This window comes from Hemicordylus capensis, chromosome 3 (assembly GCF_027244095.1).
Source record: "Hemicordylus capensis ecotype Gifberg chromosome 3, rHemCap1.1.pri, whole genome shotgun sequence".
Classification (NCBI taxonomy): Eukaryota; Metazoa; Chordata; class Lepidosauria; order Squamata; family Cordylidae; genus Hemicordylus; species Hemicordylus capensis.
Window position 1 is genome coordinate 192022192 of NC_069659.1, and position 52266 is coordinate 192074457.

The 52266-nt window shown below is 43.9% G+C and overlaps 1 protein-coding gene and 1 long non-coding RNA gene across 2 annotated transcripts; one reads left to right on the forward strand and one right to left on the reverse strand.

Annotated features, from left to right (window-relative positions):
- The first annotated feature begins 1449 nt into the window (after positions 1 to 1449).
- Positions 1450 to 4765, forward strand: LOC128351126 (uncharacterized). The gene is made up of 3 exons (XR_008319598.1): positions 1450 to 1692; positions 3103 to 3259; positions 4278 to 4765. It is a non-coding gene; the product is annotated as an uncharacterized LOC128351126 (long non-coding RNA).
- On the reverse strand, positions 1450 to 10390 carry RBP3 (retinol binding protein 3). Its single transcript, XM_053310300.1, has 4 exons — positions 7186 to 10390; positions 4845 to 5032; positions 3047 to 3189; positions 1450 to 1865 (listed from the first exon to the last, which is right to left on the reverse strand). The coding sequence occupies exons 1-4, from the start codon at positions 10237 to 10239 to the stop codon at positions 1540 to 1542; spliced, it is 3711 nt and encodes a 1236-aa protein (XP_053166275.1). The 5' UTR covers positions 10240 to 10390; the 3' UTR covers positions 1450 to 1539.
- Between the last annotated feature and the right edge of the window lie 41876 nt (positions 10391 to 52266).

Sequence of the window (52266 nt, forward strand, 5' to 3'; positions counted from 1 at the left end):
ACCTTTAAGAGCGACGGGAAGGTTTACTTACCCCTCCCGCCGCTTTCCTGCTCTTTCGCCGTAATCCTAAGTGTAATTGGGGCGGCAGGATACCTCCCTGCCGCCCCTTCCCCGATGTTGCTGGGAAAACTCCCAGCACGCGCACCTCTGTGATGTGCGCGCACAAAGAACTGCGACTCCCAGCAACGTCGGGGAAGGGGTGGCAGGGAGGTATCCTGCCGCCCCAATTACACTTAGGATTACGGCAAAAGAGTGGGAAAGTGGCGGGAGGGGTAAGTAAACCCTCCCACCGCTCTTAAAGGTACCCCCCCACCCGAACTGGACCACCCAGGTCCAGACCGGTCCGGAGGCTATTTCAATGGCCTCCGGACCAGTCCGGGCCCATCCCTATTACCAACTGGTGTGCTACAGAAGAACAGTGGCCAATGCACCACACTGACTCCCTAAGTCAGCTACAACAAATAGGAAATTTAAATTCCCTGGTTTGGAGGTAATTTGCTCCATAATGTATCAGGAAGGATCCGTCCCTCTCAGTTCATAAGCAGAGCAATTTGCCTCCAAGAGGCAAGAGTTCAACTCCCCACTTTTGCAGGTGACTTGCCCTACAATGCACCTGAAGGGACAGGCCCCTCCCGGTGCATAAGGGGAGCAAGTAACCTCTGAAAATGGATAATTTAAACTCCCTACCTTGTTCCTATTTGTGCATAACAAACAAAAATTGCACAATGGATTTGTTGCCTTTGCAAAGAAAAATGTGTATGGGAGTAAAAGGGTATGTGTGTCTATACTGGAGGCGGTGGGTTGGTGGGTGGGCAGTGTGCTTCAATCTTTTTGCTTCTTAAAATATTCCTCAGGCAAAAAAGGTTGGGAAATGCTAGAACATTCAGATCCAGTCAGAATTTTTACAAGGGTATTAATTGTGTTCCGCATTGAGAAGATCCCTAATCAACTGCCGTTTACTTAAGGCTTCCCATAAGTGGGCATCTAGGAAGCTGTTTGTGTTAGTAAGTTGTATACTTCAGTCTGGCAGGTTTCTATTTAGTTTGTCCAGGACTTCCTGGGCTCCAAAGGCAAGCCTGTTGCATACTTCTGTAGGGGTAATTCAAGAATTAGTATTTCACTCACTGACCATCATAAATGGGCAAAGAAGAATAAGAGGCAGGATCACATTCAGTGTGTAAAAAATCTTGCTATGTAAATGAAAAATTTTCTAAAGCAAATCCACATCTTCAAAGTAATTGTTTGTGTGAATAGCAAATATTCAGCGGTCCCTAGCCATGCACCTGAATTCCTTATAATGGGGGAATTAAACATAAGCAATGCTGAACTTGAGAAGTGAGTTCTGACCCACACCCCAACACCATTCTCTACCTTTATAGGTTTCACATAAGAACTGGCAAATTACATCTTGCAGATTGTCTAGAACAAATGTGCAGGAACAAAACCACACTTCTCAGTGAAAACAGCAGGGTATTCTTCCTTCCTGATTCCTTCCTCGTGCCTTTCCCTGTGACTAGGCCCTGTCTTTATCCCTTTAGTCTAGGCAGAACTGTGGAGATGTGCACTGAGTATTTCTTTGGCTTTGATGAGTGCCACCTCAGCGGGAACTTCCATGTGAGGACTGATGCCCACACCCTCCCAGCTGCCGTCAATTGAGATTACAGATCTGGAAGTTGGGATGGTGATATAGAGGTTGGTGCCATTCACATTATATGTTTGGGATAGGTAGCAACCCCCACTGGTCCTCTGTCCAATGATGAAGGCTCTCCCCAGTCTCTTCATGATGAACACAAACTCTTCAGCAGCCCCGGCAGTCACAGAGCTGGTGAGAATGATTAGACCTTTATTGGAGCCATACCTCATACCTTCAAGAGAAAAGATGCATGAAGTCAGGACATAAGCATGCGCACACCATTTCTTAATGCTAAAAATGCTTAACATGCATCTTACTTCTCACAACACCACTATATTATTACTTCCATTTTACAGACAGAAATTGAAAGCAGAGACAGACACCAAACACACAGACAGACAGTGGCCACACACCAAAGCTGTGTATGAAGTGGGTCTTAAAGCCCCTGCTAACTGGACAAAGAGGCACCTTTTAATGTGGTGATTCTCTTTATTTAGCAGGGGGAGAGTAACTGGCCCTATCCACCCCCAGCACAATACTTCCAGTGACTGTTCCTGGTATCTATCTTATGTTTCTTTTTAGATTGTGAGCCCTTTGGGGACAGGGTTCCATCTTATTTGGTTGTTAGTTTTCTGTGTAAACCGCCCTGAGCCATTTTTGGAAGGGCAGTATAGAAATTGAATGAATGAATAAATGAATAAATGAATAAATAAATAAATAAAGCTGGACAGCTGGATGACAAGGCAAATGTCTGGTCAGTGGAGCACATGGTCTGCAGTTTATATAGTAAACCTGCACTTGAGTGACCTTGAATTAATTAATCTAAAATATGCCAAGTGATTCTTGACATTTTCAAATCCTTCAAAAAATGAAGCCTCAGACACACTGGCTTACATGATATCCAGCATTCCAGAGTGAGAACACTGTGTCCTGAGGCTGCTACAGACTTCTAAGGCAGCCCCAACACTGTTCAACAGCAGCATTTGGGGAAATAGCCATTCCACAGAAATACTAATTTCATAAATGGGGGAAACAGCCGAACTGCTGCCTCCACAACTTCTGCTTCAGAACAGTGTCAGAGCTGCCTTAAAAGTCCACAGCAGCCCATGGATGCCACAGTACAGCTCCTTAATGCTGTGCATCAATCATGTAAGCCACTGAAAGTATTGTTCCTCTAAGCGCCCCTTGTGTTTTTCCATCTCTTATTCAGATCTACCTGCCACTGAGCCATGCTTTCAATAGCCTGGTGTTGGTATTAATGTTTTTTTGTTGGCTTAATATTGGCTTAATGTTAAAAAAAATGTGTGTTTTGTTGGCTTATTTAATGTTTGCTTAATGTTTTTTTGTTGTCTTCTGATGTAGATACAGATAAATATATTGACAGCCAGAAACCAACAATATAATTCCTATCACCTGTAAGCTGTAAATGGGTCCAAATTTCACTGGTCGTATCATTTGGTCTGTTGTAGACTTTGTCCAGAAGAGTCGGATGTCCTTCATCAAAAAAATAGGAACACAGAACTGCTACGGAGGACATAGGGCCTCCTACATTGTATCTGTTTAGACAGGGGAGGAAATCCAGATCAGATGAGGTTCAGTCTGAAACTGAAGACAAACTAAAGCATGGTGAGAATACTCCTTTTCAAATATTCAGTGAATGTGGGGAGGGGGAATATGGATTGTGTGCATTGCTTTCATTCCCAACCTTCTTGCAAAAGTTAGAAGTCTAGAATACGGTATAAAATGTACATGTTTATGTGTGTGCTACTCTGCCTTTTTCAAGGTTCCTGACAATATAGATAGAGCCTTACAGGTGTATGATTTGTATGGCGAGCACATGGAGGTGAAGAGTGAAAAAAGATCCTCATTCTGCCCCCTCCATGTGTTCAGTGAAATGTGAAAAAAAGTGAAAAGCTTCCTCTGCCTTGAAAGCAACTGCCGCAGAATGCAATGTGTATTCACACTACTTCCACCACACTTTAGAAAGATCTTCCCCTCAGGGGACGGAGCCACTCTGGGAAGAGCAGAAGATTCCAAGTTCCCTCTCTGGCATCTCCAAGATAGGGCTGAGAGAGATTCCTGCCTGCAACCTTGGAGAAGCCACTGCCAGTCTGTGAAGACAATACTTAGCTAGATAGACCAAATGGTCTGACTCAGTATATGGCAGCTTCCTATGTTCCTATGTTGTCTTCACCCTGAAAATGTAGATCTACTAATCACATTCAGCAGGGGCTTTGCACCTCCCCCTTCACATTGGTATGACAGAGAAACACAGTAGTATCTTTAATCAGATTCACACCAGTGGCACTTCCTCAGTGGTATTCCTATTGCTAAACAGCAAAAATAGCAGCAAGAAGCTCGTGACTCAGTCCGGTAGATAACGTATGGAAAACAAAACATCAAATATAGCATAAGTGAGAAACTGGAGACAAACGCTTTTATTTTTATATTTTCTCCATTTGAGAGAAAATTGGCAGCTAAGCAGACATTTGGCCCTGGAAAATAAATGCTGCCCCCCTTCCCCAACACATACTATTGTCCCCTGATCCCTTATTTAACTGTTCAGCAGCTGGGTGAAGGGCAGCAACAGCTGAAGAGCACTTTACTGCTGTTCTGCTGCATTGTCTTTCCTTTTTGCTGCTAGTGAGCAAGAGCACTGCTGTGCCCCTGCAGGAAGGAGAAGAAGCAGAAGGGAAGGCAGGGAGAGAGAGAAGGAAGAATTTTTGTCCAGAAACAAAATGGTGTTGCCAGCAGCTCTGTGGGGGCATGTGACTCCAAATCTGACACTCCACCGGTTTCCCACCTGAAGTGGCTCGGTTCACCCCACTGCATGGGAAGACTGACCCTGAGAACAGAATGGAGAAATTCTCCAGGTTTTTCTCGTTGATCAACTAGTGAAAAACTGATGTGATGCAAAACACCTCATCAGGTTAAAGACAACCCAGAGCAAAATGGTGTGAGAAGACAAGCAAAATGGCAATAGTGCTTGTTTCCCTGTCTACTGTAGTTAGAAAAATGCATAACTAATCTTAATTCTGCTAGACTCACCACCATAGCTACATAGGGCCTGTTGGCATAATGTTTATATTTATGTGAGTGGCGTTGAAAGACATTCATTAAATAAATTACGTTTCAAAAACATTGGCATTCGTTCCATTTGCTTTCATCCAGCCTCTGACAAATGTCTGTTCTGTTTTAGTCTTGTATTTACCTCATGTCTATGATTAATGCATCCGTGTGGACAATCTTCTTCCAGACAAGTTCCACTAGCAGCTCAGAGACTTGGGACAAAAGCTTACAGTCCCCAAACATATCAAATCGCAGGTAACCAACATTGTTCTCAAACACCTTGGTGTGGAAAGATGACTTAATGAGATCCTCAAACATTTCTGGAGGTATCTGAAATAGTTTAAATACAGTTATTACCTTTCAAGGACAACATGCCATAAGTAAGAGTGACATGTTAAAGATCGTAAGCACAATCTAAAGTATGGTAGAATTGCTGCAGGACAGGGAGGACTTCTTTTTTCCTTTTCACATATGATTGTCTTCCCCGCACCCCAATCCCATTTCTATTCCACTGATAAATTGAAAGCTTTTGTCTACAATTCCTGGCTTTTCTTTCTATAAGTTTTAGTGAGCATATGTTTAAGATGGACGCTTGTGCTGTGATTCAAAATATTATGCTTTGTTGGATGGTAATACTACTGTTCCCCTTTAGCGAATCTTGGGTCTGAGCCAGGTTAAAGACCTTGAAAATTTTATAAGCAGTTCCATACCAACAGCAGGAAAGACTGACTGAAAGACAGCTGTGCTCCTCTGGGTCTTTTTATTTGTGCCGGAACTTAGCTTACTCTCACAGTCAGTGCTGCAGTAGTGAACATTCAGTGGTGGGAGAGGAAGTGCAGAGTTCAGAGTTCCTTTCCTGCACTACTGAATGTCTTCAGGATTAGGATAGGAAAGGTTCTCAAATTCCCCCCTCAGGGATTATCTAATTTTAGCAGCTGCCCAACAGGCAGACACCTAGCAAGTGAAGTCAGTCACCCTCATGTTAATCTGCATGCCGAAGAGGCTTTGCTTGTGCTATACTTCTGCCAGGAAGAAAAGTCTGCAACCCTAGACACCCACCCTGCAAGGCTGTGCATTGTCGGTCTATGGAGTGCCTATGTGACTGCAAAATTCAGCATACAATTTGTGGGGCTGGGAAATATTTTGCCTTTGCTTGACTTATTTTTATTTTACGTATTGTCATAAGTCTCTTTGAGTGGACTTCCATTTAAAAGCTTAATGTAGTAGGATTCTTTTGAATCTAAGCTAATTAGTAATGTCTGAGAACAAAGGCTTAACCTAAAAACCCCACCAAAAGAAAGCAAATATTTATCTTTGATTTTTTTGGTAAAAATGGCTAAGCTCCAAGGAATTTTAAGTACCTGATACTAAATACCTGACCTTAGTATCACTAAGTATCAGAGGATGTTTATAGCATCCTCTGCCATAAGGCAGAGTGCAAAAATGGAATAGGGCCATGTGAAAAACAAGGTGGAAAAGTTCTGTTTTCCCCTTTTTTCCCTTCTAAAGGGGAAACAGAAAGTAACATCCATGTATCTCAACATAGCATGTAGAAATTCCTCATGAATGTGTGCCAGTTTTCCTGAACTAGGCATGAAGATTAACATGCAGAAGTAATCTTTCACTTGTGCGAACTTCTGCCTGTGCAATGTGGTGCGATGTCAGACCCCATTGACCTGGCTGGTTGGCTATTTTGATGTGGATGTGCATTCCCATTTGAGGCCACTCAGCAGGATTGAGCCTATGTTGTCTTCTAAGGATTCCTGGGTCTATTGCTGCAGGTGACATTGCTGGAACAAGCTGCAAAAGATGAACAGGCCTTTCTTTCAAATGTGGCTGGGCTGTATATGCCTCTGAGGAAGCATTGGGGGAAGGGTGTGGATCACAAACTGATCCACAGACAGCATATAGGTGATGACAAATTACTGATTCAGACTTTCGTCATATCTCCTGGGTGAGCTCTAGTATACTTCTGTGTTAAGCAGGAGTTTAGAAATTCCTAAAACCTGAAGCAAACTCAACCTACCGGGCTTATTCTATCCTTGTGTGGTCTGTCTTGTATGAAATTCTGATCACATGATCAGGCTTTCTAACTATGGAATAGAAGTTTCCTTGACTTAGAGAACATACCTGCATGGTGGTAAAAACAACAAACTAGCCGACATGATATGCAGCAGTATACCACCACAGCAATACTATAAACAACACTACCACAGTTATTCCCATTACCACCTGGTAGTGCTGCTTGTGCAACCACTCATTCTGAATCATTATGGCTAAACATTAATTAATTAATTTATTATTATGATTATTTATTAATATCTATAATAACAGCAACAATATTGATAATAAAATTCTGGCATCCCAGGTCCTTGGGAAGGACTCGATGTCTGGATAAAACAAACCAGTCAAAAACACCTGTCTGACTGTGTAAACAAAAAACAACAACAACAACAACAACAATAATATAAATGATGACTTACCTGCATAGGTATGGTCCCTGGGATGTGGTCCTTGGAATGCTCGGGGATATGATTTATCTTTAGGTGCACGTCTCCAGAAAGAGCATTTAGGTCAGCTGCTACTTTTTCAGCAAGTTCCACCTCACTATTGATCTTCCTGTATGTTTCTTTGTTGGCAAGGTAAGCAAGTTTGGATGCCACTGCAGCCCCAATATCGACAAAGGCATAGTTGTCAGCCACCAGCTTGCTCAGTGTCTGTAGCACATTGGGCAGCTTGCTGCGCAAGGCAATAATGTTCTGTGCAGAATCCATGGCCTCCATAGCTGGGGTGGTGACATGTGGCTCTACCCCAGATAAGCTCCATACTTTGCCAGTTACTGGACTGAGCACAACCTGGCTAGGGATGGAGGCATACAGTGGGCTGCTCTCTATATGGTAAATACTTGCAGAAAGGGAACCACCTACAGTAGGCTCTCCAATTACTGTGGCCCGATGTAGGTCTTTCATAGAGCGAGTAAAGGCTTCAGCAGCTGAGCCACTTACATGGCTAATCAGGATGTAGACATCTTTGGTTGAGCCATAACGCTTACCTGTCACATGGGGCAAGGTCCACACGTCAGTACTGAGAGAGTTACTGCGGTCAAAGATTGTGTAGAGGTGCTGCTGGGGCTCGGCATCGAAGAAGTAGGAGCAGAAGATGGGCACTGCAGTGGAGTAGCTGCCTGTGTTGTAGCGCATGTCAATGATCATAGCATCTGTTCCTACTAGCTTGTCCCAAACCATGTGTAGCAGTTGTGTCCCAATCATTTTCACTGTCTCTACCTCAGCCATCATATCAAAGCGCAAGTATCCCACATTGCCTGGCAACACTTCTACTTTGAAGAGTGCTTCAATTATATAACTCAGCTCCTCGGGGCTGGGAGTCTTGCCAGGAGGCTGCTCCTCAGAAGGCGGCTCTATATGGCTATGGAAGATGTGTAGCTGGTGATCTCCAGAGGCCTCTTGAAGGTCACTGGTCAGCTGAGAAGCAAGGGTCTCAAAGTCCACTGCTATGCGATATCCACCTTGGGCCAGCTTGAAATTTAACATGCCATTGACTCTTCTGGCCATTTCTGGGATGGCATAGTGAGCCTCAAGCAACTGTCCAACCCTCTCAACAAGTGCTCCCATGCCCTTATGAAATTCCAACACTTCTTGTGCCTTCTCCAGAGCCTCATCTGCCAGCACAATGACATCAGGCACCACCCCACCACCAAGCCAACACTCCCCATGGTTGTCAATGAAGGCAATGACTGGCACATTGATAAGGAGTAAACAATCTACTCCCTCCTCTGAATGCAAGATGCAGAAGGTATGGGTGTGGGACAGGCTGCCTGCAGTGATCTCACCAACCAGGGTGGCACGGCCAAGGGACTGCATGAGGTAGGCAAACTCCTCAGCTGCTGTGGCTGTGTGGTGGCTGGTGAGTAGATAGATGCCACGTTGTGCCCCATAGGGCTTGCCTAGCATTTCCGCCCTGCTGCTGTAGTGCTGGGTCTGGTTTGTGTGTCTATCATAGGTGCTGAAGAGGTGCACTGGTTCAGCAGAAGGGTCTTGGAAGTAGGAAAGCAAGATTGGTACAGCACTTGAAGACGGGCCACCAGGATTGTGTCGCAGGTCCATGATTAAATTGTCAGTTCCTTGAAGTGGCTCCCAGACTTGATGCACAATGTAGGGCCCTAGCTTGACCAGTACTGTTGCATCAGCAAACTCATCAAAGCGCATGTAACCTACATTGCCTGGTAGGACTGACACTTTGAACACAGTGTCTACTAGTGCTCGCATGAGCTGCTCATTGTCAGGCAGGTCAGTAGCCATGGCAACCCGCTCCTCGACTGGTGTAGAGACAGTCTCACCTGATTTGGCGACTCGCACCAAAAGGCGTGGGTCTTCAGAAATGGTCTGCAGTTCAGTATTGAGCTTGGTAGCCAGGCCCTTTGCTGAGAGAATGGAAGAGTAGTCAAAAGTGGAAAGGTGCTGCAGCAGTGTGGGCACCCGCTCTACCATGGAATAGTTGTTCTTCAGGATGTCCATCAGGCAGCCGATACTGTTAGGAATAGTTTTCCGTAGTGAAATAATGGCTAGGGCTTTATCCAGAGCTTCCTCTGCTGAGGTGGCTACACAAGGCATCACCCCACCAACTTCCCAGCTTTGTCCACTGCCACTTAAAGGGCTCACAGAACGTGATACAGGAATTGTAATGTAGAAATTAGAAGTACCAATTTGCAGCTTCTGGATGTCCAAGGAGCCTCCTGCTGATTTCTCTCCCACAATTATGGCCCTTTGCATATGCTTGAGGATGTAGGCTACATCTTCAGCCACCCCAGTGGTGTATTGGCTTGTTAGTAATATGACATCTTTGTCTTTGTTGTACCTTACACCTAGCACCTTCGGTAAGGTCCAGATTTCTACAGTAGTGTTGGAGAGTCGGTTGTATACAGTGTCCACATGCAGCACCTTGGCACCATTGTACAAGTAGGAGATGATAAATGGGATGCCCGAGACCTTTCCTCCAGTGTTGTAACGCAGATCTAGTATCAGAGCTGATGTTCCCCTCAAGGACTCCCACACATGTTCTACCAGGAAAGTGCCTTTTTGTTCCACAATTTCTTGGCCAATGATGTAGTCAATCCTTAAGTAGCCCACATTGCCATCCAGTACCTCAGACTTCACTACATGTTCAATAAGATCCGAGAGTTGCTCTGGTGTTGGAGAAACCTCACTTTTTTGCTTGGAGGCAGAAGTTGCTGACGGCTCATAAGAGATAACCAACCGTGGGTCATTCAGGGCACCTTGCACCCCAGCTGTCAGTACAGTTGCCAAAAGTTTGGGATCTGAGATGTCCAAGATCTCACCACTCTTGATAGCTTGTTCAATGGCTTCTTGCATCCCCACCAGGTTTTCAGGAAAGCAATAATTATCCAACAGAAGCTTGGCCATGTCCAGCACCAGTGTGGACTGGAAGAGGCTCCCAGTATGAATGATACAAAATACTAGGGCCATAAACAGCAGGCAATATTTTCTCGCCATTTTCATTCAACCAAGTGTAAAATGAAATGTGCCACAAAGAAATCCAAAGCACTTGCAGACTAAGAGGCGCTTAGCTCCTCACTGACCCTCTCTGCCTGTCTGAATCTGCTGCTGAATAGCCAAACATTAAATCTGAAAGCACTGAATATCCCTTTAATCTAACACTAACCCTTAAATCTGGTTCTAACCCTTTAATCTCATTAAACTGAAGGGCATCAGCCAGAGTCCAGATAAAAGTGCAGCTTCAATCTGTGTTGTAACTACCCTTTCATGAAACCTTCTCAGTGAACTTCAGCAAAGGATGTGATGCTTAGGCCACATGGCTATGCTTATGTCATTTCATCCTTCTTCACAGCTTATGGCTGCCCAAACTGGACCAGATTTAGTTTGCTGTTAAAAGTTTAAAATAAATATATATGAAAAAAGCATAAGCAGTTAATATGTTCAAAAATCTTAATGTTTAACATTTTGTAAATTGCAAGGATACAAAAAAAGAGAGACTTGTATAGAGAGCATAAACAGGATATAAAATAGTAAAGAGAAAATACAATAGGATAGAGTATTCTGACAACCAAGTTCAAAAATTGTTTTCCCAGACTAACAATTTCATTTTATCCCTATTCAGACATTCAGGCAACAACGAATGAATACTGCATCCACGAGAGCCTTGCCCCACATTGACATGCTTAGAAACCCCACCCTCCTGCTCACCATGAGAACAGTATTTGTCTGAAAAGACTAACCCTATTTATGCTGGTCTTGGACTGTAAAAAAGATGATTGGTTGATTGATTGATTGATTGATTGATGGATTGCTTAACCCTGTACTCAGAAAGAGCTTTTCCCCATGAGAACAAACACTGTTGCCCCAGTGAACCTCCTTGTGGTGAGCTGGAGTAGGTTAGGGTTTCAATGCATGCCAGTGTGTGGTAGAGCATATAGGTCTGCCCTCATGGATGCAGTATGGTGATACAACATCCACGACTGCCTGAACAGGTCTGTTATCCAGCAGCAGATGGAGTTGAAGTTCTAGAGATGCCATCAATCATGTGCAAAAAAGGATGGTGTAGAATTATTCCATCTTTGTATGGCCCCTAGCTGCCTTAATCTCCATAGTGCAAAACAACCCTATTATCACTTTTAAATGTACATGTTATTTGGCCTTAAATGAACTATAAGCAAGGGATATAATGGCTATATAATGGTTTCATACCCATGAAACATCCTTTAAGACAAATTAAGAACACCGATGCCTGATTCACACATTATATTGCGTGTGCCTGCGGACACATACACTGCAATGATGTTATGTTGTACATATGTACAGACATGTACAATTTGAACATTATGTTGTACATGTGTACATCTTTGTGTGAAAGACTGCATGTGTGAATCTGGATACATGCCCCTCAAATGCAGGGTACAAATAGGAAATGTCCTACTACATGTGCTGAACATCTGTGAATAACTGTACATATCTTGTATACAGTTGTGGATAGGGCTTGAGAGATCAAATCACAACAGCAGTCCCTCTATACATACAAAATATGTAAAATGATTCATAATCCCTTGCCCACATCTTACTTTTTCAATACCTCAGTGGCTCTAGAAATGAATAGATGAGAGGTTAAAAAACACACACTGAAAAATTTATGTCATAAGAATAGGGGTTGAGGGGTCATGTGGACTAAAATGACATTAAAAAAAAAATTATATACCGCTCTTCTTCCAAGGGGCCCAGAGCGGTGTACTACATACTTGGGTTTCTCCTCAAAACAACCCTGTGAAATAGGTTAGGCTGAGAGAGAAGTGACTGGCTCAGAGTCACCCAGCAGGTATCATGGCTGAATGAGGATTTGAACTCGGGTCTCCTCGGTCCTAGTCCAGCACTCTAACCACTACACCACGCTGTTCTCAGGTTATCACTGAGAAGTTTATTTTCTTTTTATAAATCAGCCAACTATCGTGATTGTAGTGATCAGCCACACACACACCCTCCACCAAGAGTTAATTGGAAGTGAACTCTGTCCTGAATGACAGGCTGGTGAATTCCAGGACTCAGTCAATGGGTGTGTGGGACCTAGAGAGCTGTTGAGAGGAAGAAGGGAGTTCTTTGTAAGAAGAAGCTGGGCTGGAGGTGCAGGAGGACATGTGCGGCTATGGAGGATGGCTGCAGGAAGATGACTGCAGCTCTTGGAAGACAAAACTGCAGGGGTTTGAATTCTCAACCAGGGTTTGGGTGAGTTCAAGAAAAAGGAAGCCGGGGCTTTGGCTTCAGGAAGTTTGTCTAGGGAAGGTTTGTCTAGTTAGATTTTGCATTAGACTTTCTGTTTCTTTTGTATGCATTTTGCATATTCCTGATACTGGTCTATTATTGATTATCCATAGTGTAACTAAACAAAGAAACACTAGACTTCACTCATCCAGCCAGGGCGTTGCAAAAGACTCTGTAAGCTTTTAAAGGTGCTTTTATATTTTCCTACATACCTGTTCTTTGCAAGTGAACAACCACAATTTTTAAAGCATGCTGCCCCAACATCATTCAGGGTGCTTTTTGAAGTATTCTTGTAACCTACTGAGTATTTTTACCTTTAACTAAAAGCTGAGAACGCCTCAGATGGAAGCAGTCAGTAGCATTTGAATAAAACTGTTTTTTAAATTTTTGTTCCTTTCTTTTACAAGCCTCTCCGAGGGGCTTTTTAACTCAGGAGAAAGCAGGGCTGAAAGGGGGTTTCTCTGGTGCAAAAACGTCTCCTCAGGCATTCAGCAGCTATCAGTTTTCTCACCACATGCAGGCATACACATGGAAGGTTTTTGTTGTTGTTGTTGTTGTTTATTTACGATCTTAGATCAAACAGGAAGGTTTTTGTATTTATAGCAGAATAAAGAGAGTTTCCCCTGGGATTCCACCCCATGCCCAGGGAGTGTCAAGCTCTGTTGAAAAGAGGGGTAGTGGTGGCAGCCATTTTTGAACCTACCCAAAACAAAGAGTTTTAGGAGAAGCCTAGTCATGCAGCTCAGCAGGGATGAATCAGCATTTCTTTTCCTCATGTGAGCTTGCTCTGAGACAAAGGCTTTAATCTGCTACAGTGACTGATGTTGGTTTTCCATTTTTCCAATGAATTTGCATCCATTGATTTACAAAACAAGAACATAATGAATAGTAATGCTTTATGGTGTACATTATTAACATTTGTACTGTTGGGATTTTGCTATGGGCATTATCTCAGTTCTTTGTGTGGGGCCTGCTTCTCTCTGTTTGAATATATCTATGTGGAGTCAGGTTGGGGGTGGAGTCAGTTTGTCTGCTCCTTACTTGCTTTCCTGTATTCCAACAGAGAGGATCTCCCTCTCTCTGCATAAGAGACTGTTAGCCTATTTTCTTAGCCTATGTTTTGTTAGTAAAAAATATCAAACTCTTTTTTCTCAGTTAAAGTTGCTTCCTGTACAATTACTTATAGAGAATAAGAGATTTCTATGCAACATTTAAAATCTTCAACATCTACACCTGCTTCACAAGAATGCAACTAAATCTGAGGTGACTAAGCTTCATGATTTGGATTAACTTGTAATACCACTGCAGAACATATGGCATTGGCTGGTCACAATTTTCAGCAAAGAGAAATTAAACTTGACAGAATTTATATGTGATTTCTTGGACTTCTGTATCTGAGATTATAGTGTACTGCTAATCAACAGAAAGAGGTTCACCGTTCCTAAAGTGCCACAGTTCATATTTCATCTGTTTTAAAACAGCATGCAGCAGCATACCATATGCAGCAATATACCACACAAATGTACATGCATACATATGGTATGATGCTGTATTTGGTGTGCTTGAGTGAGGGAGGAGAGGCCTCTTATGACTTTTCTTCAATTGCGGTCTCTAGTTTGACTCACTTCCTTTAGTGGTATCTATTGGTATTTTTGCTAGGGTCATTTGATTTGCAGTCAGTGGTAACAGGGGACTATATTTCAGAGTTGTCTTCAGTCACATTGTCTGAGCTTTAGCCCATCTCCAAATGTACTACATCATCTGCCTAGTTCAATTGTTGAACTATTGGAGACATTATCTATAAAGATAATTATTTAAAAAGAATAATATGGGGAATTGTATTGTAAAAGGAATTCTGTTGTAAAAACAGTCTCTCTTTCATATTCATATTCAGGGCCCTGAGAGGCCCAGGAGCAGAATGTCATTTGAGCCCTCCCCACAATGTTCTTTTTATACTGCATCCTGTATCAATGTAACTTTTCTCTCAGTTTGCGGGAGGGGTGGGTGGGGGCTAGATCTGCATATACTCTTTTCAAAAACCATCTATATTGACTTCAGAAAAAACACAGCTGTATGTTAATAATTTATTCAGATGTTTAAGATGTTTTACATTTTCACCTATGCTCTAAAAAGCATGGAAATTGCAAGTTAAGGTGCCCATCCTAACTTCTGCACCAAATAAGCTGTAAAGACTTTGTACAGTCTTGTGTATTATGCTGTAGAAATGAGGCTCCATGCACCCACACTTTGTCTTGGTCTTTTAGTTAGAGATTAGGCTGGGAAGGGATGCATCCAGGCAGAAGTTCAAAAAGGGTAGATTCTCCAATCAATTCCTAGAGATGCCCCTGATGAATTTCTGCCAGATGCATCTCTACAAGGTTGTCAGGCAGCTGAGCCATTGGTATCAGTCACTAGGAGGGAAAAGTCCAAAAGCCTTGATAAATCAGGCAGGCAGGCAGGCAGGCAGCCAGGAGGGTCAGATGGAAGCCAGCAGTCAGGAACACACTAAAGGTCAGAGCCAAGTAGTCACCAGGAACCAGAGGGTCAGACTGGAGATAGGAGCCAAGAACAAGCCAAGGGTCAAGCCAGGTAAGTAATCGGGAGCTAGAGGATCAGGCAGGTAATCAGGAGTCCAAAAACAAGCCAAGGGTGAAACCAATCAGACAGGAAAAAACAAGACAGCTGCACCCGCTCAAGAGGACCTTGATAATGCAACAATGGTAGCTTCAGTCAGGAAGCTTCATATTATTTCTGTCTGCAGGATGTTTTTCACATGAGGCTTTAAAAGCCCTTTAACTCATATCTTATCTGGAATGGAGGCGGTGCGTTCACATATAGGCCATATTTACCTTGAAGTCCCTGCGGGTTATTGGAGAGCAGTTAACATACAATTCGGGTTTTTAACTGTGCATTAGAGTGTAGCTCAATTTATATCCAGGGTAAAAAAATCAACTATTTGAGTTGGGTTTTGGGGACAACTTCGAGTTCATTCATTCTTCCATTCGATTTCTATACCGCCCTTCCAAAAATGGCTCAGGGTGATTTACACAGAGATATCAATCAATAAATAAGATGGCTCCCTGTCCCCAAAGGGCTCACAATCTAAAAAGAAACATAAGATAGACACCAGCAACAGTCACTGGAGGTACTGTGCTGTGGGTGGATAGGGCCAGTTACTCTCCCCCTGCTAAATAAAGAGAATCACCACATTAAAAGGTGCCTCTTTGTCAAGTTAGCAGGAGTTTGCAGTACAGCCTCCCAGTAAACTCATGATAAAGCCTCCTGTGTGTAAAAGTCCCATTAGATCCAGTAACAAGTCTCACAGGGCTTGGAAAACTCCAGCTCTGCTGCAGTATAGCAAGTCTTCACCAGAGGCAGCATGGAGTATATTCCTTTCCACAGGGAACCCTGACAAAGGCAGAATAGAGCGCTCGCCCTTGCCCGGTGTCAAGCCCTTCCCTCTGCCATTCTGGAAGGCAAATACAGGAAGATCCTATTCATGGAAAGGCTTTGCCCTTGTTACTGTTGGGAGGTGGAAACCACAGATCATGTACTCATCTCTTGTCCCTTTTATAAAGACAGCTGTGATACGCTCATACTCCCTCTGCTTCTCAGATACCCTGGTTGCTCTAGTCAAGACTATACCAAGATGCTGCTCTCGGATGATAATCAGACCTTCATGTACAATGCTGCCAAGTTCTGCTTGGCAGTGTGCAAGATCCACCAGACTCTGCTTGCTAGCCCATACCCCATGTAGCAGATTTTTAACTACTGACTATTTTACTTGATCGCCTAATTTTAATTAGTTGCTCTACTTCACATTTTAGCTATTAGATTTTATTTTAACTATTTTATACTTTTAGATGTTTTATTTTTATAGATAGTTGTAGCTATATATGTATTCTTGTTTTATCTCTACTTCTTCTAGGATTGTATCTTAGTAACGGAGCATTGGTCATTTACCATGAAGGCTTCTTCTGGTTACTGCAGTCAAGGCATCTCATTGGGTTATCCTCGTCACGTGCTCCTGGGCAGGACTATGTAAATTCTAATAGAAAGCCTTTAGAGCCGGATGGGGATAACCCCGCCCCAGTTCTTATAGGTCGGGTTAATACAGAGAAGGTACATATAAACCATCTACCAGAATAAATGAATACAACATAGATAACAAATGGTAATCAACCTGAATAAAGATAGGCTGTGGGAGCAAGTAATTTTACCCAAACCTATCCTAATGAGAAGTTCTCCTGGAGTAGAGCAAGAGAAAATATATATATCAGTTGGGTGGGCTGAGATGCCTTGACTGCAGCAACCAGAAGAAGCCTTCACAGTAAGTGACCAATGCTCCATTCTCGGTTGCTGCAATCAAGGCATCTCATTGGGACATACCCAAGCAGTACGTCTCCGGGAGGGAAACCACCTATTGCTCTACTCCTGGGGAAGCACTCCCTGGAGAACCCGCCTCCAAAAGGCCGCCTGAGCGGAGTCATATAGGTCCAGTTTATAATGTCTTATAAATGTGGACGGATTCTTCCACACTGCTGCCTTACAGATCTCCTGAACCGGAGCATTGGTTGCGAAGGCAGCTGAAGTCACAGCCGACCTGGTGGAATGAGCTAGTATGTGTTCAGGCGGATGGACTTTTTGGAGTTCATATGCCAGAGATATGCCAGCTCGTAATCATCTTGCAATTGTTCTTGAGGATACTGCCTCTCCCATAGAGGCTGGTAGATATGACACAAATAGAGAATCTGTTTTGCGAAAACTGGCAGACCGTGCCATGTACTGTTTCAGGCAGTGCCGCGCATCCAGCTTATGCCACAACTTTTCTTGAGGATGTGTTGGATGAGGACAAAACGATGGTAGATATACATCTTGCGCCATATGGAAGTCAGAGAGCACCTTTGGGGGGCTGAACGGGTCTGGTATCAAGCGGGCAGCATCCTGCGAGATTATACAGTAAGATTTATGGACTGATAGTGACTTCAGTTCCGAAACACGTTGTGCCGATGTTATAGCTACCAGGAAAGCCAATTTGATAGACAACAGTCTCAGTGGAATTGTTCTGATGGGTTCAAACGGTGGATGCTGCAGTGCTTTTAGCACTAGGTTCAAATTCCAAGTGGGGAATCGATGCACAACTGGCGGGGATAACAGAGTCGCCCATCTCAAGAACCGTTTTAGCAAAGGATGAGATATTAGAACCTTTGAGGATTCCCCAGTTAGGAGAGGTACCAGAGAGTCCACCTGCTTCCTCAGTGTGTTCGGTCGTAGCCCTTTATATAGACCTTCTTGTAAAAATTGCAGGAGATGGTTTAGGGTGGCCTGACCTTTGGCTATATGGTGGTGGCAAGACCATCGCAGAAAAGCCCTCCATGTGTATTGATACACTCGATTTGTTGATGGGCGACGCAAAGCTAGGATGGTAGCGACCACCTTTTCCATCACTCCCTGCCTGTTCAGCAAACGCCGCTCAGTCTCCATGCGGCTAGCTGAAATCAGGCCGGGTTCGGATGCTGTACTGGGCCTTGAAGCAGCAGATCCGGAATGACTGGTAGATGCCACGGCTTGCCCATGCTTAGTGAGATGAGTTCGGCAAACCACGGTCTTCTTGGCCAGTAAGTGCCATGAGAATGACCTCTGTCCTTTGCTCCCTTATGCGCCTTAGCACGCGAGTCAACAACGGTATTGGGGGGAAGGCGTACAACACCCCTCTTGGCCACTGGCTGGACAGTGCATCTGTCCCCACCGCCGTACGGCAATGGAACCTGGTGATGTAACTTGGGAGCTTCGCATTGAGAGGAGTCGCAAATAGATCCACAACAGGACGTTCCCCTGTGCACTAGTTGTTCGAACACCTGGAAGTTCAGTGCCCATTCCCCTGGAAGGAGATCCTCTCTGCTGAGCCAGTCGGCGATCGAGTTCAGGTCTCCCTTCACGTGGTGGGCTGCAATTGATTTCAGATGACATTCGGCCCAAGACATTAGAAGGACTGACTCCTGATACAGGGACCTGGATCTCGTGCCCCCTTGCCTGTTGACATGAGCTTTTGCCGTGGTATTGTCCGTTTTTATTAGGACATCCCGGCCTGTCACATGAGGAAGTAGATTTTGCAAGGACAGTCTGATGGCCCTTAGCTCCAGCCAGTTTATTGAATGCAACTGTTCTTCTGGGGTCCATTTCCCCTGAACAGACTATTGATGACAGTGAGCTCCCCAGCCTCTGTTGCTGGTGTCTGTCGTCACAATAGTCTTTGGGAACTCCCCTGAGATAGATTTTTGGGGGAGCTCCACCAGTGAAGCAACATCCTGACGTTGGAGGGCATGTGAACCAATATGTTCCGTTTCCGCGATATGAGCGACTGGAATGCCAACAGGAACCACTGCAGCTCTCTGAGGTGGAATCTCGCCCAAGGTACTGCCTCTAAGGTGGACACCATTAGACCCAGAAGCCTTGTTAAGGATAGCACGGGTGTCTCCCATGCATGGAATGCCATTTGGGTTTCCGAGATCAGAGCTTGAATTCTGTCTTTTGGTAGAAAGAGGTGATCCTGTAAGGTGTCTATAAGCACCCTGAGGTGCAAGATCTTGTGAGAAGGCATCAGGTGGCTTTTCTTCCTGTTTATTAAGAACCCGTGTTGTTCCAGGGTAACCAATGTCACTGTCAGATCGGATGTTGCTGACTCTGGTGACCTCGATTTCATGAGCAAGTCCAGATAAGCAAAAACGTGGACACCCTGTAGGCGCAGGTGTGCCATGACTGGTGCCAGGACTTTGGTGAAGACTCTGGGGGCCGAGGACAGACCGAATGGTAGGGCCCTGTACTAATAATCAACCCCCGCATACTTGAAACGCAAAAAGCGTCTGCTTACTGGATGGATTGGTATGTGCAGGTATGCTTCCTTTAAGTCGATAGAAGAGAGCAGGTCTCTGTGTTGCAGGGACTCTGTGATGGACCGTAGAGACTCCATCCGGAACTTTTGCACTCTCACATGCTTGTTTAGATGTTTCAAGTCTAGCACTGCTCTCTTTGACCCGTCCTTCTTGGGTACGGTGAAGAGAATAGAATAAACTCCCCTCCCCACCTGAGAGTTTGGCACCTTTTCCACCACCCCTATTTCCAGGAGATGTTGAATAGCTGACTTTACGTCTGCATGTTTGGTAATATAATGAGATCGGGGGGTAGGAAGGAACCGAGAGCGAGGAAGGGAGTTCATTTCTATTCTGTATCCTGACTTGATAAGGTTGAGGACCCAAGAGTCCGTTACGGTCTGTCTCCAAATGTGTAGGAATTTTGAGAGGCGACCCCCCAGTGCGGAGTCCTCTGTGTCAGAACTGCTGTTTGCCTTGTAGCTTGCCCTGGTTAAAGGCCTGTCTATTTGGGACGTTTTTGGAATGGAAACGCTGGCGTGACCATGCTCCTCTTTGTGCTCCAAAATCTCTGTCACGCCCCCTGAAAGAGGGGCGAAAGGAACGAAAAGGCTGGAAGGGGCTTTTAAAAGGAACTTTATCCCCCTTTTTGGTGGCAGTAGGCATCGCTTTTCTGTTACCCTTTGACTCCACCAGCACGTCCTTGAGAGCTGAGTCCCCAAATAGTTTGGAGCTATCGTAGGGGACTGCTGACAGGTTTGTTTTTGAAGTGACATCCGCCTGCCAACCCTTCAGCCAGAGGTGACGTCTACCCATGACTGTGGCAGCTGATGCCCTAGAGGCTTATTTAATTGAGTCCAGTGTGGTATCTGCCACAAATGCCTGGGCCTGTTGGAGCTTAACTAACTGTTGTCTGAGCCGGACTGGATCAGTAGGGGTCTCATCAATCAAGTCATTAAGCCAGTCATTAAGCTGGCTCTAGCCGCCATAGATGCAGCTGCAGAGGACCGTGTTGCCAAAGATGCATTATCGTGTACCCGTCTGAAGGCAAATTCCACCTTCTTTTCTGAGAGATCCTTCAATGAGGCTTCCCCATCCCGTGGGATCAATTCTTGTTTTTGTTCTACACCTCAAGTTTTGTTTCATTTGTACACTGGACATATACACGTATCCTGTACGCGTGAGGCTATGTAACCAAGATGTTGAGTACTGAGAGAAGGGTCATATGGTGGCAGTGAAAGAAAGGAAAAGCTGGATAAATTCCCAGAACCTGGAGACTAAGTTGTTATAAAACAATATAAAAACAAATCACCTCCTTGGACTTGATAGGGGTGTCAGGGTGAGTTCCTGAGAAGCCTCATTTCTAAAGCCAGCAGAATATACGAGACTGTACAAAGTATTTACAACTTATATGATGTGAAAGTTAAGATGGGCACCTTAACTTGCAATATCCATGCTTTTTAAGATATGAGTGATGATGTAAAGCATTTTATTTCTCATCTTAAACTGAGGGTTCTTGTATTACTGAATTTCCAGACTTCTTAAAAAAGGGAAATCTGACTCGACCCTATGGGGAAGATCTTACCACTTACATGCTGAGTAAGTGGAGTCTTCATACTCATAGGCCTTTGCCAATGGTATACTTTTGTCAGTTTATCTCCATAGAACCTGTGGGTTCAAAGGCAGCCTGCCACCACCTCATATGCCACTGCAAGGCCCCTGCCAACGTGCATCCAAGTTGTATTCCCTTGCAAGTACAATTGCCACCTCACTACTGCCACATATGCCTTCACAAATGTATTCACCACCCTGCCCCCATTTCCTCATGTATAATAATAATAATAATAATAATAATAATTTGATTTCTATACCGCCCTTCCAAAAATGGCTCAGTGTAGTTTACACAGAGAAATAACAAACAAATAAGATGGCTCCCTGTCCCCAAAGGGCTCACAATCTAAAAGAAACATAAGATAGACACCAGCAACAGTCACTGGAGGTATTGTGCTGGGGATGGATAGGGCCAGTTACTCTCCCCCTGCTAAATAAAAAGAATCACCATAGTAAAAGGTGCCTCTTTGCCCAGAAGGGAGCCCCAACAGTCAAACCTCTGACTGATCTCCCTGCTGCCATGTCTGAACTCCAACATTCATGTCGGACCAAGTTAAATGGTCAGCAAGCTGCCTGTCAACGGAGGGCTATGTCGCCCATTTAACCTTTAATTTCCCTCAAACCCACTTACAAGGTTCTGTTTTGTTTTAAGGTACTGCACCCTCAAAATCAAGGGGCGATGGGACAAAACTAACGCCCATGGTTGGCCATTGGTTCAGTCCCCACCCCACCTCCCACATTTGAGGCTTCAGTTTCTTAAAACAAGATGCATAGCTGGACAGAGAGAATTTATCTCTAAGTCTGGCTACAGGTCATGTTTTAAGGGATTGTAGCCCTGGGGAGGCAAAGTCAGGCCCTGAGGGATGAGCCACTGGCCCTGTGGGATTGCACCCCCCCCCCACCAATTTTGCAAGTGCAGTCTTAAAAAAGCAGCCTGATAGCCAGTTTAAAAAGCAGCCTGACAGCCAGTTACTGGACTTTTTTAAGAGGACAGCACCCTCTAAATCGGTGGATGCAGGGCAGCGGCAATGGGAAGCCAACAGGGTGAGTGGGTCACCCCTGTAGGGTTGGCTTTATCCGCCAGCCCTAATTTGGAGGCTGCAATCCCTTTAAACAAACTCTATAGCTAGACTTAGAAATTTTCTTTGTAAGTCTGACTAGATGTCTTGTTTAAAAGGAGCTTCATTCACAAAATTGGGGTGCAGAGCAAAACCAACCTGCCACAGAATGGGCTGATGGGGCCAGTAGGTCCCCCCTGGGGGCTGGGGGTTGACTTTGCCCTCTCAGTTGCAGGCGTGAAGTCCCTTTAAACAAGCCTTGTAGCCAGACATAGAGATACATTCTTTCTAAGTCCAGCTACAGGGCTTGTTTAAGAGACTACACTCTCAAAATCAGGAGTAAGTGGGTAAAACCAGCTCCACATGGGGTGCCCACAGGGCCAATGGGTTGCCTTGGGGTGGGGTGGCTTTACCCCCTGTAGCGAAGAGTGGATTTAAGCCCAGCCTTAAGCCTTAAGAGTGGATTTAAGCCCAACCTTAAGCCCAGAGCAAGTCCACGTGAGGGAAAGAAAAATGTTTATTCATTCCCTTCATGTTTGCTCAACAAAGGCTATTCCTTTAAACCGTTTCTTGGTAATCGCTGCCACGACACCCTAATTACAGAGTTTAACTCCTCCCTGGATTTGGGTGAGTGTCCAGGGAGACTCTCTTCCTCTTTTACCAATGGAAAAATACAAAAACCCCTCCACATGCAGCTTCCACGTGGTTTGAAAACTTGGTAGGTTGCTGAACAATTAACCTTGAGAAATGTTTGCAGTGCACCAGAGTAAAACCCCTTTCCTGAGTTAAAAATCCACTCAGAGGCAGGTAACATACAAAGAAACAAAAAGAGAAAAACTTTATTCAAAATATTACAGACTGTCTGAGGCTTTCCCAGCTTTTAGTTACAGGAAACAGAAACATTCAGTACTTGCAAGAATACTTTTAAAAACACTCTGGTTGGTATTTGGAGTGGCACCCTTTAAAATCATGGTTACCCAGTTGCATGGATGATTCAAAAAGCACCGCCAGTTGCAAGGAACCTTTAAAAGCCCTTTTACAGGGTACAGTCTTCTACAATGCCTTAGTTGAAAGGAAAGGGCAGAGGCTCAGTTTCTCTTAATTTGTTATGTTACAAATAGAAACACTATGAACCAGTTGTAAGGATTTGCAATAGCATGAAATCAAAGAAATCTGACGCAGGCTACCTAACACACGGTTCCCTGGCTAAACCTTTCACCACAGCCAAAGCCCTGGCTTCTTTCCTGAACTCACCAAATCCATGGTGGAGACTTCAAGCTTACTTCAGTCCTGTCTCTCAAGGATCTCCAGATGTCCTTCCCCTGAGAGAATTCTTCAGGCTAGCTTTTGACCATGAGGCAGCAAAAGCTCCATTGCTGCTCTTCACTAAGCCTTCCACCCATCCTCTCTCATCTCCTGCCTGGCTGCTTCTCAGAACAAAGACCCCTTTCACCACCTCCTTGTATTCCCTCACATAGTATACAGGCAAGCCTTGTTATCTACGGGTTGAACATCCACGGGTTATCCACGGGTTAAACAGGCAAACCTTGTTATCCACGGTTAGAGGGCTTCTGTTTAATTAGTTTTAAGCTGTTTTAGACTTGGGTTGAAATTGCTGTAATGTGTTTGGGTTCATCTGAAGGTGTGGGACAGGGGGTGCCTTCGCTGACTATGGGGCAGCCATCCCGGTGGTGGTGGGGAATAGAAGAATTAATGTTGGCAGGTCAGTGGGACATTCCAGGGGAAGGGTAGCCAGAAATTTAATAGCGGTCTCCCCTTCCGGCTGTCCTGACAGCTCTTTGACCTTGCGGAGCACTGCCAACAACCCACATAGCTTTTTCCTGCTCCTCTGTAATGCCAGGTCAGTCCAAAATAAATCTGAACTCATCCATGATTTGATCATGGATGAAGGGGCCGACCTGGTATGTATTACCGAGACTTGGTTGGGGGAGGCTAGTGGTCCAGTTTGGTCCCAGCTTCTCCCTCCAGGATATTCTGTAGAGGAGCAGGTGAGGGGACATGGGCAGGGAGGTGGGGTGGCTGTGGTCTATAAGGATAACATCTCCCTTACCAGGGTCCCTGTCAGGGTATCGGACCATATTGAATGTGTGTACTTGAGTTTGGGGACCAGGAATAGATTTGGACTTCTGTTGGTGTACTGGTCACCCTGCTGCCCAGCAGAATCCCTTACTGAGCTCACGGACTTGGCCATGGAACTCACGTCGGAGTCTCCCAGACTCTTGGTGCTGGGAGACTTCAATGTTCATTTTGGGACCAATCTGTCCGGGGCAGTGCAGGAGTTCATAGAGGCCATGACAACTATGGGCCTATCCCAAGTGGTCTCTGGACCGACGCATATTGCAGGTCACACGCTTGATTTGGTCTTCTACTCTGATCAGGGTGGTGTTCCGTGCGTGGGGACTCCTGTGATTTCCCCATTGTCATGGACAGACCACCATCTGGTTAAGGTTGGACTTACAACCACTTCCCACCTCCACAGTGGTGAGGGGCCTATTAGAATGGTCCGCCCGAAGAGGTTATTGGATCCAGTAAGATTCCAAGAAGCCTTGGAGGGATTTAATGTTGGCTTTGCTGGTGATCCTGTTGATGTCCTGGTTGAGAATTGGAACAACTTGCTCACCAGGGCAGTAGACACGATTGCTCCCAAGTGTCCCCTCTGACCCACTTCAAAATTGGCCCCTTGGTATACAGAAGTTCTACAGGGGCTGAAGTGGCAAGGTAGGTGACTGGAGTGCAGGTGGAGGAGGACTTGACTCGAATCTGACAGATTGTGACATAGAGCACATCTAAAGTTCTATGCTCAGGCAGTACGTGCGGCAAAGAGGCGGTTCTTTTCTGCCCATATTGCCTCTGCGAATTTACGTCCAGCGGAGTTGTTCAGGGTTGTGAGGGGATTAGTATCTGCCCCCCCTCCCTTGAACCAGAATTTGGAGTCATAAGTTACCTGCTGTGACATGTTTAAAGAGTTTTTCTCTCGGATTTGGATTTTCTCTCGGATTCGGGCTGACCTAGATGGAGACTCCACAATTAATTTGATGTCTGAGCTGGAGGTGCCAAATGACACCTCTTATGTGATTCGACTGGATCGGTTTCAGTTTGTGACTCCTGAGGATGTGGACAAGCTGCTTGGATCAGTAAGGCCTACCACTTGTTCTCTTGACCCTTGTCCAACATGGCTTATTCGATCTAGCAGGGAGGTTGTTGTAAACAGCCTGGTAGATATCATAAATGCTTCTCTGAGGGAGGGCAGAATGCCTCTTTGTCTTAAGGAGGCAATCATTAGACCTCTTCTAAAGAAGCCTGCATTGGATCCCTCGGAGTTGAGCAATTATAGGCCTGTTTCCAACCTCCCATGGCTGGGCAAGATATTGTGCGGGGTCAGAACGATAGAGACGATTTTGATCTGCCTGTTCTAGATGGGGTCACACTTCCTCAAAAGGAACAGGTTCGCAGTCTGGGAGTACTTCTGGATTCACACCTCTCCCTGGTTTCTCAGGTTGAGGCGGTGGCCAGGGGTGCTTTCTATCAGCTCCAGCTGATACACCAGCTGCGCCCGTTTCTTGAGATCAATGACTTCAAAACTGTGGTACATCTGCTGGTAACCTCCAGACTTGACTTTTGTAATGCGCTCTACGTGGGGCTGCCTTTGTACGTAGTTCGGAAACTTCAGTTGGTTCAGAACACGGCAGCCAGGTTGGTCTCTTGGTCATCTCGGAGAGACCACGTTACTCCTTTACTGATGGAGCTACACTGGCTGCCAATAGGTTTCCGGACAAAATACAAAGTGCTAGTTATAACTTACAAAGCCCTAAACAGCTTAGGCCCTTGGAATCCAAGAGAGCGTCTTCTTCACTATGAGCCCCACCACCCATTGAGGTCATCTGAGGAGGTCTGTCTCCAGTTACTGCCAACTCGTTTGATGGCTACACAGAGACGTGCCTTCTCGGTCGCTGCCCCGAGATGGTGGAATGCGCTCCCTGCTGAGATACGATCCTCCCCATCTCTGGCAATTTTCAAAAAACACTTGAAAACCCTTCTTTTCACCCAAGCTTTCTCAGCTTCCTAAATTGTGGGGTTTTTAATTTCTGGTTTATTCTAAAATTCAAAACCCGATTTCAGGGTTTTTAATCACTGTAATTGTTTAATTGTTGTTTTAAAATGTGTTTAAATTGTTAATTGTTATATTGTTTTTTAATTTGTTTTAGCTCTTTACTGTTTTAGTGGTGTGTTTTGATTGTGAACTGCCCTGAGCCATTTTGGAAGGGCGGTATACAAATCAAATCAAATCAAATCAAATCAAATCAATCAATCAATAAAAGGTACCGTCACCTCTGGTGCCATCCATTTTGAGCACCAGAGCCATGTTGTGGCTCCTTTCCTGGGAAAATGGGGGCAAAAGTCACAATTTTCGGCTGATTCCCAGCCAGTTCAGGGCACCATTTACATTGTGGGCATGGTAGGGCATTTCTGGAGGTCATTTGGGAGTGATTTGGGGAAAACATAGGGACTGTGATTTTTGGCCAATTTCCAGCAACCCAGAATCTAACTCCTGCATTTCCATAGCCCTAATGATCCAGGATCCGCAGATTAGCTATCAAAGGCCTCCTGCACGGAACAGAATGCCCACGAATAATGGGAATCTCATGCAGTTCCCAGATGTCTCCATACACTTTCACAGTGTCCCTGCATTCCTTCCCAGCCAGCCCCATGGTTTCTGATTCCTGCAAAAGTGGCCCTCCCAGCATTGGAATATGATGAACTGCACGAAATATGGCCATGGTGGGTGCAGCATCAGGGGATGTTACAGATTAATTGGGATTGCAGCATTTAGTTAACAGTCCTAGTAGCCAACATTTGTTTTTTAGAGTTTAAGGGTCTGCACCAGATATGAAGCAATATCATCACCTAGTTGATATCTGCAAACTTTCGGGCATAGGGAAATTTATATTTTATCACCAATAGAATGTTCAGGCCTGTTAGAATACTGAAACAACTCCTCATCTTAATTGTATTAGCACCAGCATGACATAAGGAAAGGGTCTTTGATAGTAGTTTTCTCCACAACAGGAGCTCCCTCTGCAGTTGCAAGGTAACATCTTCTATTTAAATTTCATAGGATTTCCTACCCATGCTTCTCCAGATTAATAGCATTACAGGCCTCAATAACTAGACACAGAATTGAGCTTGAAGCTCACAGACTACCACCCCCACTTTAGTACCACAAAGCTTTAAAACAAATTCTGACAACATATAGCTATTTAAAAATATTTTAATTCTGTTTTGGGTGCAGTTGGCAACACTCCATGCAGCCCAACAGAGTAATCAGGATCTAAATCGTAAAGTTTACAAAGTTCTGATTGGATTGAGGGTCTATAAATTACCTACCAAATAATATAATCATGTGAGCTCAAACCACAACATGGAACTTCCTCATCTTGAACACCAAACCTCTTCAACTAAAATGAAGTCACATTTATTTTTCCGAACAACATACAATTAAATGAAATTAGTGCTCAGTGTCCCTATGAGTTGTGCAGACCTCAGACCCGTGAATATATTAGTATGACTCTGGGGGGGAAAGTGGTGGGGGGGACATAGTCATGTCCATTTATTTTCCAAGCTGTTAAACTCATTGACATTTGATATCTTTTAATTATATTCAAGAGCAAAGCAAATTGAGGTGGCAACTCTGACTAACCATGGAAGGTTAGAATAAAACATTGAGTAAGGGCAGCTAGACCATTCAGAGCTGCCAGGTATATATGTAGGAAGTTATTTTGGACGGAATAGGCTCTGTTGAATTTCTGGCTGTACACTTACTATATAAGTAGCCTTCTGAGGCAGAGGCGTAACTAGGGAGAACGGCGCCCGGGGCAAGCACTGAAATGGCGCCCCCCCGCCCCCCCCCCAACATACTACATTATACTTAGGTTTTTCCTCACAAGCGCCCGCCGCCGCCGCCAAGCCAGGCCACTGACTGGCCACCAGGCGCCAGCAAAGCAATGGGGGGGGGTGCAGGTGGCGCGGAAGGGACCGCTCGTGGGGAAGGGGGCACCGACGCACTCCCTTGACTGCTGCAGTGCTGCTGCACTGAGCAGGAAACATTTGTATTAACAAAAAATTTAAAAAAATTTAAAAAATTTTGGTCATGGCGGCGCCCCCCACGTGACCAGAAAAGATGGCGCCCGGGGCACGTGCCCCCCCTGCCCCCCTATAGTTACGCCTCTGTTCTGAGGAAATGTGCTTTGGAGTGATGCACCAGGAGTGATGCTCCAAATGTGTTTTGGAGTGATGCATTTATTGGGACATCTTTAAGAAGTGATGAGGGAAGCAACATTTGTTGAATTTCAGGGTGGAGGCATCCTTCCCCAGCCCAATCTCAAGCTGAAAGACCAGAGCAAAATCTGAGTACATGGAGCCTAATTTTTAAAGCCAGCACAATATACGAGACTGTACAAAGCCTTTGCAGCTTCTATTGTGCAGAAGATAAGATGAGCACCTTAACTAGTAATGTCCATGCTTTTTAGAGCAATTTTTTAAAAGAGAAAATTTTATCTTTAAAACAGAAAACAGTGTCTTAACTCTCATCTGAAGATGAGAGTTCATATTCTATTGGAATATTAATATATTCTATTAATATTCGATTGAAAAGGTCTATATGATGCACAGTTTGGGTGGGTGGGGAGAACTGGAGTTCTCTCTGTCATGTACTGATTGATAACATTACTCTGTACTTCAGAAGCTGCTGTTGAGATAGATGTTGATTTGTGTGATGGCATTTTGATTTGTTGAGACAGATGTTGATTTGTGTGATGTTGAGATAGATGTTGATTTGTGTGATGGCATTTCAGTAAATGAACTTGGAAGCATAGGACTGCATTTAATTCCATAGCTACAAATGACAAATTTCTTCTGTACTCCCCAGTAGCTGTTGAGACACTGCTAAAGGGCAAAAGGTATGATGCTTACCCTCTTCTAGCCTTTAATGACAATGTGGATGAATGCAAGAGTCATCAAGCCAACTCAAGCAGCACAGCTCCCGTATCTGTCACACTTATATGGTAATCAAGGAAGGATAATTTGTGAGAGTGCAGATGAATACAAATTGCTTCCAAAGGCTCCATCCAGACTCACTATACATTACTTTTCTATTAGCAATAAAGGCTCCTATTATCTTCCAATGAGAGATTTCTGTCAAAGCACTCAAGGATGGTCAGTTATGATGAAGACAAATGATGCCATTTATATCTATATGCCACTATTAACTTCCCTAATGGCTCCCTTCATATGGAGCATAGTTTAATCAAAAAGCCAGCTTCTGTCATGTTTGATAATTGGAGGCAGGTGCTAGGAACAACTTATATTAACATCTAGTTTAAAAGGACAGTTCACAACAAGTAACTTCTCTCTCTCCTCTGAGAATAGCCTGATTTCTTAGGTGTCATATCTAAGTACTATAGATGTTTGCAATGTCCCACTGACACAAAAAGATGTTTTGTGACACAAAAGATAGCCACACAGGCACCATACAAACAGGAGGGACTTTCCCCTGAGGCATCCACATGTTGCCCAGTGTCACAGCCATGACTCTAGCTGTAGGAAATTCTTAGAGCTAGGGGGATATTTCCCCCGCTGGGTCCCAGTATGGCAGACCTGTCTACTAAATACTTATGTTTCCGAGTTAAAAGGATTTCTCTAGGGCATTATTTGAAGGAAGTTATCTTCCCTTCACCTCCGAAGCCACATTTTTGCCTCACAGATGCTTGTGAGGGAGGTTGAGTAGATAAACTGCCCAAGGCCCATGTGACTGCACTGCTTGACCCAGGACTTTGCATGTCCTACTGTAAGTCCAACATTTTATTTATTTTATTTTTACATTTATATCCTGCTCTTCGTCCAAGGAGCCCAGAGTGGTGTACTACATACTTGAGTTTCTCTTTCACAACAACCCTGTGAAGTAGGTTAGGCTGAGAGAGAAGTGACTGGCCCAGAGTCACACAGCTAGTATCATGGCTGAATGGGAATTTGAACTCGGGTCTCTCCGGTCCTAGTCCAGCACTCTAACCACTATACCACACTGGCTCTTTTTAACTACTATGCTATACATCTCTGTGAACTTGGACTGTCAATAGCCTTCTTCAGATGTTCAGCACTCATGCTAACAGCGCTGGAAGTGGGGAAGAAGTCCTGCTGTCACTCACATCCTCTAACTGTCCACTCACGGTTACAGCTCTGTTTGTCTGAAGGAGGAAGACAGACAGCTGTAACTGTGAGCGGCCACCTGCAAAGGGAGACAAAACCAGGGTGGGACTTCCTCATTGAATTTGCAATAGAATTCACTAGCTGGCTCCTGCTGCCAATGCCAGAGTACTGGCTTCATTATCAGATTGGTCATGTTCTGTATTTTTATTTATTTTATTTTTATTTTATTATTTTTTACATTTTATATCCCGCTCTTCCTCCAAGGAGCCCAGTAGTACTAAGTATGTAAGTACTACATACTTAAGTTTCTCCTCACAACAACCCTGTGAAGTAGGTTAGGCTGAGAGAGAAGTGACTGGCCCAGAGTCACCCAGCTAGTTTCATGGCTGAATGGGGATTTCAACTCGGGTCGCCCCGGTCCTTTGAATTCTTCTCCCTCTTCCATAACACTAGAACCAGGGGTCATCCCATGAAATTGATTGCCAGGAAACCTAGGACCAACAAATGGAAGTAATTTTTCACACAACGCATAATCAACTTGTGGAATTCTCTGCCACGAGATGTTGTAACAGCCAACAACCTGGATGGCTTTAAGAGGGGTTTGGATAATGGAGGAGAGGTCTATCAACGGCTAATAGTCGAAGGGCTGTAGGCCACCTCCAGCTTCAAAGGCAGGATGCTTCTGAGTACCAGTTGCGGGGGAGTAACAGCAGGAGAGAGGGCATGCCCTCAACTCCTGCCTGTGGTTTCCAGCGGCATCTGGTGGGCCACTGTGAGAAACAGGAAGCTGGACTAGATGGACCTTGGGCCTGATCTAGCAGAACTGTTCTTATGTTCTTAACATTGTAACCTGGTTTTTCAGGGTTTTTAAAAACTGTTTTGAATGTTTTAACTGTTATTGTTTATGGTTTTTTACAACCTCTGCTTTTAAATGCTAATCGATTTTAATTGTTTTATTTTAATGTAAACTGCCCTGAGCCATTTTGGAAGGGTGGTATAGAAATCGAATAAATGAAACAAACAAACAAACTAACTAACTAATAACTTGATTAAGTTTGCCTAATGGTCCAGCGGTAAAATTACTTTACTAGCAAGCCAGAGGTTGCCAGTTCGAGTCCCCACTGGTACCTATATTGGGCAGCAGTGATATAGGAAGATGCTGAAAGGCATCCTCTCACACTGCGAGGGAGGAGGCAATGGTCAACCCATCCTGTATTCTACCAGACAACCACAGGGTTCTGTGGACACCAGGAGTCGACACCAACTTGATGGCACACTTTACCTTTAATAGCTTGATTAAGCAGGTATGTTTTCAGATCTTTCTTAAAATAATTCAGAGAAGGAAATTTCATTAGGAAGTGCTTTCCAGAGTCCCAGGACAACTCTAGAAAAGGCCTGTTTTCAAGTCGCCACCAACCGAACCAGTGACAACCGCAACTGGACCTCCTCAGATGATCTTAATAGGTGGTGGGGTTGATGAAGAATGCGTTCTCTTAAATATCTCAGATCCAAGCCATTCAGGGCTTTATAAGTAATAACTAGCACTTTGTATTTGGCCCGGAAACTTATTGGCAGGCAGTGTAGTTCTTTTAAACTGGGTGTCATGTGTTCTCTTTGGGCAACACCGGAGACCAACCTGGCTGCTGCATTCTACCTGAAGTTTCCAAACTACGCACAAAAGCAGCCCAATATGGACCACATTGAAGAAGTCAAGTCTGGATATAGAAGTCAAGTCAGGTAGCTGGCATATCAGCCAAAGCTGATTGAAAGCACTACATCAACCTGAGAGATCATGGAGAGGTTTGGGTCCATAAGTACTCTCCAACTACGTACCTGCTGTTTCCAGGGGAGTGCAACCCCGTCCAAACAGGCAGATCTAAACCAGTTCCTAAGTCTTGACCTCCCACAGTGAGTACCTCCATCTTGCTTGTATTAATCCTCAGTTTGTTCTCCCTCATCCAGCCCATTACTGCCTCCAGGCAGACATTTAGGGAAGTTAGGCCATTTCCTGCTGAAGCCAACATGGAGAAAGAGATTTGGGTGTCATCATCATATTGATAACAACCTGCACCAAATCCCCCAATGTTGTCTCCCAGCAGTTTCATGTAGATGTTAAAAAACATTGGAGATAGAATGGAGCCTTGGGGGACCCCATACAATAACTCTCATTTTGAAGAGTGCCAATCTCCAAGTGACACCATCTAGAACCTACCCGATATGTAGGAGTGGAACCACTGCAAAGCCATGCTTCCCACTCCCAACCCCTCAGGTGCTAATTACAGCTGATATTCTTAAATTTGGATTGCGGTTAAAAGGACAGCAAGAAGGCGGCTTGTTCTCCTCTTCAGATTTTCTGCGTACTGCTTCTCACCACGCCATCTGATACAACTTATGGGAGTTCGTAAACCTGAGCCTGATTTCCAGGCAGTAAAACTGGATGCAATCCTTTTGGGACAGAGACTTTGGAATTGCAAATTAACAAATTAGTTTGGCCCTCTGAAAGAGGCCCAATAATACTATGTGGCATATCAGTAGTATCATTCCCAGGTGCATTCTGGAGGTGGGAGGGAGGAATGCAGCCCTCCTTTCTTTTTTTATCCCAGAATGATAAAATGAATACATGTAAGTGTGATTTTCTCCATTTTAACAAAACCAAATATTTTTATATCGCTTTTCAACAAAGGTTTCCAAAGTGGTCTACATAAAGAAATAATAAATAAATAAATACAATGGCTGGCGCGTTCTCTCTCTCTCTCTATATATATAAAACCATAAGATAGACACCAACAACAGTCACTGGAGGGATGCTGTGCTGGGAGTGGATAAGGCCAATTACCTTGCTAAATAAAGAGAATCACCACATTAAAAAAGTGCCTCTTTGCCCAGTTAGCAGGGATTAACAAGATTCCTGTCAAGACTGAGCTTGACTTGTTCCAGTCAAGTGGAAGCCAGGATTTGCAGCAATTCTTGTCGCAGCAGCTCCTGGCAATTGCATATCTTCTTTAACTAACATCCAAGACACTTGGAAGTTTCCTTAAACTGGCTATTCAAATGTTAGTGGCCAGTAATGGCCCACACGCTGCACTTTGGGTGCTGCGTAGGGGGTTGTTTTTGATAGGGCAGTTTCAGTTGTGCCTAGAGAGACAGTGGGTGAGTCACACAGCTTGTAGGAGGGGCGAAATTCCTATGGAGGGCCAGCTCTTGTGCTTTTCAACCCAAAGCTTTGTGAACAGGAGTTTGCTAACAGATATCAAATAAGTTTTGCATTGAGTTATGCAGGGAAGTGTGCAGAAAGGCTCACAAGCGATCCCCCCTTAACACAAAGAAGCTGTCCAGCACAAAGAAGGTACTACCCCACTTTTGTAATTTTCTTGAAAGACAGAGCTAAACCTTTGATTAGCTGAAAACTGGCATAGCTGGCAAAAGCCCTAGATACTCTAGCAGGGAGAAGGTGACCTTGAACTTAATCCTGAATGGTATCCAGGACCTTACACTGCAACACTTTGGCAACATATCCACTAAGTGTGCTTACGTATTGCCTGTGATCCGTCATCACTTGCAGTGAGGTGCTGTCCATATTTCTGATGCCCTATTTCGGTTTTATTGCTGGGCTGCAGCACTACTATGGTTGCATCTGCGTTGCAGGAAAGTAGCAGTATTTTCTGTTGCAGGAGGGTTGCAATGTCGCCCCGATGTAAGTGGTGTGGTGTGGACAGTTCATTGCGGGGTGGTGATCTGTCCATATTGCCCCTTCCCACTTCAATTTTATTTGTCTTTTTTAATTTTATCTTTTATTTCTTTTTTATCCTCCCCCCCCCTCATTTTTACGCTGTGTGAAGGGGGAGCAGCCGATCAAAATCCACCCGATCCTCAATGCCCCTGATATTGATCTAGGGGCACTCTCTGTCATTTTTTGTTTTTGTTTTGCTGGATCACTTGTGCAAGGGCGACTAACTCCCATAACCTGTATCAAATGGCGTGGTGGGTAAAATGACATTGGCCCAGAAATTAGCTGTTTCTTGACATTTAGAAGAAATTGTTGGACTCATTTCATCTGTATGAAAAACCCCTCGAGGGGTTTTTTGTGGTTTTGTTGTTTTTGTTGAACACTTGAAAGCCCAATTAATTATCAGGGAAAGCTAGGGGTAGACACCCCCCCACCGCTCCAGTCCCTATTGTGAATGATATTTATTAATTATAATTATGGTTAAGAATTATTATTTTTATTATTAATAATGTTTATATACAACTTTCAATGAAGGAAGTTTTCAATTAATGTTGTATCATCAGCACAAAGACATCTGTTTTTAAACAACTTTTCTTCATTCTGTAGTTCAGAAGCAGTACCCTGAAAATCTGAAGAGAACAAGCTGCCTTCTTGCTGTCCTTTTAACCGCAATCCAAACTTAAGAATATTAGCTGTAATTAGCTTGTGCCAAGAATAGCAATCTGCCAGCAATATTAGTTTGCCTGACAAAGCTTGAACCTTGGCCATTTCTCAGCTTATAAGATCAAAGGCTTCCACAAGACCCACAAAGAAGATATATATAAGTGTTGCTCTTCATTCATAGGGAATGTAACACTGTTTAAGAGTCCTGGGTTCTTTCTTCTACATGGAGTGGGTGGAATCTCTTTTCTAGGCCCTGCCTATTTAGAATTTTCCTGTTCACTTGATGTACTTTAAATTTGCCCTTAAAATAAAGTGTGTGCTATGGATTTATTGGCATATACCTAATTCGGTTATCCAAAAATCCTTGGTTTAAAATGGGGAAAGAGTTAAGATACTTTCAATTTTCATTCATGCTCCAAATTATATGGAAAATTGGACATTGCAAGTTAAAGTGCCCATTTTAACTTCTGCATTATGTAAGCCAGTGATCTTCACTACTGTTCAAGAGGGGGCCGGTTAGGTGTGGGCATGGAAAAGCTGCATGAGCCACTTCAGCTATTTTCACCAGGTGGCTTTACAGACAGGGCTTTTAATTAGAATCCACTCTGGATTGGAGTGTGCCAGTCCACATATTAGTTTTGTTTACCCCGACATCCCTGTGTGCTATCAGAGACCAGAACACAACCAACTCTGCTTCTCCCTGAATTACTGTTAAAAATTACTGCACATTTTGGCTTGGCCTGAATTATGTCCGGGGTAAAAAAATCCTCTATTTGCAGCACTTTTTTTTTTTTTAACTGAGCTTTCTGGAATGCTGCGGGACTTTTCCTTTAATGTGTGGATTGGCCATTAGCAGTAATTCGATGGTATGGTCTGCTCTGAGTTATTATCAATTGTAAGTGCTGGTGTGTGTGTGTGTGTGTGTGTGTGTGTGTGTGTGTGTGGCAGAGTGGTTCTGTTCTTCTGTAACCAGCTGTCAACTCTCTCACTGCCTCCTCCTCTGCGATTTTATTTATTTTATTTTGATTTGTATACCGCCAGGTAGACCTCCTTAGGGACCCAGTCACACCCTATTTCTACTAACAACCCCAGCTTCAGACAACCCCTCCTCAAAGAGCCACTCACTAAGGTCCACCAGGCCCTCGTAAAATCCTCCCACCCACCCACCCAAAGCAGCCCGACTCCCTCTAAACACACCCTCCTTCCACTGGGGGGCCCTCCGCACAACAATCTTGTTAACCCTTCTCCAGGGTGAGTGGTGCTTCGGGCAAGGGCTGAGCAGCCATGGAGAAAGAGCGGCAAGGAAAAGCCGGCTTCAGCTTGTGTGTGTGTGTGGCTGGTTCAGAAATCAGGAGCCTGGTGTGCCTGGCCTGCCGCACCACTCATGTGCACTGAGAGGAGGTGGAAGCTAGTGGAACAGTTGTTTAGCCCTTAGAGGCTGTGCCATGCACTGAGAGAGAAGTCAGCTTAGCTAAACCAGGAGGACGTACTGTCACAAAAGCAATTCTGAGTAAGCTAGCCTTTCCATTCGCACTTGACACAGAAAAAGTGTGAAATCTGTTTTATTTTTGGCACAAAGTGAAGCTCAGATCTGCCAGTTTGGACAACTGATATTTTCCCCTCCTCCAAATTAACCTTTGAGACATTTCTCCTGGCAGGAACCTGATGCATTTAAATGGCTCGTGACAGGCAGAAATGTGATTGCAAGCACTAGGTGTTGTTGTTGTTGTTGCAGATTGATGATACTCTGCTGCGGGAGGTGGAGGGGGAAATTCCTGAGTTAAACACAAGCACAGACTGCAAAATGTGTGTCTTCCTATGTTTTACATAAGTTTTAGATATGTAGAATGGATGCGTAGCCCTTTTTTTGTCTACGCCGATTCCATTAGGTGTGTGTGGGGGGGACATTATGTGATGAAGGCAGTCACTCACAAAAGCAAGGGTTATGCGGCCTGCTGTTTGATCCAGCTGTTGGGCAACTTGTTATGCTGGTCTTGCACTCGTAGCTGTCAAACCTTTTTTTTTAAAAAAGCTCTCTCACCTCTTCTTCTGTGGTGTGATTTGTGATTGGTTGGAGGGAAAACATGGACCAGGTAGGTGTGAACACACAGGAAAAAGGTCTGCCAGGGAGTGCAGGGAGGAGCTGGCAGCTATGTGAAGTGTCAATTTAATCCACGAAGTAAACATCTTGCGAATCTGCTGCGAAGCAGATTCGCTCTTCAGATACCCCGAGGCATAAAACCATGTTTGAAAAGCCTCCAGGCAGAAGTTAAGTTGGGATAGGAGTGTCGACACTTCCACTTCTCAGATCTTTGCTTTGCATCAGGTTAGAGGGGAAAGGAAATGTCAGCCCACGGCACCCCAGCTCAGAAAGTCACTCATGACTTCTTTTTGGCTCCTGTAGGTACCTTGCTCTTCAACCCACCCCTTGAAACTTGTTTTGTGCTGCCCTTTTGATCCCATCATCAATCTTCTGGCAGTGGTGTAACTAACTGGGCAACTGCGTGCAAAGCACATGCAGAGTTGACAGGGAGGAGAAGAACAAGGAGCTGGAGAGAGAAGAACGAAAAAAGAGAGAAGAACAAAGAAACCTAGCCTCTCCCAATTTGGCCTCCCCACTCAGTCAGTGTAGCACTGCAAAAAGATAGCAGAGAGCAGCCAATTGGCTGTATGCTGCTATTTGGTTCCTGATTGTGCTAGTCTATAACTCTTTGCCAGTGAAGTTCACATCAGCAAGAAGTGGATTGCTGACTGGGGTGGAGATATGATTTTCCAATTACCACTAGCTAGCTGCTTGCACATGAGAAAAAAAATCAGCTGCTCTCCTCTGACTGACAGTATGTTTGCATTTAGGTTTATTTTTTACTGTTTGCATCATCTCCAAAGTTGCTTACTAATCTTTTATTAAGTCCAATGTCTTTGTCTATCCCAGGGAGAGAGAGATCCAGCAAGTTGCTTGCCTTTCCCATCTTTTGTAAGTTTACCTTTGCATGGTGAGGAGGACGACTTTTTAGTTTTATTGTCTATTGTTAGTTTGTTGGGGTGTGACAGGTACCCACAAGTTAGTTCAGCTCTATGTATGAGTAAGGTTGAGGGTCTGATGAGTAAGAATGGAAGGTTTACTCACAAGCAAGGTTGAGGATCTACTTGTAAGAAAGGATAACATTTTCTTATGAGCTTTCTTATGAGCTCACTGACATGTGCGCTGTTTACTCATGAGTAAAGGTTCCATGCTCCCAAATTTCAACGAAATTGTCCAAAGGGGTGATTCTTAACAAATTTTTGAGGTTTGCACATCTTTAAGTGTTTCCCCATAGGGAATAATGGGGATTTCAGCAGCCCCATAACACTGCGTGGGAGGCACAAAGATAAACAATGATAGTGGTTTCTTTGTTCATTCATCATTTTGCACCAAAGCTGGTGAATGAACATCATCTTTGTTCATTCATCATTTTTGGTGCAAAATGATGAATGACCACAGAACCTACTGTCATTTTGCACCAAAGAATCCACTCTCAGAACACCTCAAAAACTGGAAACAACAAAATCCAGTACCCCATGGGCTTGTGGTTTGCAGGGTGGTTGGCACCCCATGTGCACTACACCTTCCACCCATTGGGCTCTACCATCCATCACAACCTGCTCTGGGCCACCCTGATGCCCCCCATGCAGAGTTATGGGGCTGCTGAAATCTCCAAAACTTCAAGATTTTTGTTAAAAATCACCTCTTTGGCCGATTTCTTTGAAATTTGGGTGGTAGCTTCCACCCACTGGATGCTACCACCCATCTCACTCCTTTGGCCTGGAACCCCCTTTTTGCCCTGAATCTATTCAGATTCAGATTGATTCGGATCCAAACTGAATCTGGGGTGATTTGGGAGGGGCAGATTCAGACCCAAAACAAATAGGGGGTGATTCGATTTGGGTATAAATCGAATTTTTAAAAAATCAATGTCCACATCCCTAGTGGTGGACAGCTCATTGAAAGTGTAGACTCAGTGTGCAGCAGCTGTGAAAAAGCCTAATTCCATGCTAGGAATCATTAGGAAGGGGATTGAAAAAAAAAACAAAACTAATTATAATCTATGGTGCAGCCACAGCTGCAGTACTGCACACAGTTTTGATCACCGTATCTGAAGACGGATATTGTAGAACTGGAAAAGGTGCAGAAGAGGGCAAGCAAGATAATTAGGGGCCTGGATTACCTTCCTTATGAGGCAAGGCTGGGGCTCCTAACCCTGGGGCATCTGAGGCTCTTTACCCTGGAAAAGAGGCAACTAAGGGGAGTCATGATAAAGGTGTATAAAATTATGCATGGAGTGGAGAGTGTGGACAGAGATAATTTTTTCTCCTTCTGTCACAACACTAGAAACTAGGGGTCAACCCATGAAACTGAAGGTCAGAAAATTTTGGATTCACAAGAGGAAGTACTTTTTCACACAACACATAATTATGGAATTCTTTACCATGAAATGTGGTGTTGAACACCAGCTTGGATGGCTTTAAAGGGGGCTTAGATAAATTCATGGAGGACAGGTCTATCAATAGCTACTAGTCTGGTGGTTGTGGGGCACTTCCAGCTTCAGAGGCACGATGCCTCTCAATACCAGTTGCGGGGGAGCAACAGCAGGAGGGAGGGCATGCACATACCTCTTGCCTGTGGGCTCCCCAGAGGCATCTGGTGGGCCACTGTGGGAAACATAGGCCTTGGGATGGATCCAGCAGGGCTGTTCTTATGTTCTTATCTTCCAAAATTGTCTGGGAAGGGAATTCCTATATTATTATATGCCGATGATGGAGTAATGCTATCACAAACTAGGGTTGGATTACATTGGCTGATGATCCAGTTCTCAAGGTACTGTGGAAGTGAAGCTCTGACAAACTATTAGAAGACTAACGTTTTTGTGTTTTCTGGGGGACATAAGAGACAAACGGAATATGTATGGTCATTTAATTGAACGAGTGAACCATCTATGTATTTAATTATCCTAGGGTCTCGCAAGAGCTGCCAAGCATGGGATTAGTGACATCACTAATCCCATGCTTGGCAGCTCTTGCGAGAATTCACGAGCAGCTGCCCATTAGCAATGGGGATGGGATAAAATAGGGATGCTGGCCACCCACTGGCCGATGAAAACAGGTGGCGTGGGCTGGCCCGGCTGCCGGGAGCAGCAGGTGGCAGGCCGGCCTGGCCACTGGGAGTGGCGGGCTGGCCCGGCTGCTGGTGGCGGGCCAGCCCCGCCGCCAGGAGCAGCAGGTGGCGGTGGGCCGGCCTGGCTCCCAGGAATGGGTGGGCGGGAGGAGGTGGCAGGCCGGTTTTCCAGCTTGCCTGCCAGCCAGAAACTGTGGGTGGGTGGGGAGGAAGAAGCGGGCTGAGCAGCCGGCAGCAGCCAGCCCGGCCCAGTTGCCGGGAGCAGCAGGCGGCGGTTGGCCAGCCTGGTCACTGAGAATGGGTGGGTGGGTGGCAGGAGGTGGCGGGCCAGGTGGCCCGCCAGCCAGAAACTGCGGGCGGGTGAAGCAGGCATGGATGGGGGAGAAGCAGGCCAGCTGGGCTGGTGGAGGCGCAGATGCTCTGCGCCCGGCCCAGCTAGTTTTAATTATTTAGGCATTACATTTCAAGTATCCCTTAGTTGGGCAAGACACAGAGATCGTGCCTTACAGAGTGCAGCCACTCTTTCAGCAGCTGTGGTTCATTTTTTAGCCTACTTTCCAGTAGGCTTATGAGATCACCTGAATTCTGTGTGTGCATCCGTTTGTCCCCACCTATCAACTTCGCAACGCCTGGACCAATATGAACCAAATCAGATACAGTTGTAGGGACACATAGGGACACCTCAACAGCGTAGTTTGTGATGATGTCCTCTGCCCCGATTCAAGATGGTGGATGTGTACACTTTTGAGGTGCAAGTGGGCTAACCTGTGAACCACCTAACCGATTTGGACCAAATTTGCTACTGCTGTAGGGACACATAGAGATACCAAAATGGCGTGGTGTGTGATGATGTCATCCACTCCAATTCAAGATGGTGGTCACATGAACATCTGAGGCACAAGAGGGTTAATTTGTGGACTGCCTAACCTATTTGAACCAAATTGGGTACAGTTGCCGTGAGTGACACACAGGGATACCTCAATGGCATAGTTTGTGATGATGTAATCCACACTGATCCAAGATGGCAGATGCATAAACGTTGGAAGCGCAAATGGGCTAACTTGTGAACCACTTAACCGATTTGAACCAAAGTTGCTACAGTTGTAGGGACACATAGGGATGCCCTAATGGTGTGGTGTGTGATTATGTCATTCACTCCAAGATGGTAGCCACATGAACATCTGAGGCACAAGCAAGCTAATTTGTTGATGCCTAACCTATTTGACCCAAATTGCGTTCAGTTGCAACAAGTGACACACACGGATGCCTCAGTGGCATAACTTGTGTTGATGTCATCCACGCCGATTCAAGATGGAGGACGTGTAAACTTTTGAGATGCAAGTGGGCTAACTTGTGAACCGCTTAACCGATTTGAACCAAATTTGCTGCAGCTGTAGGGACACATAGGGACACCTCAATGGTATAGTTTGTGATGACGACATCTACCCCAATCCAAGATGGTGGATGCCTGAATGTTTGAGGCGCAAATGGGCTAATTTGTGGACTGTCTAACCGATTTGAAACAAATTACATACAGTTGTAGTGAGTGACACACAGGGACACCTCAGTGGTGCAGTTTGTGATGATGTCATCCACCCTGATTCAAGACAGCGGAAGCATAAACCTTTGAGGTACAAGTGAGCTAACTTGTGAACCGCTTAACTGATTTTAACTACACATAGGGATACCTCAACAGCGAAGATTGTGACGATGTTATCCACCCCAATTCAAGATGGAGGACACATAAACTTTTGAAGTGCAAGTACACTATTTTGAGGACTGTCTAACCGCTTTGAACCAAATTTGGAACAACGTTAGTGAGTGACACACAGGGACACCTCAATGGTACAGTTTGTAATGATGACATCCACCCTGATCTAAGATGGCATACACATGAACATTTGAGGTACAAGAGGTCTAACTTGTGGACCTCGATTTGCACCAAATTTAGTTCAGATGTAGAAACAGTGAAAGGAAAGTAGGCTGATTAGTTCTTACTAGAAAAACTTCTTTTTAATACAAAATGAGGGAGTTACATCCCCTCAGTTTTGATAGTGTATAAAGACAAGGTAATATCAAAATTATTATATGGCATTCAACTTTGGTACCTGGGAATGAATCAAAATATGGAAAGAGGTCAGCCCAAGTTTCTGAGAAGTATTTTGAATCTGCCTAGATGTGTCAGGAATGCTGCACTAAGTTTGGAATTTGGATTTCTGCAATCGCTACTTTAACTTGGGTATATACTCTAAAGCTATACTCTAAAGCTAATTGGGTATATACTCAAGCATATACTCTAAAGCTAATTTAATATCATTTAAGAAGATATTATTATGTACTTGGGTGTTGCTAGGGGAGAGGGGGCTCATGTTCACTCAGCGTCCCCTTGAAGTGAAGGAGATAATGAATAAAATAGGGAGGGATGGAGCTGGTGGGCCTGGGTTCTTTGAACCCATCCACTCAATTATAGCCACACCCCCTGATTATACAATGGTGAAAAGACAAATAAAAAATAGATTGGTGGATATTGATTTTCAGGAATCACTGACAGTGAAACATCGAGCACTGATGATGACGTGTTAATGTCGAAATGTTTGCTTTTATAGAAAGCTGTTGGATTATTTCCTTTTTATATATGCAGTAAAGAAGGTTGTATTGTTGCAGGTTTGTCATCATGCGTATTTCATTGCCACTATACTAACGTTGACAGGCAAATCATGGTTGTTCCTCATTTAAGTGGTTTATAGGGCCAAATGTTGGTATACTAGCAGGTTATTTTCATGTTAACTGACCCAAATGTAGGGAAATATTTACTTCTGCTTGATTTAATTGTCTTCCCACAGCCATCACAGAGGGATGTTTTGAGAAAATCTCTCATGAACTAAGATTGTGCCTTTGTGAGTTGAGGCTTGTTGAAACTGTGGAAGATGTTTTGATGGAATATGTTCTTTATGATGATGTAAGGAAAAAATATTGCTCCACATGTGATTTTATTCCCTGATAGGACAAGAGGCTTGTATGTTGCATATCTTCTATCTGGTTCAGATAGAGCAGGAATTGAAAATACAGCCAAATATCTTGTTGCTGCCATTACAATAAGATCTCAAGCAGTTGAGTAAGATCAAATGATGAATGTTTTAAAATTTTTAGATATTATACTGGGATTTTTAAGTATTCTGTGGTTTATGAAATATACTGTTTTTTATTGTGTGACAATTCTTGTATATTCAATCCTTTTTTAAAAACATGGTATGGTCTGTGGACCTAATAAATTGATTGATTGATTGATTGATTGGATGAGCTGCACCTATTGAATTTCTACCTGTATGCATCTCTCTGCAGCTTCAGCCCAATCTCAAGATGAAAGAATAAGGCAAAGTGTGCATACATGGAGCCGCATTTCTAAAGCGGTACAATATCCAAGACTGTACAAAGTATTAATAACATATGGCACAGAACTTAAAATGGGCACCTTAACTTGCAATTTCTGTGCTTTTTAGAGCACAGATGAAAAATGTAAAGCTAGACAGATAGTCTCTCATCTTAAACTGAAGGTTTTTTGATGATTGACTTGTCTTTAAAGCCCTGAATAGTCAGGCATAATCTCTGATGTTTAGCCTTAAAAAACCAGAAACTTGCTCATGTAAGCCTACTTGCTCACTCAGATATTCATGATGTCTACACAAGTATGATGAGTACTGTCTACAGTAAGATGCTGGGATGTGGGGGACAAGTAAATGTGCTACAGTAAGGTTTATAATATGAAAAATGTATCATAAAATAGATAAGAACATGAACAATTAGGCACAAAGCACTAGGCAATGAACACACAGGCAATGAATGACTGTGTAAAACAACTGAACAAAGAAAACATGTAGCATTACAGAGTACTTTCTGTGGTCTTCATCAGTTCCAATTCATTTACAGCCAAATCCTCATAAATCCACAATGGAGGTTTTCTAGACAGTCTCAATGAAAATTCTTTTCAAGTCTTTTCACACAAGAATAGAATCAATGGATCAAAAGAACAACTTATCAGGTCATGTATAAACTAAATTCTAACAGTCAAAACATTATGTAAGTCTTCAAACGCACTCAATTACTTACAAGTTGCTTTCTAAGAAGCTGGCCTCTCTATGAAACCTTATTTAAAATATTCATATGATTATCTTACTGTAAAAAAGAGATCCAATAAGTCTTAAGAAACCTATTACTTTTATAAGCTCTTTAATCTTGTTATAAATGTCTTAAAAGGTTCTTTTGTGTTGAACTTACAAAGTCTTGAACGATACATTTGTCCTGCTTCCTATGGTAAACTTTAGACAGAATGAACATAGGAAACTGCCATATCCTGAGTCAGACCATTGGTCTATCTAGCTCAGTATTGTCTTCACAGACTGGCAGTGGCTTCTCCAAGGTTGCAGGTGGGAATCTCTCTCAGCCCTATCTTGGAGAAGCCAGGGAGGGAACTTGAAACCTTCTGCTCATCCCCTGAGGGGAATATCTTGCAGTGCTCACACATCAAGTCTCCCTTTCATATGCAACCAGGGCAGACCCTGCTTACTATGGGGACAAGTCATGCTTGCTACCACAAGACCAGCTCTCCTCTCAGGTAACTCCCTGGGTTGCTTGGAAGAAATGACTTTTGATCAGCGGCAATTACTAAGTTTAAATAGGCACCAAGACTCAATTTTATCATTGAGGTAAGAGAAAGCATGCGTTTAGTGAGGAACACTCCTTCTGCAATAAGAATTTTTGTATATTGATCTTAGAAAAACCATAATTGAGACTTTATCTACAATCCAGACTTTAAATTATCTATAATCAAGATAATCACTGAAATGCTTGACCAATACATTGTCACCAGATGCATTTTTGAACCTGCTTTGGTATTCTTGAATTCTTTGTCTTATGGGACAAGTGGTCTGTCCTATATAGGTCAGTCACATGGACAAATTAATTCAAATTAGTGTTTGAAAATGTTTCTTTTTATTGATTGAAATTCAAAGTATGTAATGATAGGAAAACTAATGCTAAAAATTCTTTTCTCCATTTTGACAATTACTGTAAAGTCACACAGGAACTGTTCAGAGGATTTGGATTATCAGCAAGATGCACTCAAATTGGAGAAACAATTTTCATTTAGAGGTTATCCCATTAAAACTATTTGTAGGGACTTCCGGTGGGCTCTTCCGGCTGAAATGGCGGCTTCCCAGTGAGGTCCGTGGGCCCCCACCTGCATCCTAAAAATCCGGTCCTTTAATGAGCTCGTTAAGTACTGATTATCACCTTCAGAGAACGCTCACATCTGTAGCTACCTATTTAGCATATCAGATGCCTTGCTGAAGCTCCAGCCCCTGCTATATTTGACAACAGGTCCTCCTCGCTTCTCCCTCCCCCTCCAGCCAAATCTTTCTTATCTCCCCTTCCCTCCTTATCTCCCGGGACACAGAGACTGTTATCATGGCCATTGTTATTGTTGTTCTGCCTCCTTTTGTGAGAGAGCAGGAAGGTGCAGATTTGCATACTTGGAGAGATGGAGGAAGGAGGGACGCACCACTTGGCAGAATAACAGTTGTGGGATTTGAGGTGGAGGAGATCAAGTAAAGCTCCTTTGCTGTCTCAGTCTTTGGAAGGGGGGATCCTCTCCTGCCTTTGCTTTTTCTCCTGAATAACTCCTTGAAAGAGAAGGATCATTTTCCATTGTTTTAAGTGGGCAATATAGAATTTCAGAGGAGGAATTGGCTTAGTCTACAAATTTAAATATCTAAAGCAGGTTACAGTAAATCATCAACACCTTCCCCTCAGCCATTCTTAATAGCAGAGCAAGAAAAGGACAGAAGGAAAGAAGGCGGCAACCTGGGGTCAAGAAGTAAACGTAAGGGAGTCCCCAAAAGTGGGACTAAAGCAGTCCCCAAGATGTCAAGCTCAGACAGCACGGCTGAGGAAGGGGTAGATACCAAAGCCCTCTTCTCCCTTCTTAAGGAAGTGGCAAGTGACACCAAAAGCATAAACATGGGTCAGGAGGCAATTAAGGCAGAGATAGGTGAAATCCGGACCTCCATGGAACAGCTCACTTCCAGGGTACAAGAAACTGAGGACCGTATCTCGGCAGTAGAGGATAGAGCCTCCATTACAGAGGCCTCTCTCCTACAAACCAATCGTGAACTGGCATCTTTTAGAGATAAACTGATTGATCTGGAGGGTCGCAACCAAAGAAATACTTTGCGTTTAGTGGGGGTGAAAGAAGGCTCAGGAGACCGCAGTATGATTTACTTTGTCACCACTTTACTACGTCAAGCCTTGGACCACCCCAACGACTACAAACTTGAGTTTAAGAGAGCTCATAGAGCCCTGGGGTCCACCCCAGCATTTTCGGGCCATCATTTTCAAACTGCTGAGATTTACAACAAAAGAAGATCTCTTAGCAAGGACCAGAGAGAAAGGTTCTCTTCGATGAGGCCCAGATAACAGTTGGATCTATCTATTTCATGATTTCCCAAAGGCAGTCGTGGATCAAAGGAAGAAATTTCAACGCTGCAGGATTTGGGCTAGAGAAAAGAATGTAACCTGCTTTTTCAAATATCCTGCCATTCTTTGCTGCATACAGGAAGGCAGAATGCATCGCTACAGCGACCCGGCCCAAGCTGAAGCTTTCCTGCGGAGTTTGCAAGCAAACGGCTTATTTACATAGGGTTTCTCACAAGCAATTTTTCCTTTCTCTCTTTACAAGGAGTCTGATGTGTCCTATTTCTTCTCGAGTTTGAGATGTGCGTTTTTCTTTCTTCCTCTTAGGCTTAAAGTGCTAACTTTGAGTACCGTTCGGGCGCGTGCTGGAGGCTCCAAGGGAGCTTATGGAATGTTCAATAGGTCAAGGGCTGCTGAATACCCAGGAGTGGCCAACCAATATCCTGCCATGAGCATAATGTTCGATCTTATGTTTTTCACCTCTGGGCGGGGAGAGACTTGTTCTTTTGGTAATATCTGGACATTGTGTGTGCATGTACAGTTGAGCGGGGGTCTTTCCAAGACTGCTTCTGTGAAGTCGCAAGTCACTAACCCTGGAGATTCAGCTGCTGTTGGGCCTTTCAGCAATGATGGCAAGAACAGAGACTACTCCTGGATAACTACCATCTACTGGCCTTTGCAGAGAGTGGGCGGAAGCTAGAGCGATAGATCACTAGGAGGGTGAAGTTGATTCCAAGTTTGGAATTGTTGTATGTCAGTTTTGTACTGGATGTGGGATGGGGGTGGGTGGGTGGTAACTGGGAATTTGCCCCATAGCTGGCCCTTCTGGAAAGTTTAATAATGTTTTCCTCACTTTTCTTTTGCTTCTATCCCCCAATTCTCTCCTTTTTGCTATTTTTCATTTCCCCACTCTACTGTCTCATAACCATCATTCTCACCATTGCTTTCACACCTACAAATGCTAGAACGGCTAACCCAACATACATTGTGTTTTACAGGAGCTCGAATCAAATGTTTTTTATTCTGTTTTCTAATATACTTATGTTGAGTTTTGATGAAGACTTGTTTTGGATGATATACAAGGACACCCCTCCCCTCCCCCCAATGCACTGGAACGGAACTTCCCAAATGAGACTTGTCCTCTGGCATTAGCTGTGGCACTCCAGGTCATGGACATTAATAATTCAAGATCGGGAAGGGTGAGCCTGCGAATGAGACCAGCTGGGTCTAGAATATTAAGTGCTAGGGCTATAGATTCTCGGGCAACGTATGTCCTTAAAATTTTCTTATGGCAGGACATATGAATTTAATTACCTTCAATGTTAAGGGACTAGGAACACCACAAAAAAGAACCCAAATTCTTAGGTATTTAAAGAGACAAAATGTAGATGTGGCCTTCCTACAAGAAACACATACGGCAGCAAAAGACATTCACAGGCTTAAACGGAGCTGGGTGGGCCATGTTTTGGGGGCGGGGTCCTCTTCCAAGTCAAGAAGGGTGGTAATCCAAGTTCATAAGCACATCATGTTTAACCTCCTTAATGTAGAGGCAGACCCCCTAGGAAGATTTATTATTGTGGAAGCCCAGATTGGGCCCCAAACAATCCTTTTGGCTAATGTGTATGCCCCCAATGAAGATTGCCCCTCCTTTTTTTACAGCTTTACACGCTAAGCTTCTTGCAAGGGAGAACAGTAACTTAATTTATGGAGGAGACTTCAACGAGGTTCTGAATCCCCTAATGGACAAGAGCACAGGGCACTCTGTGTTATCTAAATCTCGTGTTCTGTTAAATAGTTTTATGAAGGACCTTAGCTCTGGCTCTTGTCCCCAATTTTGGGGAAACAGGTAATTGCATGTGATATTGGCCCACTTATCATCTTGGACCATGCACCTGTGGTATTAAAAATACAACTGACAGACAGTAGAGACCAGAAGTAGAAACACTGGAGACTAAATACATCCCTGTTAAAGGACCCCAAATTCATTACAATGATTGGATCTGAAATTCAAGAGTTTTTGAAGTTTAATAGAAAACCTGAGACTAGCTTGGCACTTCTTTGGGATACTCTTAAGGCTTACATACGAGGCAGAATTATAGCCTTTGCCTCATTTTAAAAAAAGGAACAGCTCAAGAACATTAATGAATTGGAAGGGAAACTCAAAGCGGCTTGGTTGGAATACAATACCAGCCCAGCCCCTCGTTCCTACTCTAGTCTTCTGAAGCTACAGTATGAAGTGAATTTATTACATGCCAGGCAGGGTGACTTCTTTCTAGCTTGCTCAAGGCAAACGTACTGGGAATCAGGAGAAAAAGCTGGCAAACTGCTGGCTTTTAGAATCAAACAAATACAAAATCGCTTCCATATAGCAGGCATCAAAGACAGTAAAGGGCATTTACATACTGATAATAAGGCAATTAACGCAGCATTTGAAAAATTGTACTTAGCACTATATAATCATGTCCCCTCCTATGGGTGTGAAGAGATCCAACACTTCCTAGATAAAATTCAGATTCCGACCCTCACTGTTACACAAGCCACACATCTTGCCGCACCCATATCCTTGGCTGAAATCCAGGAAGCAATTAAAAAAATTAAACCTGGAAAGGCCCCAGGCGAGGATGGGTACCCGTCTGATTGGTACAAAACATTCTCTGATAACCTAGCCCCATTACTGGCTGTGGTGGCCACTGAAGCTGCAAATACACATGAATTGCCTAAAACGAAGTATGTAGCAAATGTGTCTCTTATACCAAAACCACAAAGGGACCCGCAGCAATGTGAAAATTATAGACCAATATCATTACTGAATGTTGATGTCAAAATCTTTGCTACAATCTTGGCAACCTGTCTTAATAGTGTGTACATACAATAATACATCCAGGACAGGTTGGCTTTATCCCTAAGTGGCAGGGAGCAGATAATAGACATCTGGTCCATAATCTTATCCACATTACATCCCGAAGGACCGACCAGGCTCTGCTGCTGTCCCTTGACGCTGAAAAGGCCTTTGATAAAGTACATAGAGACTTCCTCTTGGCAACTCTTGAGAAATTCAGATTCCCTACCTCTTTCATAAATTGGGTGCGGACAATCTATAAAATGCCTTCAGCTAGGATCAATACTAACGGCCAACAGACGGGACCCATCTCCCTTCAGTGCGGGGTCAGACAGGGCTGTCCCTTATCTCCATTGCTCTTCGACTTGGCCCTTGAACCTCTGGCTTGCACAGTGAGGCAAAATGCAGGTATTAAGGGGATCAAGGTAGATGGACAAGAACATAAAATTGCATTATATGCAGATGACACCCTCTTGTTTCTTTCCAAAACACAGGAATCCGCCCCTAAACTTATGGAATTACTATACCAATTTGGGGACCTCTCTGGATACAAAATTAATTGGCACAAATCTGAGGCCATGTCCATTGGGAAATTGCCCCTCTCTCATAGGGATATGCCCTGGCCCTTTACTTGGAAAACAGACTACGTGAAATATTTAGGTATTCTGATTACTAAACAACCTAATCTAATTGTCAAAACTAATTTAGATAAAATACTTTCACAGATTAAGATAGACTTCCTCCGCTGGGCTGACCTTCCGCTGAGTTTGTGGGGTAAGATAGCTGTTGTAAAAATGAATGTTATGCCCAGATGTATTTATACTTTAAGAGGGCTTCCGTTGCTTATTCCTCAAAGATACTTTAGAGAAATTGACAGAGCTGTGAGGAGGTTCCTCTGGGGTAATGGCAGGCCTCGGGTTGCTTTTAATAAACTCCAGTTGGCCGCAGACAAAGGGGGCTTCAACCTAGTGAACCTTAGATTGTACCATAACACGGTTTTAATTGCACACGCTATCCATTGGCATGCCAACACAGATGGGGAAAGGCCAGAATGGGCTCAAGTGGAGCTAGCAGAACTGAAACCCTTGGAGGGATGGGAAGCACTTGGCTCCAGATATCTTCAACATCCCCACTACCAATCCCCTACTATACTAGCAGCCCAACATGCCTGGAAGGAACTGGCAAGGCAACTAAACTTTGATCCCTATGCCCACATGGATATGACACTATGGGGTAACCCACATATATTGATAAGCAAACAACCAATTTTGTGGAAACATTGGATTGATAAAAGGATTTACCGGTTATCACAGCTGAAAAATGTAAATGATAGCTACAAACCCTTTGCACTCCTGCAAGAGGAGTTCCATCTACCACTGGCATGTGCCTGGCAATATATGCAACTGAGACATACCATATCGGCTCAATTTGGTCCAGACGCCTTGGTGACCCCAGCAACTCCAGCTATCTTTGGGCTTGCCATAAGATGGCCTCTCTCCCTAAACTAAATAAGTACCTATATGCCAGTGTGCAGAGAGACATAGACCCTGGGTTAGATTTACTTAGGAACAAATGGAACTTGGAACTTTCTGATAAACTGTCACCTGAGCAATGGCAAAATATTTTAAGTAGTGTTCAATGCAGTACATTGGATCTTAAATTGCGCCTCATCCAGCAGAAGATTATTTTCAGGGCCTACTGGACTCTTCTATACCTTATGCGATTAAAAATGTCCTCAAATAGTAACTGTTGGAGATGCAATAATCCACAGGCCAATTTAACACATATGTTCTGGGAATGTTCCATAGTGCAAGGCTTCTGGAGAGAAGTCACTATGCAAATTAAATTAGTGCTGGATTCATCTCTTGCACTGAAGGATCGAAATGCAGTGATGGGGTTTATTCCAACCAGCTGGGGACTAAAATACAGCTCTAAACAATGGCTTTGGCGGACCTTGCTGGTTGCCAAGAGGTTGATATTGAGGCTGTGGAAATCTCCCAATCCCCCTCGGTGCGAGGATTGGGTACAGGACCTGCTTAAGCTTGCGGCACATGAAAAATGGGCCCTCTTAAAAGTAAATAAATTGGATTAATGGTCTGCAATTTGGGATAGCTTTCTTAATCTTTTTTTAGAATAAGAATCTTTCTGACCTATCCACATCTTAGTGCAATGGTGATTCTCCCTTCTCTCCCTTTTTTCCTCTTCTGTTCTTTCTTTCTTTCTTTCTTTCTTTCTTTCTTTCTTTCTTTCTTTCTTTCCCCTTCCTCTTCTTTCTTGGGGGAGGGTATGGGGGTGGAGTGGGGGGCAACTTGTTGCAAAATATAAATTGTTATAAAATATTTAAAAACATTAAATTAAAAAAACCACTATTTGTACTATGGCAACTAAGGCCTCAAGGAAATCCAGAAAAGATTTACTTACATTGAATCAAGGGGACAATTCAGACAGTATGATAAAATATTTTGGAGTATGGACTACATACATTTGTTAATCAGTTAATAAAAAGAATCCTTTTCAAACATTGGCACTCTCCTGTTGTCAGTATTTTATGGGATATTGTATCTTACTATTTTTATGTGCATTTTTAATTTCTTTGTTAACCATTCTGAACAGAAAAGTAAAATATACATGTTTCAAAATACATTTTTTTAAAACTAGGTTCTGAAAGTTTACATTGATTTACAATTACTTTGAATGAACTCTTAACTCCATCCACACACACACCCCGCCATTTCTGGCTACAGACGTGTGTGTCTCTGTGATGCTCAAAGTTTGTGAGGGCAACGGATGTTTCTGTCAGATTTCTTGTGGTGGCCTCTTGATATAATTCTGGCTTGTCGGCTGTAGATTCATATATGGAAATGCTAAGAATGTGCAGAAGGTCAAAACTTTGTGTAGTGATAAGGGATTCCTTGAAGGAAGTGTTGTCTTAGGAACAGCTGGCTCTGCTTCTTATCATAAGTATGTGACACAAAGGGGTAAAAATAGAGGCACAAAGATAAAAGAATCAAAGACAAGGCAGCAGCTGCCCAGAAGAAAACCACTGAGAAGAGATGAGAATTCTGGTGGCATTTTTAGCCATACATATCTGGGACCCAGTGTATCTTTGGCAATGCCTGATCCCACATGAACCTCAGTTTTATGTGGGA

Bases quoted from the DNA above. Each gene is read 5' to 3' on its own strand.
- RBP3 (XM_053310300.1), bottom strand. From the start codon at position 10,239: ATGAAAATGGCGAGAAAATATTGCCTGCTGTTTATGGCCCTAGTATTT. The intron at 5,033-7,185 runs GTAAGTCATCAT...AAACTATTTCAG, and splicing joins CAGGGACCATACCTATGCAG to ATACCTCCAGAAATGTTTGA. The intron at 3,190-4,844 runs GTAAATACAAGA...CTGTCTAAACAG, and splicing joins GCATTAATCATAGACATGAG to ATACAATGTAGGAGGCCCTA.